This window comes from Pinus tabuliformis, chromosome 4_1, assembly GCF_031772625.1.
Source record: "Pinus tabuliformis cultivar Carrire ecotype Pingquan chromosome 4_1, CPIR1, whole genome shotgun sequence".
Lineage (NCBI taxonomy): Eukaryota > Viridiplantae > Streptophyta > Pinopsida > Pinales > Pinaceae > Pinus > Pinus tabuliformis.
This window is the reverse complement of record NC_142303.1, coordinates 890,745,250-890,817,338: the sequence shown is the minus strand read 5'-3', so window position 1 is coordinate 890,817,338 and position 72,089 is coordinate 890,745,250. Positions and strand designations below refer to the sequence as shown.

At 38.8% G+C, this 72,089-nt stretch overlaps 1 protein-coding gene across 1 annotated transcript; it reads left to right on the top strand.

The window, feature by feature from the left end:
* Positions 1-45,015: 45,015 nt before the first annotated feature.
* Positions 45,016-46,525, top strand: AILP1 (aluminum induced protein with YGL and LRDR motifs). Its single transcript, XM_089420495.1, has 5 exons — positions 45,016-45,385; positions 45,459-45,699; positions 45,784-45,904; positions 46,017-46,123; positions 46,209-46,525. Exons 1-5 carry the CDS (start codon positions 45,180-45,182, stop codon positions 46,242-46,244), a joined length of 711 nt encoding a protein of 236 aa, XP_089276621.1. The 5' UTR covers positions 45,016-45,179; the 3' UTR covers positions 46,245-46,525.
* The last annotated feature ends 25,564 nt before the right edge of the window (positions 46,526-72,089 follow it).

Below are 72,089 nucleotides of genomic sequence, written 5' to 3'. Positions count from 1 at the left end.
ACTTCCATGCCTAGAAACTAATGCATGAGCCCCATGTCCTTCATCTCAAACTCTCTTGTAAGATCCTCCTTGCAAGGCTTGATCAACTGATCATCACCTGTCAGAATAAAATATTCAACATACAAAACTATGATCAACAGTTTACCTTCCACCACTATGTGGTACAGGTTCACATTTGCTTCACTTTTGCTAAAGCCCAACTGGTGAAGTAGTTATTGATCCTGGTGTACCAAGCACGACGTGCTTGCTTCAGCCCATACAATTCCCTCTTAAGTCGCCACACATGTGACTCATGGTCGAAGGTCTTAAAACTTGCAGGATGCTCTATGTACAACTCTTCCTCAATTGTGACATTAAGGAAGGTTGTCTTTACATTCATTTGATGTATCTTCCAACCCATCAGCATTGATAGTGCCAATATAGATCTACCCGATGAGTACCTTGCAACATGAGAAAATGTCTCATCATAGTAATATCCTCTACCTGTGAAAGGACACGGACCACAAACCTAGCCTTATGATTCTCCACACTACCATCTGCAAATTGCTTTACCTTGTAAATCCATTGGGAGCTCACCATTGACTTTTCCTCCGGTCTCGAGACCGCATCCCAAACACTGTTATGAATTATGGATTCATATTCCTCCACCATGGCATCAACCTAAACCAGTTGGTGCACTACCTCCTCAAAGGAATATGGCTCTGTCTCAACACATCCACTCATATGAGCCATGTATCTAGTGTACCTCTCAGGTGACCTCCTCTGCCTACGCTGAGATGCGGGTGCTCCCACATTCTCTCGTGCATCATGCAATAACCTGTCAGCCTCTCTGGTGTGCTTTCTCCAATCTATGGAAGACTTTTTCTGAGTGGATGTATCCACTCTCAGATCCTTTGCATCTGCATGTGGCTGCTCCATATCAATCTGAGGCTCCTCAACTACTTGTAGCTCAAGATACCTCTCAAGGGAAACTCGCAAGGCCTTCTCCTCATTGAATCTAACATCCTTGCAAACCATTGTCATCCTGCTAGTTGGAAAGTACACCTGATAATTGTGAGGTGTATCAGTGTACCCCACAAATATCCCCAACTCTATTATCAACTCAAGCTTCTTCTATGCATGTTTGGTCATGTGGCGATACACCAATGACCCAAAAATCTTAAAGTGACTAACATCTGGTCTCTTACCGGAATAAGCCTCCTCTGGTGTCTTCAGCCCAAGTATTCGATGTAGGCTACGGTTATGTAAATAAACGGTTGTGTACATGCCTCAACCCATAAGTGTAATGGTAGGCCCTGATCATGCAACATCACTTGTTCTTCCCCTACCATTCTTCTATTCTTCCTCTCATCCACCCCATTCTGTTGTGGGCTATGGGGTGTCTTCAACTCCCATTTAATCCCTTCTACTGCACATAAGTTATTAAACTCATTTGAGACATACTCACCACTGTTATCACTCCTCAGAGCCTTATTCCCAAACTCTTTCTTGACCAATTCTTCAAATTCACAAAACTTTGTGAAAGTTTGATCCTTCTTCTGCATGAAAAATATCCAGCATTTACGAGAAAATTCGTCAACAAATATAACATAATACCTTTGTTTGGTCATGGATGTTGTCGAGAATGGTCCACACACATTTGAGTGCACTCATTGATCTAGGTGGATAGTGGTGGCCACCTGCCTATTCCACCTAGACCCCCCAGTCAGTTTCATATGTTTCCTTAATTGTAGCACAATTTACTATTTTTGGTATTTTTTCAGGTCCTAAACTTCCGGAGCCATTTGGAGGCCCTAAACGACGTTTTTTGGGGCGAAATTCCTCTACCAATTGTTATTGCAATTGTATCGATAGTTGTAGTCCTCGGAAAGATCTTTCCAACGAGGTATCATATATGTCAAACAAAGATAATATGACCAAGTTATGACCCAGGGAAGTTGGTTGCCCAACTAACCCCAACGAGGCCCATAAACTCTTGGTGTTACATCTCCTCAGGTTAGGGTTTTCTTTTATTTCTCAATAATAAAAAGGCCCTTTAGCCTCATTGTAACTCAATTGAGAGGCATGTAGCTGCCACATCTCTTCTCAAAGGTAACCTACCATCGCCCTACCTATCTTATTTCCATTCTGTTTGTAAGCATAGTTCAGTATTTTTCTATTAATGAAAGGAATTGTTTTTCTGTTGCATCTCTATGTTTATAATTATATTTGTAAGTTGTTGTGTTTCTGTTTAAGTTTGGATCATTGATATCTGAGTGGTCTTCTCTTTCTCTATTTTTCTTTACATGTCCCCAACGAGGTCAGGGTATAAGGAGTTAGGGATCGATTTGTTGGAACCATTGTAGGATCAGCCTCGCAAAACCCAACGACCTCCCATGGTGGAAGAAATAAAGATGAGGGGGCAGGAGATCCTTTCAAAATGTTGCTCAAGGAAGCCCTCGAACGACAGAGGGACGCGATGATGGATAACTTTTCCCAGATCCTTCGACAACTACCCACAGGCGATGCTTCTTCATCCAGCAGCCACTCTGGAGGCGACACTCCTTCTAAGGTACAAGTTAACTTCGATATTCCCATATTCGAAGGTCTAATAGATGCAGACGCCATAGGTAAATGGTTAAATCTATTGGAAGGATATTTTTCATTTCATGACTTTTCCAATCAGGAAAATATTACGTTTGCACTTCTCAAAGCTGCCCCACACATCAAGGACTGGTGGGAAACCTACTGTGAACAAAAGGACGAGAGTGAACCCTCATTTTTTTCAGCTGCACCCACTTGGAATTCTTTCTGAGATGCCATCAAGGAACAATATTACCCTATTGGGAGCTATGAAGATAAATACATAAAGTAGACCATGCTACAGTAGGGAAGGGACCAAGATGTGCCAGAGTTCACAAATATTTTCCATACCCTTCGCACGAAGCTGGGTATCAAGGATACTGAGTGGCATTTGGTGCTCAAGTACCACGGCTATCTACACAAATACATCTAGGACAAGATGGAGTTCCTGGACATTTCCTCGCTCGACATGGCATATCAGTACGTTGTAAAGATTGAGCAGAAGTTTAAACAAAAGAAGCAGGACTTTGGATCTGTGAATCCAAAATAAGGAAAAGGCACCGCCAAACCATAGAACGGGGGACCAAGCCAAGGCGGGCTTACCTAGGACAGCCCACTAAAGCCGCAAGCAAAGAACAACAACATGAAGACGAAGAAGGACATGGGGAAATGGTGTGAGTTCCATAAGAGCTCCACTCACAATACAAGTGAGTGTCGGGCCAAGCAGTCACTGGTGGCCGAGCTGAAGGCTTCGGAATCAGATGTCAGTTATGACTCTAAATCATAACCCGATAAGGGGACTGACAAAGGGAAGTAGACCATTGATACGGAGCCCAATGCCACTGTGGCTACCACAAAGATCTAGAAAATTGAGCCTGGAGATCCAGAGGAGGGGGAACGCCTCTTCCACTCACAAATATGGGTGAAGGGTTCTCCGCTACAGTTCATTTTTTACAGCAAGAGCCAAAATAACCTCATTTCAGCAAAAGTTCTGAAGTGGTTGGGCCTAAAGACTATAGGACATCCATAGTCGTACAACATCAGGTGGCTTCACCAAGGACGATATCTTCACGTCATCCAACAGTGTCGCCTTCCCTATAGCATCAAGCCCTTCACAGATGATGTACTGTGTGACTTTGCTCCTCTTGAAGTTTCTGACGTATTGTTAGGACAACCATAGTTTTGGAAGCGACATGTTGTATATGAGTCTAGACCTCACTCTGTGATTATTACTTTGGCTAATAAGTTGTACAGGATACCAGAAGTACCCTGCCTACTGCCATCTCTTTGATCACTGCAAAGAAATGCAGTAAGATCATTTCCCATACCAGGAAATTTCTTTTCCTTATGATTTCTCCCCAAGGCAAGAAGAAGGTTGTGGCCATGGCTTCCAGGAAGGGCTCCTCTGCACAGAAATAGTAGATGGACAAGGTCATGGAGGAGTACAAGGATATGTTCGCCTCACCCACAAGGGTACCTTTGCACTTCCAGGTCAAGCACTCCTCCATTGATCTGACCCCAGGCACGCCGTTGCCCAATGGACCAATCTATCAACGCTTTGATATAGAGTACGATGAGATCAAGAGGCAGAATCAAGAACTACTGCAGAAAGGGCACATTAGGCCAAGCTCATCACCATGTGGGAGCCTGATTGTATTGGTACAGTAGAAGGATGGGACCTAGAGGCTCTGTATTGACATCGAGGTGCTGAACAAGATCACAGTCTGGAATAGATATCCAATCCCACGGATTGATAACCTTCTAGACCAGCTCAAGGGGGCAAAATATGTCAGCAAGATTGACTTGAAGTCAGGTTATCACCAAGTGCCTATCGAACCCTCTGATCTATGGAAGACTGCCTTCAAATCCAAGAAGGGCCTTTTCGAATGGTTGGTCATGCCATTCAGATTGACGAATGCCCCTGCAACCTTCATGAGACTAATGGACGACATATTGCATCCCTTCACCAATGCATTCGTGGTGGTGTATTTAGATGAAATCTTGATCTTCAGCCAAAGTTGGGAAGAGAACCTCCACCATATTCGACAGGTTCTTCAAACCCTTCGACAACACAAGTTGTGTGCTAACTTAGAGAAATGCACCTTTGGCCTAACCCAGGTTCAATATCTAGGGTACATCATTGATGAGCAAGGTGTACATGTGGATCCATCCAAGATACAAGTCATTCGGGATTGGCCAGCCCCAACCACTCTAACATAGCTCCACATATTTTTGGGTCTTACCAATTTCTACCATAGGTTCGTGTTGGGGTTCTCTCATATCACTTGGCCTTTAAGTCAAATCACCAAGGGCGGAGCAAAAGTTCTTTTGGTCAGAAACCCAAAAACGAGCATTCTCCGAGTTGAAGAATCGCCTCTATTCTTCACCAGTGCTCACATTACCATACCTGCAATAACCATTTGATATCGAGACAGATGCCTTCAACTATGCTATTAGTGTGGTTCTTACTCAAAATGGGCATCTAGTGGCTTACCACAGTGAGACACTTTTAGACACAGTCTGAAAGTACCCCACTTACGATAAATAAATGCATTCAATTGTGCAGGCCTGTCATCAATGGAAGCATTACATTCCGAGGAAGGAAACAGTCATCCACACAAACCACCAGCCTCTGCAGTTCATAGGGACACAAGGGAAGTTGCAGAAAAATCACCATAAAAAATGGTCCACCTATCTGCAACAGTTCCATTTGAACATTAAGTATAAGAAGGGAAGCACCAATAATGTTGTTGATTGCCTCAACCGACCACTGATCATGGCGCTAATTACTGTGCCATGATCAGTACAAGCAGTGCCATGATCAGTATCGAGTGTCGCACAAGTTCCAGGTGGGTGACAAAGTTTAGCTTCATTTGCAGAAGGAGTGCCTTGGTGGAGCCCACCGCAAGCTTCGCCTGCTCCGATATGGTCGATACACCATCACTAAGGCCATCGGTGACAATTCTTTCAAGCTCGGCATCCCACTACTCCTTTGTCTGCACCCAGTATTCAATGTAGATCGCCTTCAACTTACTTTGCACCATTGTTGGACCCATCTAACATTGCAGAACAACTCACACCAACAGAGCTCAACCCGGACTACATAAAATAGGCCAAAACTAATTAGATCATGGACACACAGATCAAGAACACTCGACAACAGAGGATACATCTATATAGATTTGTCAAAGCAGGCCAACTCCTTCACCAGGGAAAGTGGTTCACTAGGGACCAGGTTTAACATAAATTTCCTCACCTCATGTAGGCTCTACACGCAATGGGGACCATTTCTTCCTAAGGGGGCAGGAATGGTCCAGGTGGATATTGGTGTCCACCCGCCTATTCCACCTAGACCCCCTAGTCATTTTCATCTATTTCCTTAATTATAGCACAATTTACTATTTTTGGCATTTTTTCAGGTCATTAACTTCCGAAGCCATTTTGAGACCCTAACCGATGTTTTTTTGGCAAAATTCATTGGCAATTACTATGAAAATCATGTCATAACTATAGTCCTCTGAAAGATCTTTCTAGCAAGGTATCATACGCGTCAAATGGAGAAAATATGACCAAGTTATGACCCCAGAAATTTGGCTACCCAACTAACCCCAACGGGGCCCATAAACTCTTGGTGTTACATCTTATCAGGTTAGGGTTTTGGTTGTTTAGGGTTTTCTCTTATTTTTCAATAATAAAAAAGCCCTTGAGCCTCATTGTAACTCAGTTCAAAGGCATGTATCTGCCACATCTCTTCTTAGAGATAAGCTACCATTGCCCAAGCTATCTTATTTCCATTCTATTTGTAAGCATAGTTCAGTATTTTTTTATTAATGAAAGGAAGTGTTTTTCTACTGCATCTTTGTGTTTATAATTATATTTGTAAGTTGTTGCATTCTTGTTTAAGTTCTGATCGCTCACTCTAGAATCACCTCTGCTTGATTGCCTCTATTGTGAAAGGAATCCTTAGAGTATTTTCTCAAAGTACACACCTTACATGTATTAGCTTGCTCTAGCATACCTTTGGGAAGACCAGTAGAGGTCTGTTGTATTATTTTCAAAGCCCCATGATTCAAGTGGCCCAATCACCTGTATCGCAACTCACCAATGTCTCAGATTTACACCTTCTCTGATTTCGTGCTCAAATCAGCACAGTCCTCTACCTCCAGCTTATAGAGATTCTTAACTTGAATCCCTATCTTCTTTACTCAACCCATGGCTTCGTGTCAAAGGAACACCTTTCCTTTCGAGAAAATCACATCATAGCCTCTATCCTCAAGCATGGTGACTGATACTAAGTTCTTCTTCAACCCAAGCACATACATAACATCCCTCAAGGTGAGAGGAGCACCCTTCTCCCTCTGAAAAGTAACCATGCCCAATCGAGTAGCACTATACCTCCCCTCATCACCCATCTCGATATAAATATTGGGATCTTTCTCATCCAGGTCATTGACCAACTCCTTGTCACTAGTCATGTGGAATGAAGCTACACTATCAAGGTACCATACACTACCCATCATTGATGACACCATGCATGGAATTAGAGTAAAGTCCAATTCGAATTGAGACGTAAAATCCTCACCCATGCTCCTCCTGAGGACTTCTTCTTGTACTTCTTGAGAAGACAATTTGTAGCAAAATGGCCAAACTCATGACAGTGAAAGCACTTAACTTTCGTCATGTCTTTCTTCTTACCTCCATGGAAAGAATCCGATTTTTAATGGGAAGCCTTCCCTTTCCCTTTCCTTGCCTTATTTGCTAAGGCATAGTTGTCCTCATCATCAATCTTTGATGAGGAACCATCTCTGGTGTTCCTTCTGATCTCCTCCTACATTAAATTTGACCACAATCATTCCCAATCTGGCAGCTTTTCCCTCCCATTGACAGAGTCTTGATAGCTATTCCAACTCTTTGGAAGGCCTAGGAGAGCTAGGCTCACCATATCATCCTCGGCAATGGAATTCCAACACTTCCAAGCTCATCACGGCAATGATTGAACTTGGTCAAGTATTTTGGAATGATATCGCCTTTCTCCATCTTGATTTTTCGAAGTTTGTCTTTCAGTGCCAACTTCCTATGGTCAATGTTGTTCTGGAATAGGTCAACCAATGCTTTCCACATAACATGCGGAGTTTCCTTCCCATGGAGACTCGAGAAAATGTGGTTTTGAACTCCCTCAAGGATTATCCGCCTTGATTTTGCCACACACCTCTTCCATTTGCCCAGATTTTGTGCATCTGATGTTGCTGGCTTAGGAATGTTGATTTGAAATGGATACTAAATCAAGAAGAAAAGGTATTACAGACTCATGTGTAGGAATTTTTATATTATTTAGTGCAATGGATTGAAAATATTGCGAATAATACAGACATTTAACAATTCAAAACATCAACACGCAAATAATCAAGGAGTTCACCAGACTTCCTGGCTACGTCTCCTGGTCTAGCTTTTAGTGTCGACCTCTATATTATGTCTTCAAGAACAGAGTTTATAGGTGTGAGCTCAATCAGAGCCATAACACAACAAACAGTGATATTACATAGGGATTTCACTCGAAAACCTCGAGTCTAAAGAGTGTATAGACTCTCCCTCTTAGTGCCTCTGGTCAACTATTTGTAGCTGTGCGTTTTCTCTGACTCTCTGTCTCCCCTTTGTCTCTGACCTCTTCCTTGTCTCTATTCTGTTATGGGATGGATTTTTAAGCTTAACATCGCTTGTCTGTTCATTTCCCTTTTCGGGCTCTCTAGCTCCCGGCGCTGTCCCTTCATCTCCCTCCTCAGCGTTTAAACAATCATTGCAAAATGCTTAAGGCACGGGGGCCAGCTGTTCTACCTATTTTACAATGGAAAGGACCACTTGGCACGGGTGAAATCCCTGAGAACACACTTTTCTGTTTACACAGAGAAATACACAGGAAATTCTCTAAAACAGTGGAAAATCTTACCAAGCCGAACTTCAAAAGATATCAAGTCCGCCCTATAATCCTCTCAGGTCCATGTTTTATTACAATCGCAAGTCGCATCAGCTATGGGTCATAATCCCTTTGTATTTGGTTCTGATCCCATTCCTCCACCGATCGCCAATCACCAATATCGGCATATCGCATATTGCGGGGTCGTAGGTCTCTGTGTTGTTCCACCAGTCCACTCACCAATCGTCGATCACCAATCGATGCCATCGGCCCATCACAATCACAGTCCCATTATCTGCAGCCTATCGGCATCACCCCTTTGCATTGTTTCGATGTGATATTTTGATGTGATAAGTTGCAATTGCATATCGTCGATTGCTATCGCACCTCGGCCCTTTACTATGCTTCGGGTCCTTCCCCTTTGGTTCTGTGTGATACGATAAGTCGCAAATCGCATATCACATGGTCTTCAGGCCTGCGGGTTAAGTCCTCCCCTTTGGAATCTACGATACGATATCTGTAATCTCCGCCGTTGATATGTGTGCTTGATCAACGGTCCATGTTGTGTCATTGATTGCAGTCGCATTTCCCTTAGGGCTGCCTCCGATATACTCCGCTGGCCTCTCCCAATGTGATATCCTGATTTAATCTGGGCCATTGATATGTTCAATCCGATGGCTCCTGTGCAACGAGACTTTACTCTCCGCTTCACTCTGTTTTCCACCACTCCTTAGTGTTTTCCTCTGTAATCTCTATTTTCCAATAGTTTAATCTATATGAAGACTTACAATTTTAGAGGGTTTAATATCCATTTTGGATCATGCCTTCCCACTGAAAAGCTTTTGGACCACCAAAAGTTGGTTTTTTAGCATTCGAGCAAGTGAGGATACTACTCCTTCACCTGTCTAACTTCTATCCATCGTGCTTTGCTTGGATTTGAACCTTTGAGTCCACTCTTAGGTACTCAACATCCCCTTGACACATAGTTCTTACCTTCCTGTCCAGAATTGTGTCCTCTTGTAACTCATTGAGATACTCAGGCAACAAATCTCCAATAGAAGGCAACTGACTTTGCTCTTCAGCATCTTCAATCAATGAAGGTTCATACAATCTCAAGTTTTTTGCATTAACCACTGAATAGATATGCATATAAGTTGGCAAATCAAGGCGAAAAGCATTTTCACCAATTTTATCAAGTATCTTGAAAGGTCCATACCTTATTGGTTTTAGCTTCTTACCTTCACCCTGCATTCTGTCTTTACTGATGTACAGCCAGACTTGATCACCAACTTGAAAACTATGCTCAACTCGATGCTTGTCATGTCTTGCTTGTACTTGGCTTGATTTCTTTCCAGCTGTTCCTGTACTTCCTGGTGAATTTCTTGGATTTATTCAATGAACTTGGTTGCTTTGTCCACATCACTATGTCCATCAACTGCTATGTCTTTACCAAAGACAAAATCCAAGGGAGACTTTGGTATAAAACCAAAACAAGTCTCAAAAGGAGATCTCTGAGTAGAAGAGTGCTTGGAATGGTTGTAAGCATGCTGCACATGACACAAATGCTCATCCCAAAGCTTGGGATGTTTGCTGCAATAACCTTTGAGCAACTGGATCACTGTCCTGTTGACCACTTATGTCTGACCATCTGTTTGTGGATGAAATGTTGTGCTCTTCTTCAACCTAGTGTCTATCAACTCCCATATATTTGACCAAAACTTCCCAACAAATTGAGAATCTCGATCAGATACAATAGAAGTGGGTAACCCAAAATGAACCCATACATTCTGAAAGAACAACTTGGTTGTTTGTTCAGCTGTAACCTGCTTGTTACATGTTATCAAAATACACATTTTACTGAACCTATCCACAAAAACATACAAATAATCATGACCTTTCCTAGATTTTGGCAATCCCCCAACAAAATCCATGGAAACACTTTCCCAAGGATGAGAAGGAATTGGAAGTGGAGTGTACAAGCCTAATTTCCTATTATTGGGCTTGCTTATAGCACACATAGTACACCCTTTGATATATGTAGAAACTATCTCATGCATTATTTTCCAATAACAGAACCTTTGCAATTGTGCAACTGTTTTACTTACACCAAAATGACCTGATATGAGAGAAGTATGTGCTTCTCGAATTATCTTAACTCTTTTAGTTTGTGGAATGCATAACTTTCCAAAATGATATAAGAATTGGTCCTTTACATAATAATCCAATTCTTCTACTTGCTTGCCATGACTTAAAGTTGCATATACATCTTTAAAATATACATCTTGAGCATATTGTTCAATGTAACTTTCATGCATTACTAAGTTATGCTTAAGTATAGTAGATGCATTTATGATTGGTCTTGATAACATGTCTACAACCTTATTGTGTATTCCCTTCTTATATCTGATGACAAGATGAAATTGCTGTAGAAAACCCATCCACCTACAATGTCTTGATTGCTGAAATTTAGTTTGTGAGTGCAAATATTGAAGTGGTTTATGATCTGTATGTATGATTGTTTCTTTACCCCTTATGTAATGTTTCCACTTTTTCACACTTTGTACTAATGCATACAATTCTTTATCATATATGGGATAATTAACTACTGCAGAAGTAAATGTCTCAGAGTGATAGCATATGGGTTTTCTGTGTTGCATCAACACTTCTCCCATGGCATAGTCACTGGCATCTATCTCAATCTCAAATGGATGTTGAAGATCTAGCAGTGTTAGTACTGGTGCTGTACTAATTTTCTCTTTTAAGGTGTCGAAGGCTTTCTGTTGTTTTCCTCCCCACTTAAACACCTATTCCAATCCTGTTAAAACATGTAATGGAGCTACAATCAATGAGAAGTTAGCGATAAACTTTCTCCAGTATTGTGCTGCCCCTAGGAAACTCCTAACCTCTGTAGTAGATTTGGGTTTAGGCCAATTCATAACGACTTCAACCTTAGAGGGATCTATCTTCAATTCACCACCCCCTACAATATAACCCAAATAATTTAAAGATGTTCTGCCAAATTCACATTTCGACAGTTTTACATAGAGATTTTCTCTTTTTAAAACATCTAAATTCTTCTTTACATGCTTTACATGGTCTTCCCATGTCTTACTAAAATCAAGAATGTCATCTAAATAAACAATTACAAAATCATCAATAAATGGCCTCAGTACATCATTCATGACTCTCATAAATGTAGCAGGGGCATTAGTTAAGCCAAAAGGCATAACCAACCATTCATACAGTCCTTGCTTTGTCTTGAAAGCAGTCTTCCATGCATTTTGTTTTGCAACTCTAATTTGATGATAGCCACTTCGTAAATCTAACTTAGAAAAGTAAAATGCTTCTTTTAATTGATCTAATAAATCATCAATACGAGGAAGAGTATAACGATTCTTGATCATTATTTTATTTAGTGCTCTTTAATCAATGCACATTCTCCACGAACCATCTTTCTTTCTCACCAGCATGATTGGAGATCCACATGGTGATGTGCTTGGTCGTATAAACCCTTTATCGAGCAACTCCTGTACCTGCTTCTTTATCTTTGCATTCTCTAAAGCTGACAACCTATACATTCCAATGTTAGGTAATCGAGCATCTTGCTACAAATAAATATCATGTACTATTTCCCGCTTGGGTGGCAAACCTTTTGGTTCTTAAAATAGAACATCATACTCTAAAACAACTTTAACTAAATCAACTTTTTGTCTAGAATCACAGCCTTCAAATGCATTGGATTTTTCAAGATCCTTTGCCTTTACAACCATTAGTAAAAATTGCTTACTTGAATTCACAATTCTTTTCATCTGTCCTGAATTTATGAGAGAATAGTTACCTTTGAGTCTATGATCTCTTACAATATATTCTATTCCATCTTTAGTGAGTTGATACTTATTCTCAGCTCTATAGAAAATAGCTTTTCTATCATACAAGTATGGACTTCCAAAAACAATACCACATATATCCAATGGAACTATATCTAACTCAACCTCATCTACAAATGTTGATCCAATAGCAAACCTAAGTTTACATTGTCTCGTTACTTGTATCTTTATTTTATCACACACCCAACCTAAGGGATATGGCTTCTCATGAGGTTTTGTTTGTAATCCCAACTTCTTTACAATTGTTTCAGAAATCAAATTTACTTGTGATCCACTATCAAATAAAGTATCAATCTTATTATGCTTGGAAATTACTCTAATACGAAAAAGCTCATTTCTTTCCCTCTCATTATTTTCATTATCAAAAGATTGTGCAGAATTACTTGTGGATGCTTCAGAATCTTTACCTTTAATACCTATGGTTGTAACTGTTGTTTCATCGCCTGAATATGATCCCATGTCATATTGAATAGCAGTAGCATTCTTTTTCTTCTTACCATCGAACTTATTAGGTTTCTGTTCTGGATGCAAAAACTAGCAGTGTGCCTCATTGTGTCCTTCTTTCTTGCAATGAGTGCATGAAGGTTTATCCTTCTTTATAGTGTTTGCTTTCCTCTCCTTCCATTTCAATTTCTTCTTTTCCTTGCTCTTGCTTACAAAATATTTAGATGATCCCCCAACCTCTGGGTTTACAATCTTACCTCTAGCTTCTAGATGTGTGGCTTGAACTGATACATCATCTAAGCTAGTGGGATTAAACATGAGAATAGTATGCTTTAAATAGCTATGCAGACCACCTATATACTTCAATAAAGTCTCAGGTGAGTCTAATGATATACCCAGAGTTAAAGATCTCTTTCTGAATTCCTGAGTATAACTTTGTACACTTTGAGCCTTCAACTGATGAAGAGTTTTCCAACTCATCATTGCCTATTGCATGTAAGCTAAAGGATATAATTGCTTTTTGATAGCAGAAACAAATTCATTCCAGGTAGAAATGATTTTACCATGTTTTTTCAAGTCAGCTTGAGTCTTGCCTTCCCACCATACTAGTGCAGTTCCTCCAAGTCAAAGGCTAGCCAGCTGATTGTTCTTCCTTTCTGAATCAACGTTCTGTACCCTGCAATATACATCAATTTGTCTTATCCAATTATCTAGCTTTTATGCATTGAGTTCTCCATCATAAATTGGCAAATCAAATTTCACATCTAATTTGATTACGGAAGTTTTCTTTTTCTTCTTAGAAGAGCTAGAAGATGATGATGACGAGGATGATGATGGAGGAGATGGTGGAGGAGATGGTGGAGGAGTCATTCCTCCTTTTCCTTTGCCTTCTGGAGGGGCAACTAGAAAAGGTTCCTCTACTCCTTTGTCTGGTTTGGGTGTTGCAGTGCTTTCACCTCGACCCTTCTTAAACTCCAGATACATCTCTTCCACCATGGCTTGGAATGTCTTAAAACTTTATATAAATTTAGATTCTGATCCCAATGGAGATTCTTCGGCCATTCTCCTCTGAGAATAGACTCTTCCAATCTCTGGATTAGCCTCAACAAGTTCTCCTTCTCCTAGTCTGAACTTTAATATAGTTAGCATTCAAAATCCAACACAAGCTTGTATAACCTTAATAAAACCAAAACCAAATGCTCTAATACCACTTGATCCGAAATGGATACTAAATCAAGAAGAAAAGGTATTACAGACTCATGTGTAGGAATGCCTATATTATTTAGTGCAATGGATCGAAAAGATTGCGAATAATACAGACATTTAACAATTGGAAAACATAACAATTCAACACATCAACACAGCAAATAATCAAGGAGTTCACCAGACTTCCTGGCTACATCTCCTGGTCCAGCTTTTAGTGTCGACCTCTATATTATGTCTTCAAGAACAGAGTTTACAGGTGTGAGCTCAATTAGATCCATAACACAACAAACAGAGATATTACATAGGGATTTCACTCAAAAACCTCGAGTCTAAAGAGTGCACAGGCTCTCCCTCTTAGTTCCTCTGATCAACTGTTTGTAGCTGTGTGTTTTCTCTGACTCTCTGTCTCCCCTTTGTCTCTGACCTATTCCTTGGCTCTGTTCTATTATGGGATGGCTTTTTAAGCTTAACAACGCTTGTCTGTTCATTTCCCTTTTCGGGCTCTCTGGCTCCTAGCACTGTCCCTTCATCTCCCTACTGAGCATTTAAATAATCATTGCAAAAAACTTAAGGCACAAGGCCCACCTGTTCTACCTTTTTTACAACGGAAAGGACCGCTTGGTGTGGGTGAAATCCCTGAGAACACACTTTTCTGTTTACATAGAGAAACACACAGGAAATTCTCTAAAACGATGGAAAATCCAACCAAGCTAGACTTCAAAAGATATCAAGTCCACCCTATAATCCTCTCGGGTCCATGTTTTATCGCAACCGCAAGTTGCATCGGCTATGGGTCATAATCCCTTTGTATTTGGTTCCGATCCCATTCCTCCGTCGATCACCGATCACCGATATTGGCATATCGCATATTACGGGGTCGCAGGTCTCTGTGTTGTTCCACCAGTCCACTCGCTGATTGGCACCATCGGCCCATCGCAATCACAATCACATTACCCATGGCATATCGGCATCACCCCTTTGCATTGTTGTGATGCGATATTGTGATACGATAAGTCGCAATTGCATATCGCCGATCGCTATCGCACCTCGGTCGTTTACTATTGCTTCGGGTACTTCCCCTTTGGTTCTGTGCGATGCGATAAGTCACAAATCATATATCGCATGGTCTTCGAGCCTGCGGGTTAAGTCCTCCCCTTTGGAATCTGCGATGCGATATCTGTAATCTCCACCGTTGATCTGTGCACTTGATCAACGGTCCATGTCGTGTCACCGATCGCAGTCACATTTCCCTTAGGGCTGCCTTAGATATACTCCGTTGGCCTCTTCCGATGCGATATCCTGATTTAATCTGGTCCGTTGATCTGTCTGATCCGACGGCTCCTGTGCAACAAGACATTACTCTCCGCTTCACTCTGTTTTCCGCAATTCCTTAGTGTTTTCCTCTGCGATCTTTGTTTTCTAATAGTTTAATATATATGAAGACTTACATTTTTAGAGGGTTTAAGATCCATTTTCGATCAAATGTCTTGATCAATGAATTCCTTCAAGCCATTATCCTCTAGCACAACCTCCATTCTATCCTTCCAGGCTATATAATTTGAGCTGCCTTCCAAGGCATACTCTGTTGGCATTATGATGCATGTGTTGTACTTGATGGCAACCCACTGGTAGCAGAACAAGTATATGGAAACTAGATGAATCTACAAGACAAATCAAAGGTGACAGAATGATGGAACATAGATGAATCTACAAGTAAGAGGTGACAGAATGATGGAAGAGAATAATAGTCAAAGGTTTGATACAGGGAGATTGTTACTGTGTGTTGTCCTTGATATTTGATGAATGAACTAATTGATAAAAGTATAAACAGGATGTGATAGAATGCATGGCGGTTGTGTTTACATATGTGACAAAACGCAGGGTAGTTAAGAGAAATCAGTTCAGAAGTGATGTATGATGGAAAATTACATTATAACAAGTCAATTCAGAGGTAATAGGGAAATGGTACAGAAGAATAGGATATTGGAACAAAGGACTACAAATCAGAATCAAGAATTTGAGGAAAAAGGATTTTTTCAGGTATGTTAAGTTGTATATGCGGGTTCACTGTACAAAAAGAGCGTATACACACAGGTTCACAGAAGAAAAAAAAAGAGCGTATACGTATGCACACACTTTCAAAAGAGGAAAAACGCGTATGGGTTGGAAAATCAAGGAAATTCAAGATTAAAGAATACCAAGGGTCAATACCAAGGTATTGGCCCACAATATTGAGTGGAGTAATGACTATTTGATTCTGTCCATGAATACCACAAGTTCTAAGTGTTGTTTTGATCTGAGGTATTGATAAAGGCCAAAAACTATATAAGGAGGAGAAGATCAAAGGGCCAAGTGTGCAAGTGAAAGGGTTTCTCAAGAATACTTCTATCTGAAGTATATCTATGTTGTAGAGGATATGATTATGATATAATCTGAAATATTGTGTGCACCTTGAATTCAATGTTGGATCAGGATCGTGAGACCTGAAATGACTTATCATTGAATGATTTGATATTGATTGGGATAGATCTGATTGGTTACACATGTTTTATTCTTTAAATGTCATGATCTACGTATTTCTGAAATTTGGAATAGCAATGAAGTTGTAAGTCAGTATTTGCAGATCTATACACTGGTTTGCCTTGTTGAAGGCACGTATACATGATGGCTCGAAGCTTTCAAGTAGCGTATGCAAAAGAAACCTTGTTATTCAGAAATGACTAATCTATCTGATCAATGTTGCTGGTTTATTGTTGTCTGTCAATGATGTCTTCTTAGATCTGAAAGTAGAACTGAATGCATAAGGAGATTGAATATGATTGATTGATTGATTAAGTGAGAAGGGTGATATTTATTGTTGACTATCTAGATCTCTGTAATTTGACTGTAGATGTTCAGAATATTACTGGTTGGTACAGATCTGATTCAAAAGTTTTTATGATTCAATATTTATGGAGGTATACGCAGGTTTGGTTAAAGGAAGTAGCGTATACACGCAGGTTGGGTTCATTAAAGTAGTGTATGCATTCTGATGTATGATTTTTGAGGTTGCAATTAGTTTTGAATGATGATGCGGGTTTCTGGGTTCAACACAATGTTCTGGTGACAATGATCTAACTGTTCAGATTGACTGATTGTTGGTTGATGCAGTTATTATTATAGAGTTTGAGCTTCAAAGTTTCTAATGGGTCCAGTGTGAAAATTTGATGAAACGAGGCCTTCATATTGTGTTGTTGTGTACCAAGAGCATCCAGTCTGAAAATTTATGAAACATGGTCCTTGGAGGAAGAGAGAAGGTCATAGCCTTTTGTAGGTCAGCGCCTACGTACTAGTAAACATATCAACTAATACAAGAGCTAGGGGGTTGTACCTCCCTTCCAGTAGAAGCTAGAGAATGAGAGAAGGTTGTAGCCTTTTGCAGGTGGGTGCCTGCATACTAGTATGAGTCTGCACTAGTACAAGATTGTAAACAGATTTTCTTTATATTAAAAAGAAGACAGAGATGACAGCAGCAGGTGGTTTTTCTCCCGCATTGGGTTTCCACCTTAAATCTTGGTGTTCATGTGTGTTTCTTATGTGTGATGGTTTATTATGTTATTACTACATATAGTTATTGTATAATAAAGTACTGATGCATAGATTAAAGATCAACACATGATGAATTAACTAAATCATAATTTCTCTCGGTATACATTGGTTTCTTTAATCACAGCTGCGTTCACGTGCAAGTTCACTTCATTGAAGTAGTGTATTTAAATCTGATTGGGAAATGAAATATTATTGAATTGTAAATACTGATTCACCCCCCCCCCCCCCCCCTCTCAGTATTATTTCCAACAATTGGTATCAGAGCAGGTCCTTTAGAAGAAGCTTGATCGCTTGAAGGGAGATATTTCAAGATGAACAATCATGAAGGCATGAGATCTATCAGACCACCAATCTTCAATGGGAACAACTTGGTATATTGGAAAATAAGAACCAGAGCCTATCTTCAGTTGCTTGGAGCCGATGATTGGGAAATTGTGGAAGAGGATTACCAATTTCTAGCACCAATACCTACAGATACAGCAAGTAAGAAGTTATACGAAACCAATGCCAAAGCAGTCAATACTTTATTGGGAAGTCTATCAGAATCAGAATTTGTCAAAGTCATGCAGCTCAAGACAGCCAAAGAGATATGGGACAAAATCATTCAGAGCTATGAAGGAGACTCCCAAGTAAAACATGCTAAGCTCCAAACTCTCAAAATGCAGTATGAAACTATTAAGATGCGTAGTGATGAAAGTATTTCTAGTTACTTTTTACATGTAGATTAGATTTTTAATTGTATAAAGAATCTAGGTGAAGAGATAAAGGAGGCTACTTTAGTAGAGAAATTTTTGAGATCTTTGTCTTCTAAATTTAAGTCAAAAGTATCTGCCATAGAAGAAGATCAGGAACTTCAATCTATTACTGTTTTTCAACTTCATGGAATTCTAACTGCCTTTGAAATGAGGAAAGGAGGTCCATCAAATATGAGAGAAGCCACTTTCAAAGCTTCAACAAAGGGAAAAGAAAAGGAAGAGCACAATGAATCAAGATATATTTCAGAAGAAGAAGATGAGGTAAACTTTGTCAAGAAGCTTCAACGGGGTTCCGGAAGATTCAGAGGTAAGATACCATTCAAATGCTTTGCTTGTGGTAGAGTTGGCCATTATGCTGCAAAATGTCCTCATAAAGATAATCATGAAAAAGGAAAGGAATCTGCAAAAGGCAATAGAAAACAAGTTGTTAATAGAAGAAGTTACTATACTCATGAAGATAGTGATGGATTATCTAATAGTGATGAAGATGAAACTGAAAAAGATTATAAACTTCTCATGGCTTATGATAATGATGATTTTCTGGATGCCTTAGAAGAGGAAGACTTTCTTGAAGAAATCACTAAACTCAAAATCTGTTTGGAAGAAAATAATATGATCATAGACACGTTGACACATCAACTCACCAAAAAGAGAAAAGCACAATGAAAAACTAGAATGTGAAGTTGTGGGTCTAAGAAAAGAACTTGAGAAGACAAAATCTCTTAATATTAGATTTGCTAAAGGATCAGAAACTTTAAATGAGATCATCAAGGTTCAGCGTTCTCCTCTTATAAAGACCGGTCTTGGATATATTGAAGAATCATCTCAATCACAAAAGTCGTCAACCTCCACCAGAAGCTATCTTGATGCAGCAAAGACCAGTTAACAGTATGGCAATCAACAGCAAAAGCCTAAAATTACTCATCAGGTAAATCATGCTCAATTTACTCCAAGGATAAACATCAATAGAAGCATCAACCAAAAGGTAAACAATACCAAAATATTCTATGATCACAGAAACTTTTTCAATGGACAATGCTTTTCATGCCATAACTTTGGTCATAAGGCTGCTCAATGTGTTGCGTACAAAACTATCACAACTAGAGAAGCACGAAATCAAAGGAGTGTAACAAGAATCAAGAAAAGTTCTTATAACAACTTTTCTCCTCTTGAAGATGAAATTGAATGTTCATTTTGTAATAACTTTGGTCTTGAAGAATCTGAATGCAGGAGCAAATTTCGGCCACCACTTCAAAAGGAGCAAACATCATCAAATTCCAAGGTATGGAGAAAGAAGGAATTTCAATCAGAAAGATGTGGCATAGCTATGTTTGCAGAAGGACAAGAAAATCAGTGGTACATTGACAGTGGATGCTCTAAACACATGACAGGTGATAAAGAGAAACTTCATTCACATAATGCTTTAGAAAAGGAAAAGAATGTCTCCTTTGGAAATGACACACCAGCTATCATTAAACATAAATATTATGTTTATTTGAAAGAAAATGTTAAAGCTGGAAATGTCATGTATGTTGATGGTTTAAAACATAACTTGTTGAGTGTCAGTCAAATGTGTGATCAAGGAAATGAAGTTGTGTTTCGATCAAACAGATGTGTGGTTCGTGAGCTTGATACAGGAAAGACCGTAATCAAAGGTACAAGAACTCCAAGAAATCTATACATACTAAAAGGAGGACAAAAACAATGCTATCTAAGAAAAACAGATGAAAACTGGCTATGGCACAGAAGATTGGGGCATCTAATCTTTTCTCAAATAAGAAAAGCATGCAGGCTCAAGGCGGTTTGTGATCTTCCAGATATCAGCATCCCAGAAAATACCATTTGCAAACCATGTCAAGTTGATAAGAAAACCAGAGTTCATTTCAATGAAAAAGAAGGATCAACAAGTAAGCCTCTTGAACTCATCCATACTGATTTGTGTGGACCAACAAGGAAAAAGTCACCTCGTGGAGAAGAATACTTTATTTTATTCATTGATGATTTTTCTAGAATGTGTTGGATAGGTCTACTAAAGCATAAAGATGAAGCATTTGAAAATTTTAAAGCCTTCAAAGCTTTAGTTGAAAATGAATCAGATAGAAAAATCAAATGTCTCAAATCTAATCGAGGGGGAAATTCATATCAGATGAATTTTATTTTTTTTGGTGAGGGAATAAAAGGGCAGTTCTTTGTTGCTAAAACTCCTCAAAAAATGGCGTAGTGGAAAGAATGAATAGAATAGTTCAACAAATGGCTCGAGCTGTGCTTGATGAATTTGGAACCCCTGCCACCTTCTGCGGTGAAGCTGCATTTACTACCATGACTATTCTCAACAAAGCTAATGTTCGGGTAAATAGTGATCAAACTCCACATGAACTTTGGTATGGTAAGCCTCATACTGTAAAACACTTTAGATTTTTTGGAAGAAAATGTTTCATCAAAAACACTGATGAAAATATTGGTAAGTTTTAACCCAGAGCATATGAAGGAATTCTTCTTGGTTATTCATCTAGAAGTAAAGGATATAGATGTTATAATAAGAGATTTTAGAAAAACGTTGAATGCATTGATGTAGTAATTGATGAAGTGTGCAGAAATCTAAAACAGATAAAGTCAACAAAGGATGATGACAATGAGGAAGACAGTCAATGCTTTCCCATATCAAATCAAAATGATATAGAGGAAGAAACCAATGAAGCATCAGAAGAAGATACAACTGACAAGGAAAAGACTCCATCCAGGTATGTTCAAAAGAATCATCTAGAATCTCAAATTCTAAGAGAAAAAGGATCTGGAGTACAGATAAGAAGAACTCTTGCAGGAACTTCCAGTTATCTAGCATTACTATCCTCCATAGAACCACATAATGTTAATGAAGCTAGCAAAGATGAATGTTGGGTTAAGGAAATGAATGAAGAACTTGACCAAATTGAAAAGAATGATACTTGGGAACTAGTTCCTAGACCTCTTGATAAAAATGTTATAGGAACAAAATGGATATTCAAGAATAAATTGAATGAAAATGGAGAGGTTATTAGAAACAAAGAAAGACTTTTCTGTAAAGGGTATGCTCAACAAGAAGGTATGGACTTTGAAGAAAAATTTGCACTTGTTTCCAGACTTGAAGCCATAAGAATGTTTCTTGCTCTTTCAAGTTTTCGGAAATTCAAAGTGTATCAAATGGATGTAAAATTTGCATTTCTTAATGGAGAGTTAGAAGAAGAAGTTTACATTGAAAAACCAGAATGATTCATTATAGGAAATGATGCAAAGTTTGTATGCAAGCTCAAAAAGGATCTTTATGGACTAAAACAAGCTCCAAGGGCTTGGTATTATCGCCTTGACAAATATCTACAACAACAAGGGTTCACAAAAGGATCTGCAGAAAACAACTTATACACCAAGATTGAGAATGATAAACTACTAATTATTGTTGTTTATGTTGACGATATCATCTTTGGCAGCAATGAAGAATCTATGAGTCAAAACTTTGCTTTGATTATGCAGCAAGAATTCGAAATGTCCTTACTTCGTCAACTTACTTATTTTCTTGGCCTACAAGTACAACAAACAAAATATGGTATTTTTCTTTCACAAACTAAATATCTCAAGCAGATTCTAAAGAAGTACAGAATGGAAGATTCTAAACCAGTATGTACTCCAATGGTAATAGGATGCAGTCTCATTTCTAACAATGAATCACCTATAGTGAATCAACCAACATACAAATCTATGATTGGAAGTCTGCTCTATCTAACAGGTACCAGACCTGATATCATGCATGCAGTAGGAATTGTTGGAAGGTTCCAAGCAATTCCAAAGGAATCACATCTTTAGGCTGTAAAAAGAATATTCAAATATCTTCAAGGAACTCAAGACTTGGTCTATGGTATCCTAAAGATACAAATCTTACTCTTCATGCATATACAGACGTAGATTGGACAGGAAATGTTAATGATCAAAAAAGCACTAGTGGAGGTGCATTCTATATGGGATCATGGTTAGTATCTTGGTTCAACAAGGAACAAAGTACAATTGCCTTATCTACAGCTGAAGTGGAATATGTGGTTGTTGCATCTTATTGCACACAACTACTCTGGATGATGCAAACATTGCAATACATTCAAATCACATGTTCTCCACCCATCTCCATTCTATGTGATAATACAAGTGCCATTAGCATTTCGAAAAATCCTGCCATGCACTCCAAGACCAAGCAAATACCCATTAAGTACCATATTATACGAGAACAAGTGCTTGAACAAAATGTTAAATTGGAGTATGTTCCCTCCAAAGAACAGGTTGTTGGTATATTTACCAAACTGCTTCCCATAGAAACATTTGAATATCTCAGACAAAAGTTGGGAGTAGTTTTTGCATCATCCTGTTGTTAAATCACTTTTCAGAGGAAGGTTCCTATACAGGTTTCATGAAGGATAGTTGCGTATATATGAGAGTTTCTGTGGCTACAGGAGCGTATATGTTTTTTTGATAGAAAAACAGTAGCACAGGTTCAGGGGGAGCATTAGCCTTCACAAACATTCTGCATTGTTGGCATTATGGTTTTTGATTTCAGCTATGGTTTCATATATTCATTAGGTCATGTAAAGATCTAGGGTGTAATATGTCTCCTTTGGTTTTAGTCTATTTTTTGAGTCCTATTGGACCTATGATGTAATTTTTATCCCCACTATGCATGGGAAGGATGCTGTAATAATTGTTATATTTCATTCATGTATAGACAATTGGTATATCCCCACTTGGTTGGGTGGACAAGTCAAATTTGGTGTATCCCCACTTGGTTGGTTGATTGGTGTATGTATGAGTCATTGGTGATAGGAAGGTCATACTCACATAGTTGAGTTATAGAGTCATGTTAGTCTTTTCAAAAATATCTCTGCAGACTCTGCATGTACTCAGGGGGAGCATGGAAAACATAGTGTATCTCGAAGGGGGAGAATATCTTGGTCTGCCCTTTGCCCTTGATGTCAAAGGGGGAAAGTATTTTGGTTATGTTTCTTTATGTTTAGAACGACTTGATGTTATTTACAGGTTGTGGTGACCAAACACCAAAATAGTTTCCATCAAGTCCAAAGGGGGAGATTGTTGGCATTATGATGCATGTGTTGTACTTGATGGAAACCCACTTGTAGCAGAACAAGTATATGGCAACTAGATGAATCTACAGGACAGATCATAGGTGACAGAATGATGGAACAAAGATGAATCTATAGGTCAGAGGTGATAGAATGATGGAAGAGAATAATGGTCAAAGGTTTGATACAGGGAAATTGTTAGTGTGTGTTGTCCTTGATATTTGATGAATGAAATAATTGATAAAAGTATAAATAGGATGTGACAGAATGCATGGCAGTTGTGTTTATAGATGTGACAAAATGTAGGGAAATTCAGAGAAATCAGTTCAGAAGTGATGTATGATGGAAAATCACATTATAACAGGTCAATTTAGAGGTAACAGGGAAATGGTATAGAAGAATAGGATGTTGGAACAAAGGACTACAGATCAAAATCAAGAAGTTGAAGAAAAAGGATTTTTTCAGGTATGTTAAGTTGTATACGCAGGTTCACTATACAAAAAGAGCGTATACACGCAGGTTCACAAAACAAAAAGAGTGTATATGTATGCATGCACTTTCACAAGAGGAAAAGCGTGAATGGGTCAGAAAATCAAGGAAATTCAAGATTAAAGAATACCAATGGTCAATACCATGGTATTAGCCCACAATATTGAGTGGAGTAATGACTATTTGATTCCGTCCATGAATACCACAAGTTCTAATTGTTGTTTTGATCTGAGGTATTGAGAAAGGCCAAAAACTATATAAGGAGGAGAAGATCAAAGGGCCAAGTGTGCAAGTGAAAGGGTTTCTTAGGAATACTTCTATCTGAAGTATATTTTATGTTGCAGGGGATATGATTATGATATAATTTGAAATATTGTGTGCACCTTGAATTCAATGTTGGATCAGGATCATGAGACCTGAAATGACTTATCATTGAATGATCTGATATTGATTGGGCTAGATCTGATTGCTTACACATGTTTTATTCTTTAAATTTCATGATCTGGGTATGTATGAAATATGGAATCGCAATAAAGTTGTAAGTTAGTATTTGCAGATCTATACCCGGTTCACCATGATGAAGGCACGTATACACGCTGGTTCGAAGCTTTCAAGTAGTGTATGCAAAAGAAAACCCTGTTATTCAGAAATGACTGATCTATCTGATCAGTGTTGCTGGTTTATTGTTGTCTGTCAATGATGTCTTCTTAGATCTGAAATTAGAACTGAATACATAAGGATATTGAGTCTGATTGATTGATTGATTAAGTGAGAAGGGTGATGTTTACTGCTGACTGTCTAGAACTCTATAATTTGACAGTAGATGTTCAGAATATTGTTGGTCGGTACATATTTGATTTAGAAGCTTTTATGATTCAGTAGTTTTGGATGTATACACAGGTTTGGTTAAAGGAAGTAGCATATACACGCAGATTCAGTTCATTAAAGTAGTGTATGCATTCTGATGTATGATTTTTGAGGTTACAGCTAGTTCTAAATGATGATGTGGGTTTCTGGGTTCAACACAATGTTCTGGTGACAATGACCTGACTATTCAGATTGACTAATTTTTGGTTGATGCAGTTATTGTTATAGAGTTTGAGCTTCAAAGTTTCTGATGGGTCCATTGTGAAAATGTGATGAAACGAGGCCTTCATATTGGGTTGTTGTGTACCAGGAGCATCCAGTCTGAAAATTTATGAAATGTGGTCCCTGGAGGAAGAGAGAAGGTCGTAGCCTTTTGTAAGACGACACCTACGTACTAGTAAACATATATGCTAGTACAAGAGCTAGGGGGTTGTACCTCCCTTCTAGTAGAAGCTGTAGAACGAGAGAAGGTTGTAGCCTTCTGCAATTGGGTGCATGCGTACTGGTATGAGTCTGCACCAGTCCAAGATTGTAAACAAATTTTCTTTATATCAAAAAGAAGATAGAGACGACAACAGCAGGTGGTTTTTCTCACACATTGGGTTTCCACCTTAAATCTTAATGTTCATGTGTGTTGCTTATGTGTGATATTTTATTATGTTATTACTGTATATAGTTACTGTATAATGAAGTACTTATGCACTGATTAAAGATCAACACATGATGAATTAACTAAATCTTAAGTTCTCTGGGTATACGCTGGTTTCTTTAATCACAGTTGTGTGCACACGTAATTTCACTTCACTAGAGTAGCGTATATAAATCTGATTGGGAAATGAAATATTATTGAATTGTAAATACTGATTCACCCCCCCCCCCATCTCAGTATTATTTCCAACATACTTGAGCCGCAAAGCTTAGAACGCCATTGGTCGATCCTGAAGTATGTATTGCAAATTCCAATTTCACCTGTAACCCTAAACTCAAAACTTTGAAATCTCCTCTATTATATTGTCTTCAGCTCCAATACCATGTAGATCTGCACAAGTATGATCAACTCTCTGCCTCACAAGCCTGCACTGACCAACACTTAGCCAATTTCTGCTCCTTGTTGAGCCCCTATTTCCTTGTGCAATTCCTATTAGGAATATCCCATATTTAATTGGTAATTCCTTCTTCCGTAACTACGCAATCCAAAACTAGGTCCTCTTCTGATTACATGCATGATCTGTACAACTTGGATCATTCTACAACTAATAGTACATTGTTCCTGCCCTATAGTCTCAATTGGGTCTTTCTGTGAACTAACATGAATGAGTTTCTGATGAGTGAATCTCTAGTTAGTTGGAGTAGCAATGAGGTTGCACCAGTGCACCAACTCACTATTAGACCTCTACTAGTTCCATCAACATTTAGAACTAGTTTAATTGTCTATAACTCAGTCAATCTGAGTTATCTAATTACAACTCGATTAAAATCATCATGTACCCCTAAAATTTAGGGAGAACATATACATGACTATAGAAAGACTTCCAACTCGAAATTCCTAAGCTAATTAAGTCAATTAAATTTAATTAACTATTTACAAGTTGCTATGAGAATAGAATTCGATTTTAATTCACAATTTAATTCAAGGACAAATTAAACTGGAATTTCTGGTTGCCATTTCTCAACAGTCCCTTCATTCACCACCTTGATTGAGGGGATGCCCAACATTTTTAAAAAACATTAATAACAAAAAATATTTAAACATGAGTCATAAATAAAATATTTTCAACATCCAGTAAAAAATTTCAATACCAATTATATATAATATAAAAAGAACAATTAAAAGTAAAAAATTTCTAATTACATTGATAAGTGTTTTCTACATCCCATCATATGGGACATGTATAAATAAATGCATAGTGTCATCACTGGGCTAGAACAGGTTGGGCTATGTCAACCTCCAACCAAGTGTAACTATTTCAAACCAAATTTTGACTGGAGTTAGCCCTTCCAATCTGAGAGGGCTCTCTCAATATACTTAAAAATTTGACTATGATAAGCTCAAAAATTCAAATGTCTAACTCTAGTTTTCTATGTGATTTTTACAGGTGAAAGAGAGTGATGGGTGCCACCATTGGGCATGGAGTCAGTTAAGATAAAATTCAATTACAAACAATGTTGTTTAAAGGAATTTGAGGAATTTTTGGCTTTGAAATGGAGTGAATTAAACTTTTATAGTAAAACACAACATATTTGAAGGAAGTTGGAGCAATATTACATTGAATTCCAAGTAATCAAACAAGCTATGAAAACTGATAATAACATAAAAACATGAAGGGATGGAATGAAACCAAATGAATCTCAGGTTAAAAACAGAGTATGTTGCAACTGTACTTCTTATTAACTTGAAGAAAACATACAAAATGTGGCCTTTCTCACATTCTCGATCAACCCTTCTCAAATTTGAAAACCTACTTATTTGTAGAGAAAATATCTCTTTACATATCTTGCCACCTGGACCAAACTTGATCCACTATTCTAGAGACCTATTCCTACTTTTCTTCTAACTAATAGAGTCCTCATAGGGACTTTCTATTTTACAACAGTTGGAATTCAATTAGGACTCTACCAACTTTAAAACCATAACCACTCTTTGTTGATGTAGATAGCTGAAGCCAACTACATGCTAGATTTGCTGGAGTGTCATTACATCTTCTACCTGTTGATAGACATCAATTTAATTTCCCTTTTTGCTGATTGTCTTGATGAGCTGGCTATTATGTAGATGTGGCTATGTGCTGACTTGGCATGCTGAAAAATAGGATTTTATCATGATGAAGTGGACACCCTTTATCATCCGAAATCCACCTGGAGCTTGGATGTATGATATCAAAAATCTTCAAAAAGGCAAAAAAACAATTTTTTTTTATGATTTCATAGCAAAAACAGCGTTTTCAGCAGTTTAGTAGAAAACTTTGGTAGCAACTCCAAAAAACACTCTTATACTCCCTGTTTTCTCCCTTTGTTGGTTATGAGGTATTTTTTGATGTTTATAAGCTAAACATAGGCCTTTAGAATGACCTTTGCTAAACTTTAGACCAGCCTTAACCTCCATGGAAAGCTACAGTAGTTTCGTAGCAAATTCTCGGCTTCACTATGGGAAGTTGCTACGAAAGTTCCAAAACTTTGAGTTTTTCTAGTTTCCATGATTTTAATGCCTCCTTATGACTCCTAATATCATATTGACTATACATATGGTTGAGTTGACTGAATTAGGTATAGTGAAGACAAAATTGAAGAGTTTTCCATATCATGGAGTATCACTTACTTCAGCAACAACCTTGAGGTTTTTCTTCTTGAGTTCAACTTGGATCATTTCAATTTGAATATCTAGTGATGTAGCTTGTCTTTGTAGGCTTTTCCTATCTTCCTATAACTAGTTATTTCTTTTATACATATGTTCCAGCATTCTATGTAAAGGAAGAGTCCTTTTTATCATCTTCTTAGACTTGTTTGCAATTTCATCATAAAAATCTATTTTCTTTAACACTTCATTTTGGTATTCATCAAACTCTAGCTTGGTCTTGATCACTTCTTGTCTAGCCTCTCTTAACTATTTTTGTAGGATTTCTATTTCACTTTTTCCTTGAACAACCTCCTTTCCTTTCTTTTGCTTTGATGGTTTCTTTTATAACTCTATTTTGTTCAATGGTGCTTCAGGTATCTTCTCAACTTGTTGTATTGATCTTGTGACAAGTTTCCTTGGCCTAAAAATGAAACCATGTTCTCCTTGAGTAAAATCTAATTTATTTTCTCTATTGATTTTCTTCTTGGTTTCAGTTGGGGTCACTTTTATAGGCTGCTCAACTGGGCTTTCTTCAATTTCTATAGCTTCTAGAATGCCAGTCAACCTGCCCTTCTTTGTACTTTGTTCTTGCTCTCTCTTTTGTCTTCTGGTCATTCTCCTCTTAGTACTTGTAGAAGCTCAAATTATAGGTTGCTTTATTACTAACTGTTGCTCTGCTCTAGGTTGTTTCTCTGCTCTAGGTTGTTTCTCTGCTCTAGGTTGTTGCTCTACTCTAGGTTGTTGCTCTGCTCTAAGGGTTGTAGATTTGGATTTTGGAATTTTTCTAGATGGGGTAGCAACATCTAGCTCATATATACTTAGGAACAAAAAGGTAAGCCAATCCCTGTTAAATCTATTTAACTCTTCAACTACTAACAATTTGATAAGACCGTGATGAAAAAAGAGGTACTACTTACATCTGGTTTAGAGAGATAGAAAGGAATTTCTAAAGAGATAGAAAGGAATATCTAAGGATTGTTTACCTGTGAAGTGGAGCAGCAACCTGAAGTGGTATTGGTAGACCATATGGAACCTTCCTTCACATGTAAAATACTTTTGAATAACCATCAACAACTTGGAATAATTTTCTTTAAGGCAAGTTCTGGGGATTCCCACTATCATATCAATCCCTTGATGTTCTTCCTTCAAGAATTCATCACAATTCCACAGTTGTAACTTCTGAACTTTAAATCGTGTTTCCTCTGACCTTGGGATTTAGTACCACGAGTAATGGTGTCTAGAGAGACATTCAAACTTAGGATGCCAACCTTTGTGCCAATCCATGTGAAATTGAGGGTGAAGTCCTTAGTGATTTGCGCATGAAAACCCTGCAATTTTTTACAAAATCAAAGACATCCCACATTGGCAAATGACTGTGTAAAAGTTGGGTCTTCTTCAAGCAGTTTCATGTATGTGGGCTCATAACGTACTACAACCCCTCCTTTGTAGTGTTTTCTGGTGGCCATGCTTGTTAACACATTGAGAGTTACTTGTGAGCTACTTCCTCTTCACCTGCAAACCAAATTTAGAACACCTAGACCTCACTTAGACCACGACTAAGCTTGTTTTGATAACGCAAACCCTATTCCATGACAACACTTGTGAACCTTTTTTATAGGAGCAGATGGTATAAAGGGAAAGGGAGAGGTAAAGGTGAATGAAAAGGAGTGGAGGACACAAGAATCAAGATGTATAATGACTCAGTACATTCGGCATCACTAACAATCATTTACAATAAAACTGTTATACAGCAAAAAAATTTCGTAGCGAGACAAGTGTCAGAGTGTACCGTTTTACTATGCAACTGTTAGGGACTTTCATAGCGAATTTTGGGTTTGCTAAATTGCATTTGCTGTGAAATTTTGTAAAAGTGTCAAACCAATCTAATATGAAATGATGACCTCAAAATGGATGGAATTGTGACATTTTTTTATTATGATGACCCTATTAAACATTGAATGAACCCTATAATAGGTGTCACATGAACCTAGACATAAAAACCCTATCTATAATGACCAATCAAACTAAATTTTTTTATTTAGGGTTATCATAGATAACACACAATATTTTAAAAAAATATTAATAACAAACAAATATTTTAAATACAATACTTCCATGTCCACCTTCAATAAAATACTTCAAAATCTCTCTCTCTCTCTCTCTCTCTCTCTCTATATATATATATATAACCTTGGATGTATCAAAGATGGAGAGGGATCAAATCTCTTGAGGGGAAAACCTTTCTTCAAGCTTTAAACTTTATAATAAGTTCACATATCTAGATGTGAACATGTGAACTTATTATAAAGTTTAAAGCTTGAAGAAAGGTTTTCCCCTCAAGAGATTTGATCCCTCTCCATCTTTGATACATCGAGGTTAAAATGAATAATGTATATTCAAAGTATCATAAATGTGAACTTAAAACTTCATAACTGATAAAAGAGATTTTTGCACATTTCCCATAATTAACAACACATAATGTCATTACCACTTTTGGTGAAAGAGCCATTGAAATTATTAAATTAACTAGAAAAAGGAATGAAAATGAAGCCATAAAAACATAAAGAGAAAATATGCACAATCAACTTTGAGACACTTACTTTTCATACACACACATGGCCAATATAAACTTACTTTCCACACATATGGACCATCACCTTATTATACATGCGGCAAACATGGTATTATCATTTAGTTTTGTTTTTGATTGCTTATTAATTTGTCTTCGACCAACAATTTTGGTCATTTATCCATAGTTTAACATTGGGAATTCCATTTTTGTTATTTATTATTATTATTTAAATTTATTTATTTGCAATGTAATTAGTTGAGGTCTTTTTATGGGTTGTTTAGTAACTTCCATTTCTATTAGTTACTATTTTTTTGTTTCTAGTTTTATTTCCTTTTTATTTAACTTTTTTGTTTTGATTTTTTTGATTTTTCTATTATTTACCTTTTCATGAATTATAGTTTTTCTCCATATTTTCAATTTAAATAACTTATTATTATATTAAAAACATATTTTAATAAATTTAATTATAAAAATCTATATGTATTAATTAAAAATAACACACATAAAAGAATATTTAAAAAATAAACATATATATTAAAGTCTATATATTTAACACAAACAATATTAGTTAATCATATAACTTAGCAATACAATATTTTATTACTTGTTTGATTTTATTTTGTTTAATTTTTGTGTTATTTTTATTATTATTTAAATTTATTTAATTGTAAGATGATTGGTTGAGGTCTTAGGGTGATGTTTAGTAACTTAAATTTTTCTATTAGTTACTATTTTTTTTTGTTTTTTGTTTTACTTCTTTTTTATTTAACTTTTTTCATTTTTCTATTATTTTCATTTTTAGGAATTATAGTTTTTTTCTCCATATTTCCAATTTAAAATGACAAAATTTAAAGAGAAAATAATAAAAAATAAAAATCCAATAATTTTTTTATACTATTTTTTAATTTGACATATGTATTTTTTTTGTCTTTTTATATGGAATTTTTTTTTCTCTATATTCAATTCCAATTTGGTTAATCATAATTTTTTTTCCTTAATAATTTTTAATTTGAATTTATTTTTTTCTTCGCCTTTTTATAGTTTTCTTTCCGTGGAAGCAACAACTATATAATAAAACTTCCATTTCAATGAAAATAATTAAATTAGTAAAAGTCAAGGGATTTGAAACTTCAGTTGGTCATTTTGATGTATGATCAATATTCGACCGAGCGATTAGCGATGGCAGCGATGAGGGTTTACAGTGATGCCTGCCTGAACAACAAAGATACGGTGTTTCAAGCGCGAACGAAGGCCCATAGTCGTGCCTCTGTTCGGCAGTTAAAACTGGTTTCTGTGTGGGCGGATTTGCTGGGCACTTTTTATGGCTCGGCTTTGAACAAATCTCCGGACGGCTGCCAAAATGATTCTTCCGCACCTCTTCTGCCTAAGGTTAACAACAAGCTTTTCTCATGGCCGAGGAATGCCAGCGAGTCCTCTGCTCACGTCGCAGGCCAAACCCAGAAAGTTTTCTCGATAAAGTACTCGTCACTTCGCCAAGGGTTAATGCCGGTGCTGGATTCCCATGCGAGTATTCTCCAGGACAGAATGCTGAGCTCAGTGGAACAGCGGCATCTGTTGGGGTTCCTTAAGCTGTTGCAAAACTATGGTGACGCAGAGGAGCTGAACATAATGGTTCTGGAAAATGGATTCTCGGATCAACGACTCCTCTACGAAGGTAAACAATTGGAGGATTCTTATCCACTTTCTTTTTACAACATTCAAAGAAATGCATCCATTATTTTTTCCCTGCGTCTGAGAGGGGGAGCTGTTGGACAGTCATCTTCAGCTGCAGCTTCTTCTTACAAAGATGCTGTCCATGCTCAGATGCCCAAGAAAACAGCGCCACCAGCCCAGGCTCCAAAACCTTTTTTGGTGGACAGACTGGAGGAAATCCCATCCATTGAAATAATGCATCCTACGATGGACACGCAATACCAACTGTTCGCAGAGAATGGAATGATTTGCAGGTTCAATGGGCTATGGCCACGCACAGCAGATCTTTACCAATGGATTCACTCTAACTGGACCAAAAATTGCAAGGTCCTTCTCTGCTCAAAAGGTTTCTTCATTGTGTTGTTTGCTTGCAGTGAGGACTACCAAAAAGCATTAACTGAAGGCCCATGGTTTTGGGACTCAGCGGGTTTATTCCTAACCCCTTGGTTCCCAGATTTTGATCCTTCCACAGCAATTATCACCAAACTCCCCATCTGGGTCAGACTTCCTAACCTCCCGGCGCATTTATGGCACTCTGCTGTGTTTCAAGGAATAGGCAATTCTCTAGGACGCTATCTCGATACAGATACCTCTAGAGGGGAAAAGAGCATATACACATTCGCCAGAATCTGTGCAGAAATAGATATTAGCAAAGGTCTACCTGATCAGATTATTCTTAAAATTGGAGATTTCCATTGGACTCAGACTCTGGATTTCGAGAACACAGCCTTTCGCTGCCGAAACTGCCATCTCACAGGGCACCTTCAGAATTCGTGTCCGTCGATGCCTGCCCAGAATAAGAAAGTCAATTCTAAGCCAAAATCCAAAAGCTGGAAACCTCATGCTCCTCCCCCAATGGATGTTTTTGTTTCCAGCTCAGATGAAGAGGATGAGGAAAATATGGACGCAACGCTGGCACAGGATCCGCCATCGACTGGTCCTGAGGAATCCAAGGTCCTTCCTAATTCACAGAAAAGAACTCATGAGTCATCTCCTTCGGATTCAGACAAGGAGATCTCTCCTTCAGCCCAGCTCAGTTTACAAATCATGCCAGCCCAGCAGAGTAATCGTGGTTGGGTAAAAGTTGGTAAAAAGAAAGGAAAAAAAGGCCGAACCAATGCTTCTACCCTCGGTGTGTAGAATCTGTGGTTCTGCTCTTGCTTCTCTGCTCGTCTGGTTTCTTCTTGCTCAGTTCTGCTCTCTTCTGGACCTCTCTTCGGGGCCGAGGTGGATAGTCTATCCTTTCCGGCTGCCCGTTTTCTTCTTAGGGGTTCTGAAGTTGCTCCTTTTGGCTTGTAGTGTCTTCTGTCAGGTATCATTATGATTATGTCCTTCTGACAGTTCTGGCTTTCGACCGCCCTGCGCGGTGTGCTGTTCTTAGTTTTCAGTTGCTCTGTTTTCTCATTTTAGTCTCCTGAAGTTAGGCCTGCTGTTAAGCGGCCCGTATTCTGCAGATGCAGAAGTTTTGTACTATATTTTCTTTTGTTAATATCAAAAGCTGACTTACAAAAAAAAGAAACTTCAGTTGAGGTGGACACTTGGCTAGCCACAAATATGCACTGAAGCTCTTCAATTCATTTTAAGGGATTCGGATCTTACTTTGAAGTTCCAAATTTCGCTTAAGTCACTGCACAACGAGATATTGTTCCACATTTATTGGGAAGTTAATATTCAATTTCTCATATGTTTCAATTGGTTTATTAAAGTTGTTTCACCTTCTTTCCTCCAACCAAACACAAAAGATTAGTCTCAATTACCATGCAAAAAGTTAATGTGTGAATTTTGTTAAAACTATTTAATCTACTACAACTTTATTCCTGGTTTTATTCAAAGTGAATGTGTCAAATTCAACCAATTTAATACTAAATGACGAATCATAGACAAATGCATAATATTATATGTTTTATTTATTTTAATATTTAATTTTTTTTAATGATTTTTTTTAATTTCAACGATATGAAATGTTTTAGGAACTAAGTATTTTGATTAGAAACTAAGTGTTTTGATATCTATCTATAGTTACTAGTGATTTAATTTATATAATTGTGTTAGTTATAATTTAGTTGTTAAATTAATAATAAAACAACTATTATTGCATATTATTCATAAATATTAATTAACTTGTCTTTACAATTTAATTTAAAAAATAATTTAATACTAAATTACAAATTATAGATTATCCCATCTCCATTTTGTTCTGCAAAAGAAGAAAGTAGTCCTATTTAAAATAGGATAACAATAAAAAATTTGTTCCATATTCCCATGTCTTCACGGCCACAAACAAAATTGCATTCCAATCTATATTAATCATGTACAATGCCCATAAACTTTAGGAGACAAATGTCATACAAAACAAGTTTCTTGGAATTGCCATCTCATTCAATTGAAACTAAGTTTATCCATATAAATTTGAAACACCACCAAAAAATATAGTGATAGCACTTCATTATAGCCAATAAGGTAGGATACTCAACAAAAAAACACTATTTTAGCACAACATTTTCACTTTCATTTCTATTTTTTATAAAGACTTTAATTGAGTAGTTCAAACTCCAATTACCTATATTTAAACTAAGTATTACTAGCTACTATGTAACACTAGTCAGCGAACAAAATAAAACTTATCTACAAATAAAATTATGAAAAAATTACAAAAGAATTATTTATTCCAATTAATTATATTTAAACTATAAAGTATTAGCTATGTAACATTTATTAGTAAACAAAATAAAACTTATCTACAAACAAAATTAGGCAAAAAAAAAATAGTAAAAAAATTAGATATAAAATACATGACACTTCTTAGCCAACAAAGTAAAACTTATCTAACAAAATAAAAAACTTATCTACTCACGAAATTATGAAAAAAATTGCAAAAGAGTTAAATATTAGATTGTATCATTCGTAACGCTCTATGGACAATTTGTTATTACACAATTTTTCACTGGTTAGAAAATTTCAAACGACAAGCATGAGAACTCAATGAACTCATTAACAACTTAAGTCAAGTCATTGTAGACTTTTGAATATGGAATTGTGTGATAAACACAAGTAACACCTAATAACTACAAAACTTATATAAGCAAAAAAAAATTTAGCACCCAAGGATCATTTTAATTGTTTTGTAAATATACATCACTTCCTCTCACCTCTTCGTTCATAGCTCTTTTTCGTGAAGGTAAGTTAAGATTTACAACTTGGTAAGATCTAAAAAAACTCACTTCGGAAAAACCTTGTTTTTCTAAATATGAGTTCTCGTTCACGAATGTATGTTACTGTTGTTTTTCACAAACAATGAGTACTACAATTATATAATTTTTTATTTAATTTAAAGTTAGTTTAAATATACGATGACAATGTGTATCAATAATAATTGTTGATTTGATATTAGTGTAGATTTATTTTAATTTATAATTTATCATAAATTAAGAGGATTGTGTAAGCATTTTCTCAAATTTTGATATTTTTATGTATGGTAGATCTGAAATTAAAATGAATCTAAATTAATTGTTAATAGGTTAGATGCTAATTCTATATTGAACATGAAAATAATTGCACATCTCTCTCATACTAAACAACACACCACTAAAATGTCTTTACCACCACAAACGAAAGGATCTCTCTCCTGGCATGTGAGTTAATATGGTTCATTCAAATGTTTTAACTATAAGAATTTTTTCACTTTTATTTATCTATCTATAGTAGCTATTGAAATATTTTATTTCATCAAAAAAAAATTTAGATACTTTTTTAAATACCACGTGTGAGCTCCATATTAAAGATTTACTCTACCTCATATTAAGAAGTAAAAAGCACGTACGATCAAAATAATGTTTGTTTAAACTTTCAATTACTTTTTTTGTTTATATATTTTTATATGTAAAATGTTGATATCAAATTATTTTATTTAAAGTGTGCATTCAAATATTTTATTTATGGTTATATTATATTTTTTCTTATAATGGTTTTTTATTTATATTATGTGTTAGCTCTACATTGAGCATGGAAAGAATTACACATCTCGCTAAGATTGCTTTGGACAAAGTGTCTTTCTAATAGGAAGTTGATTTTGAAATATCTACATAAATTCAATCTTGTATTTATATTCCATTATCTTTTTAAATGACGCATGTCAAGTCCATACTAAGCATTGAAGGACATACACATCTCCCTGGCCCCAAAAGTAGAAAGTGGAATAATTAATTTTTTACTTTCAATTTCTCTTACTCTGGAGTTGATATAAAAGAACTAATTTATTTATGGTTGACATTGACATTATTTATTTATATATTTATTTTTGTTAATAATATTTTTTAAATGATATGTGGTAAGAAAAAACTACACATCTCCCTCATACTAAGTTGTATAAAGTACTTTTGGGTGCAATAAATTTTGATGAATTAAATTCTATAATAATATTCCTTTCTCCCAACAACTAATCAATTAAATTCTATATTAATATTCCTTTCTCCCAACAACTAATTAATTAAATTCTATAATAATATTCCTTTCTCTCAACAACTAATCAAACACTTGTGGAAACAAAAATTGAATTAGTCCTTTTTCCAACAATGTTGTGAACTGTTCCCACTCTATTTAATTCAAATACATATAGAAACAAAAATGAATTTATTCTTCAACAAAATTCTGAACTATAATGCATTGTTATGTCATATAATAATATTCCTTTCTCCCAACAACTAATCAAACACCAATGGAGAAAAGGAAGGATGGCTCTGAAGCATGATGGCGATGGCGAGTACGGTTAACCGAACGTGGAGGAAGACTGTTGCAACAGCTGGCAGGCGCGAGGGCCACCACGTAGTTTGGTCCCAGGGCTACGGTCATCCCCCTTACCCCCGATCTCCTGGCCTGCAGAAGGTTTACTGTGGTTTACTGAGTTGGTTTTCACCTTTACCAGCTCTCCGTTTAGGGCTGCCTCCCCCTCGCTATCACCCTACCTTGTCGGTTACAGGCAGCTGGCACTAGCTTTCCCGTGACAACAATGGACCTCGATATCGTAGACTATTTGGAGGATCCCCTGCCGGAGGGTTCAGTCTGGACAGCATCGCATTCCGAAAGGGCAGACCGCATTCCATTCAGTTGTGAGTTGAACGAGGCCATTGCCGACCTGCCTTTGATCTCTGGGCCATTTGGTCAACCGGTCATCCTACCGGACGTTCCCCCTACCTAGTCGTCCCTCTCCTCCCCGCTGGCTTCCCCGTCCTCGTTAGGGTTTGATTTGGGCTACCTGAACCCTAACTTTCCTAACCTCCTGGAGTCATGGGCTGACCCTCCTTACATCCCCCTTACCAGCAGCCTTTCTTCCGGTTTGCACAGCTCGTCAGCTCCCCCGCATTCGGTACCGCCGACTCTGGTTCATAATTCTGAAACCCTCCCTGGAATCCCTAATGGTCCTCCGGACATCTCAGGCGCCCCTCAATCACCCCCCCCCCCACTTGGGCCTGAGGGTAGCACAAACCCTGGAAGCAACTCGGATACAAGGTGCCACTACCGGAGGAGGCGAGGCCCCGGAAGAAAGCAAAGGGCTTCAGATCGAAGATTGACGATGTCATCCTGCGGCTGGAGGAAGACATTCAGTTGGCGGAGTCTATGGATATCGCGGATAGGGTCCTGGTCGAAAGGATTCATGGCAGGAATTACTCAGTCAAAAGACTAAAGGCTTGGGTGACTGAGGTTTGGGGCCACCGATTTGCAGATCTTCCCACCGTACAGACATTCGTGCGGGGTTGGTTCGCTTTCAGGTTTGCTCGGCTAGACCATACAAGCTGGGTCTTATCCTCATACTAGCATTTCAATCAAGCCCCGGTCCACCTGAAGCGATGGTTGCCACTATTTGATCCGGAATCTGAACAGCTGGGGATAGGACCAATATGGGTTAGGGCGCCAGGGCTTTCCCCACACTTCTGGTCGGAAGAGATATTCAAGAGAATTGGGAACTCGCTTGGTTCGTATATGGGCTCGGATAAATCCTACCTTATCACAGGAAAGATGTCTTATGCATGCATTCTGGTACATATGGACACGCGAGGGGGCCTGCAAGAGTTTATTACCATTCAATGGAGGAACTTCACCAAGAAGCAAATCTTGGACTATGAAGGTGTGCCATATAGATGTCGGCACTGCCATAAGGTTGGCCATGTATACAAGGATTGCCCCCTAAATCCTAAATGGGGACAGAGGACAAGGGAAACTGAACAGCGCTATGAGGCCCCTTCGGAGCCATCTCAGCAAGAGCAGCCGACAGAGGAGCAGTCGATACATGATGCAGCCAAGGGGAACGAAGAAGCTGCCCCAGGTCCCAGCAAGAAGCGGGGGAAAGCTCCACTCAGGCCACCCTCTCCGCCATTGACGAGAGCTCGGGCGGCTTCAAGGAAGGCTTTTACCGTGGGTATGGCTCCTTCTATCTCCCATTCTATTAACTCTGCTTGTGATAATATATGTATTTCTGCATTGCATTCTCATTCTATTACTTCCCGCATTGGGGGCGGGCCGACGAGCTCCCTCCTCCCTCCCTTGAACCCCTTTCCCCCCCGCTTTTCCCTTGCAGCAACCCCTCCGAAATTTACATTGCTCCATGGCGGCCTCTCCCTCTGTGGATCCCCCTCCCCCGCCTACACTCCCAGAGTCCCTCCCTCTCCCCCCTCAGTTGTCCTCCCCCTGCAAGGACAACCGTTATCCGACCCGCTCAAAGCTCCGCTCACTCGGCAAGGACGTGGTCGGCTTTGGGATCATTCCCTTCCCCTATCTCCCAAAGCTTCCTCGTGGTCGGCCCTCCCATCTTTCCAAGGCTAAACATCGGGCGGGCGAAGAGATTGTCTCAGGCAGACAGACTAAAATCCCTTGGGGTCTTAGAGCAGAGGATACCCCCTCCCCCCTTCCCCCATGAAAATCCTCTCCTTCAACTGTAGGGGACTGGCTAGCCCCGGGAAAAAACTAGCCCTGAGGCAACTGTTATCTACTAAACCTGTGGACATCATCTTTCTTCAAGAAACCCTTGGACCCGCTAGCTCCATCTCTCCCCTCCTAGAATCCTGGCTTCCCAACTGGTCCTTTCACTCTCTGGCTGCGATGGGCAGATCAGGGGGGTTATCATTAGGCTTCTGCAATCGCTCGATTCAGCTGCTAAATGTCTGGGGAGGGGTGGGGTATTTGGGAGTGGACATTTATTCGTCGACCCTGGAATCCTGTATAAGGCTCTTTAACATCTATGGGCCCTGTCGAGACCGGGAGGCTCACTGGAGGAAACTGCTCACCTCCTCCACCTTACAAGGCGACAATATCATCCTCGGAGGTGATCTAAATTTCTCGATGGGTCATACGGAATCATGGGGACCAAATGATCAAATGGACCCCTTGTCCATTTTCTTCGAGAGCTTACTGGACACCCACAATCTGATTGACATTCCCACTACAAAGATCCAACCCACATGGAGGAACAATAGAACTGGAGAGGCCAGTTTGGCTAGAAGATTGGATCGTTTTCTCATCCGCGAAGCTCTGGTCAATAGAGGCTTTCATGTTAGACAGTGGGTTGGCTCGGGAGGGGTCTCGGATCACAGGCCCATCTATTTGGAACTGCAAAATGCCCATAACAAGCCAAAGGCCCCCTTTAAGTTTAATTCTACATGGTTAAAGGATGCCAGTTATTTGAAGGCAATCACTAACTATTGGAAGACCCACCCAGTGGGCATAGAAGGTCTTATAGCAGAAGGGTTTGCCCAAAACATGACTGCCCTGAAGGAGCTATCAAAAGTGTGGGCCAGGAGGAAAAAAGAACAGGATGAGCATCAACTCAAATTAGCAGAAGAAGAAATTGCCAAAATGGAGGAGGATTCAGAGGGGATTCTTACCTCACAAGAACAAAAGGATAAGTTGGCCGCCCTCCTCCATGAAAGGGCACAAATACTAAAAGACAGAGAGGAGTGTTGGAGACTTCGGAGCCGAGCCATTTGGTTCAAAGAAGGAGATTAAAACACTAAGTTTTTTCACAGACATGCAAATGGGAGAAAGGCGATCAATACTATTTGGGAGCTTAAGAAGGAGGACGACACCTCTCTAAACACCTTCTGGGGACTTGCTTCTCTAGCAAGTGCACATTTCAAAGGAATTTGCAAGGAGCCCCCAAATGCCACCATGGCGAAGGTTATGCACATAGCACAGACCTTCCCTAGATTTGTGGATGAGGAAGTGGAGTAGGGACTGACAAAGGAGGTGAGCTTAGGCGAATTGGAAGCAACCCTCAAATGGTTAAAAAAAGACAAGATTCTAGGACCGGACGAATGGACAATTGAGTTTTATACAACTTTTTTTTGACATCTTGGGAACAGACCTTCTGCGACTGATAGAAGAATTTCGATTGAGGGGCAGAATGTGGGAGAGCTTCAATTCTACATTTATTGCCCTCATCCCCAAATCAGATAAGCCCTTGACCTTTAACGACTTCAAACCCATCTCTCTATGCAACCGCATATATAAGATCATTGCTAAAATTATTGCTAATTGCCTCAAGCCCATTCTCTCCGCCCACATCTCCCTGGAGCAGTTTGCTTTTCTCCAGAACAGACAAATCCATGAGGCTGTTGGCACCACACAGGAACTCCTCCACTCTGTATAGACCATGAAACTCAAAGGTATGATACTGAAGATCGACCTGTCCAAAGCCTTTGATAGGGTAAACTAGCTCTACCTTCATATGCTGCTAACCCATCTTGGCTTCCCCTACTCCTTCATCAAATGGATCCTATGTTGTATCTCAAATGTATCCTTTAGTGTGCTTATTAATGGCTCAGCCTCCCCTTTTTTCCATGCGGAAAGAAGACTGAGGCAGGGATGCCCACTCTCCCCTTTACTCTTCCTACTTCTCATGGAGGGTCTCAGCCAAACCATTGGGGAGGAGTGCAGACTAGGGCGAATAAGGGGAATCAAAATTACTGAAGACTGCACCCTCACCCACTTGTTGTTTGTGGATGATGTACTAATCCTCTTAAATGGGGGTATAGGGGATACCACTGCACTCCACCGATCCCTTGGCATCTTCCTAAAAGCTACAGGCATGGTATTAAATGAAGAAAAATCAACAATTACTGCCACCGGATGTTCCCAGTATGAGATCCAGTTTTCTCTCAGAAGATTTTCTTTTACAGAAGTGCCAATTGAAGAAGGGTTGAGATATCTGGGATATAGGCTAAAACCCCTTGGATACAAGTTAGCTGACTGGACATGGCTCATATCAAAAGTGGAGAAGAGGCTAAATATTTGGTACCACAAATATCTCTCCAGAGCGGGGACGCTGGTACTCATCAAGACTGTCTTAGAAGCTACACCAGTATATTGGATGACATTGGCTTGGATACCCAAAGGCATTCTAACTCATCTACAAAATTTATGTTGCCGGTTCTTGTGGAAAGGGAACCAGCCAGGGAGAATTTTTGCATGGACGAGCTGGGAATCATTGGCCCTACCAAAGAGCTGGGGAGGATGGGGCATAAAGAGGTTAGACACCTTCTCTCAAGCCTTGGCTGCAAAGTTAGGGTGGCAACTGCTAAACAATAATAGCCTTTGGACGAAGGTTGCAGTGTCCAAATACATCCATCCATCAAGTGTACTAGCTTGGATCAGACAAGACACCAGGACGAACAACATCTCTAACATCTGGAAGGCAGTCACTAATACTAAGGAGCTCATACGCAGTGGCCTGACTTGGAGAATTAGATTGGGGACTAAGATACAGATTGGCACAGACCCTTGGGTGGGCTGTGGCAACACTCACAGGCTCACTGATGGACTAAGAGGGCACTTACAGGCCAATGGAATTGTGCACATTAATCAGATCGCAGATGAGGCACGTTCTACCATCTTTCAACAAGCTTGGAGAACTGTCAACGATTTGAACATCCCAGGATGCTGGTAGCAGGAATGACGCTCTTATACAAATGCTTTGATGGAGGCCCACATCAGAATAACCGAGGGTGAGGATGAGCTTATCTGGGCACATGCTAAATATGGTGTTTACTCCCCCAAGATAGGTTACCAAGTGCTGATGGAGAGGCACAAACCATAGGAATTGGCACAATGGTGGATGCAGATGTGGAAATTGAAGGCACCCCCTCGAACCAAATTGCTAATGTGGTCCATACTTCACAACAAAGTCCCAAATGGGACAAACTTGATGAAAATATCTTTCTCAGGGCCATTCTAGTGTCATCTCTGCAAAAATGATAATGAGGACACTGAACACCTTTTTCTTAATTGTCCTTGCACTCAAGATTTATGGAAGGGCTTTCTCAGTTCAATCTCTTCTGCAATGAGTTGGCAGGGTCCTCACCTCTCTGAAGCATGGAACAACTGGTGTACATCTACCACTGCCAGGCAGAAAAATATCCCGCTTCTAATTAGTTGGGCCATTTGGATTGCTAGGAACCAAGCCATTTTCCATCAACGCCCCCCCCACTGGCCCTCCATTACCACCAGGCTACTAGCCAAATACAGTTCCATACCTGAAGAGGAAGCCCAGCCGTCCCATAGGATCATTACACCTGAAGTCATCAACCCAGCTCACCCATGGGCTTATTTTGATGGATCAGCACAGGAGGCAGGATGCAGTGGGGGAGCTATCCTACATCTGACTGTATCCCATGTATTTAAAATACAAATGGGACTGGGAAGGGGTACAAACAACTTTGCAGAGCTCATTGCGGCCTCTAATATCATACATTTTGCATTATCCAAAAACTGCCATCATCTTCAGCTATTTGGTGACTCACAAATCATATGCAATTGGATAAATAAAACTGCGCAATGCAATGCATACTCTCTAAAACATTTATTGGATGAAACCCACAGGCTCATATCTTATTTTGATGTCTTCTCGTGCCACCACATCTACAAGGAACGCAACACAGCCGCTGACGACTTATCCAAGGAGGTGGCGCATAGGGACGACACTTCTTGGCTAATTGTGGAGGAAAGAGACGATAATACCTATCAGTACTACCACAGGCCATTCATAGAGCTTGGCACATGAACAAATACAATGAGACTGTTTTTTGCTTTTTAGATCCATAAGTCCAAACGATCATATGTAATTATTCAATGTTTTTGTTTTCCTTATAATAAAGTACAACAAGTTCTCTGTGAAGAGCCTCATAATACTATCATAGTCTTTATTTTTGAAAAGCCTCATTCATGAGGCGAAACACAGTTTTGAGAGATTTTGTGATAGATAGGCCAGGCCTGAATATTGTATATGCAATGCATCTGCAAAATGTAGTTTCTTTATTAATAAAGAAAGTGCGACTTTTTCCACAGAAAAAAAAATAAATAAATAAGTCAAACACCAATGGAAACAAAAATTGAATTGTTCATTTTTTCAACATTGTTGTGCACTGTTAGTTTAAAGTCACATTCTATTCAATTCAAATACATAGTTATATCAGATAATAATATTCCTTTCTCCCAACAACTAATCAAACACAAATACAAACAAGAATTGAAATATTCTTTTTTCCAACATTATTACGCACTTTAGTTTAAAGTCACATTCTATTCAATTCAAACACATATAAAAACAAAAATTAAATTGTTTTTCTTTCAACAAAATACTGAGCTATTAATGCATAGTTACACTTAATTCAATTCAAGTTACAAACATCTTAAGATTTACATTTTACTTTGCTAAGCACAAAGAATAATTTCATAGAGTCTTTACTAACAAAGTAGCACAATGCAGTTTGTGATCTTTTCATTGTTTTAAGTAAATATTTTTATTAATTTTATTAAAAATTAAGAATATTATATAGGTAGATGAAATAATCTACATTTTTGAAGGTATAAAAAGATTCAGCGTTTTGAGAAATCTCTGAAACAAGCGATTTTTACAAATTAAACCACTAAAACTCGAGCTTTTAAAAATCTCTACTAAATTTTAATTAAAATTAATAAAAAAAAATATTTTAAAAAAAATCATTTCATTAAATTTAAATATACTATAAATAATTAAAACATTAACCCACCCTCATTGGTGAATGCCATGATTGCTCAATGCCAACCTTTTCTAATTTGAAGATAGCGTTGCTCTACCAAACCTCATAATTTCCACATTAGACAAGGCGATTAATGTTACATCGGGTTTCGTATTTTGCTTTACTCTCAATAAATAATCCCAACGGCTTCAGCGGTTTCAACAACTTGGTGAGCAGCAGACATTAATCACGCCAAACAAACGTCAACGAGAATCGAACCAAGGGCGAGTGGATAACAAAACTCATCCATGCTTATCTCCGGACACAATTTGCGTGCTGCGTGAGTCGTGTCGGCGAGCAAGTGGGTCCGGAGGAATCTTGACCAGATACACAAACCACGGATCTCAGAAATATTCATTGTAATTAACGGACTTGAAAATTAGTTCCAAGTTTCGTAATACGCGGATGCGTTGAGTCAGGTTCGAATCTCTGACACGGCGATACTCTAACCCTTTGCTTTATTATGTTCTCCTGGATTTATTCATACGTAATTCCATAAAATTCTCCCGTGAATCACAAACACGGCGATACATATATTAAATGTATATATATCAAATGTATACCACGTATTCAGATATGGAAATCTTATATATATATTTATAAAAAGATATAAGATTGGTCACTGGTTCGTGAATATTTTCTAGAGCTTCCAAAGCCGTGGGAACTTTAGGCCAAAGAAATTTTGTAGGAAAGAAATCGGAGACTCATATCATGTTGGCCATCTTCAACAGCTCTGTGGCCAGTGGCCCTGAGGAGCTTAGAATTCCTGGGGACAGAAGCCCTAATTATCCCAAGAAGGATTCTTCAGATCTGCTGTGCTCCTTCTTCAGTGGCTTTCCGCGGGCTATTTCTTTAAAGATAAATGGCATGGGCGACATGGCATATACACATGAAAAGCAGGATTTGCTCCGACCCAGGTAAGGTGATTCTGTTCTTTAATAAATTTATCATATTTCCTGTAACGCTTCCACATCTGTTCGTTTCTTGCAGATCTTTTACCGTCAAGGACGATATCTTTTGCCTGTTCGAAGGCACGCTGGAGAATTTGCCGAGTCTGAGGCAGCAATACGGTCTGTCAAAGTCTGTAAATGAGGGTTTACTTGTGATCGAAGCTTATAAAACCCTAAGGGATCGTGCTCCATATCCTGCCAGTCATGTTGTTGGACATTTGGACGGGCAATTTGCGTTTATAATCCTCGACAGAGCTACTTCAAGCATCTTTGTTGCTACGGTAAGAGATCCGGAAATATTCGGCCTGGAAATTTCTGTTTCTTGTTTTTCGATCGGAAAATTTTAAAAGTGATGAAAATTGTAGGATTCACACGGGAAAGTACCCTTCTATTGGGGAATTACTAGGGATGGAAGCCTAGCGTTCTCTGATGATGCTGAGCTCTTGAAAGGGGCTTGTGGCAAGTCCCTGGCTTCGTTCCCTCAAGGTGTAAAAGCTATAAATTTCTGTATTTGTTCCTTTAGGAACTTATTTGTTAAGTATTCGACGTTAGATTTAGTGGAGAGTGAAGACCGGAGTTTAAGGGGTTTTTTTATCAGGTTGTTTCTTCTCGAGCGCTCTGAGTCTGCGAAGCTACGAGCATCCTAAAAATAAAGTGACAGCCGTTCCAGCCATGGAGGAGGAGCTCTGCGGCACAACATTTAAGGTATCTGCAAACTAAATCTCCTTGATTCCTTCCTCTGCCTTTTTTTGTTTGTGTACAGTCTCTGACGTGCGTACATGGTTTTCAGGTTGAAAATGAGAGCGTCATTGCTGGTATCTTGTAAAATTATTGCAGATCTGGATCATCTGACCAGCAGATGGACAAACTACTCTTAGAATAAGTTTTGTGAATAGATACCTGAAAGATCTGGTGAAGCAGGTGGCTGCGACTGTTAATACGCCAGAGATGTGGAGTCATTAGTTATACTTCAGAGATAGCAGATAGGTGCCTTTTTGCTGATTCTGTTTTCAGTTTTTAAGTTTAGCTACTTGGATTTTCTCCTCAACGCCAGTGGCCTGTGTAAGCTTCCGACTTGCTTAATTCAATTTCAGAAGGTTTTGATAATGCGCCCCAGATTTATGACACAGAAACAGTTGGTGCCATGTCTTTACGTATAAAATTTATGATAAAAATGAGTTAATTATTTGGGAAAATAGAAATCCAGGTTGCAAACTCAATATATTTGTCTTTTTTTAACCTGCATGGGCCAGAGAGCAGAGATATATATAAAATAATTAATGTATCGCAGTACGTATTTTGTGTTTTGAGAATAATTTTGTCAACCAAGGTAGATCCATATACATTTCTAGATACTCGATAAAATTGGGTTGCTATTGATTATAACATTAAACTTTTTGTTATGTAACACTATGTTCAAAGTGTGAGGAGATCTAATGGTACAATTTAATTTCAAATTTATTTTGAAAAATGATAATAAGTTTTTTTATTTTATAATATTTATTTTTAAAAAATTTATATTTTAAAATAATTTAATTGTAAAATTATTTATCTTATAGTTGTTTTGGCAAAATTGAGATGTGAAGTGGATACTTAAATTATTCGGTAGAAGAATTTGCATAAAATTTTGTTGGGTAGTAACCATTAGTAATTCTATACATTTATAGTTTGAAAAATATTTTTTTTAATAATATTGAAAAATTAATATTTATTTTTCAAAGTTAAACATTATAATTTGCGTTGGTCAATGTTAAACTAATAGTGATCACTAAACATATGGATTGCTAGAGTTTTGTGCCTTGGCCGGGCTAATAATGATTAATAAGCACATAAAAGCTTAATACTTACAATAAATTTACAATATAACTAGATTTTTAACCATGGATATTCATCCCCACTTTACCATGGATATTATTCGTTTGTAAATAAGTTTTGTTACAATACCTTGGGCAAATATCATGACTTATCAATACCATAGACCCAAAAAATATAACTCATTTGAGTCAAAAAATAAATGTAAATATAATGTAAAATGTAAAATTTAATTTAATCTAATTTAAAATGTAAAATACTCTAGTTAGATTCATCAAATCAAATCTTTTGAGATATAAACCTCCCTTTTAAATGTAAAATATGAAAAAAAATTTAGGCACCAAATTTTTTTATACTTAATAAATACAAAATTTAAATTAAAATATATCTAATTTAATTTAAATTATAATATATATTAATCATTAGTTTTTATAATTTTGTAGCTTTAGTATTAATATGATATCATTTTCCATATATCTTCTTTTAAAAGAAATATAAAAAGGTAGGTAACACTCCAATGTATCTGAGGAGAAATCTAAAAGTTTAACATTGTACCCAATATTCAAATTGGGATTGATTAGCTAACATATGTGAATTGGCTTCTAAGTGTAGGCTCACATGTAAAATTAATTGTGATAATATTTTTTAGCAATTAAATTAAGGTACAAGTATTTAGGTTTATGTCCGTGTAAACTTTTATGTCGATGTGATAGTATTCTTTTAATAATTGAGTTTGTTATGAGGTCATGGGTTAATGTGAGGGTGTCTTCGTTGGTTGCATTAGGTTAATGTGATTATTTATATATGGTTTTTGTGTAAGCTTGTATGTTACTATAGTTTTCAATAATAGTGAGCATTTTGGTTGTCATGTATAGTTTTTAGTTGTAGCTTAGGCAAGCAAGATTTTAGATTGATGTGAGGTATAGTTTTTAGTTGCAGTTAGTTTAGAGAAGTAATATTTTAAATTGATGTGATAGCTTCTGAGATATGATATGTTTTACAGAGGAAATTTAGTGGATTAAAGTGTCTTAGGTCGACTAATCAGTTAAGGTGGATTGACCAGGTAGCTCACCGATTGAGATGGATCAATTAGGAAGTAACTCACCAATCTAGTCAAGGTTGATTGATTAGATATAAGATCAACAAGATGGTTGATTTGAGTCGATGGTCAATGGTGAAGTAGGGATATGAATTACAATCTAAGGTTGATGGAGTAGTCGAAAAAACTCGATAGTCGAAAGTAATCACAGTCGATAACATACATGGTTGATGGAGAATGATGGTCAATTGGTGGTCGAATGGTGATCCCAAGATTCTCGAGATCTTAACCATTGAGGCTCAATCTTTTGTAATTGATCTAGATGTTGTGAATTAGGGTATCTTATGTAAGAATGTGGCTATAAAAAGATCATGATGCAAGGTTGTAAGATGATGATAAAATGAATTGATTGGTTGAGATCAAGTGATGTAATGAGTGCATTGGTCTTTTAGGTGTGGACCTAGGTTGACATTCATTATAATCTGGTTGTATATTCGATGGAGAATATAAGGAGAAATGAAGCTCAAAGATTGGTTGGCTTTCCTAGTTTCCAGGGTAAAATCTTTGTGTACTATGCATATCTTTATGTATTTGACATTATCTATTTCTTGTTTTATTATTTTTTCTGTAAACGTTTATGGCAATCAGGTCTAAAGTTTGTTTATAGCACGATTGACTCATGTTCTGGTCTAAGAGAAATATTTCTTGTATCTTTTGTATCTAGGTGTTGAACATGTTGATATTAGAGCTCGAGAGGACCAACATTTGGTACCAAATAAATTTTGTCTATAGAGTGATGCCTCTGCTGCTATAGGTGTGAAGATGTTATACCTAGATCTTGAATCTTGAGTAGATATGGAATAAACTTAGTTCTAGTGGGAGCTTTAAAGCAATGTTTCTTGTAAAGAAGAATGGTTAGCAGTGTGAGAATTGAGATTAATAAGTCTAATGATCATAATATTGAGTTGTTGAGTTGTGGAAGCTTAAAATGGGATATTTCCTTGTAGATCAGGGACAATGAATTGTGTGCATCTTGGTTTTGAACTATGAGTCCCCAAACAATCACAAAATTTGAGATCACATTGATATGAGTTGCAAACCTTATCTTTGATAAGGTGTTGCCTTGATCCATTGATGAGTTATAAGTGAGATCTAGATCTAAAATGGTCAAACTAATGTATTATAAATTCATATCAAGAGATAAATACAATGAGTTCAATATGGCATAAATCCTTTTTCAAAAAGTTTCTTGTTGTGTCCCCTTTTCAATCAATTCCTAACATGGTATTAGAGCCATGGTAAAGAAAAGTTAGGTTATGAGAGGTTTAATGTGAGCAGTGTTGCTTTTAATGTAAAACCATGGTGGTTTTCCATGGAAGTGATGTGTAGCCAATGATGTTGAGATGAACATGCAACAAGTAATAGTAAGACAAACTACATCAATCTTTCTCTTTAAATGAAGGAACTTAGAGGAGGTATTTCTTTGGATATATAAAATTAGTCAAAGAATTATTTTTTAGATCTTTGTGATAGGTTGGAGACAAAATCTAGAAAAGGCTTCAAATTTGTCATTAGATTGTTGAAGTTTGGTTATGGTCACCTTCAACATTGGCATGTCCTCAACCCATATAGCCTTAGTGAACATGTAGATCTATCCTTCTTTCTGGGATATTTGTAGTTTTTCCATTCTAAAATTGTTGTACAAGGTCCAATTATTATAACAATGTCCTTATCTCTTGTTTGTGATCCAATATTACTTTATTCAAATCATTTCTAGCATATTTGTAGATTTATCATTCTATAAATGTTGTAGAAACATTAAAGAAATTTTGAGGTCTAAAATGGGCCTTGTAAGGAATATTATAAAATAATAGTGGAAATAATAAAATAAGATTAGATTACATCATCAAATTTTAGAAAGCAAGAAAGAAAAAAACTACTTTTTCAACTCATATTTTCAACTTATCTCCATATAGGTTTACTCAAATTTCGAGCAAGAGCACTCATTGGATGCTGAATTTAGGCATGTTTTTCATGTATTTCTCATTTTTCGTGTAACAAGGTCTATCAAAATTATGCAACATGGGTACTCAGATGAGGAACTAAATTATGCATACAATGAGTACTCCTGCTCGAAATTTGAGTAAAATCGTAGGGAGATAAGTTGAAAATACAAGTTGGAAAAAATATAATTTTGTTTTAATTTTCTACCCCAAAAATGGTGAATCGTCCCCCATGGTTGACATCATCATCTTTAATCCTATTGGTTCTTACGAAATTGATTTTGGTTGTACATTTTTGTTTTGAAGCCCATTTTTTACCTTAAAAACTCTCTAATGGTCCAATTGTTATACCAATTTCCTTCGCTCAAGTTTGTGATCCATCATTGCTTTACTCAAATCGCAATGCTCCTACTTGGATTGAGGATATGGTGATCAAATTTTCCTCCCTATTGGCCACATTTGTTCTATTTCCAGATGCCCAAATTAGTTGATCCTAAAAACATGTTGTGTGCTATATTGCATCTGCCTCTCCCTCCAACTATGGTTCTTCTCTCTAAGGGCTCATCCACCATAGGAATGAAGAGCAACTTAGTTGCTCCTTGCCATTAATGGGCATCATCAAATACCAAACTGTTATCATTTGTTGCTTCTTGTGATATTTGATCATAAAGAAATCCCTTGGATCTTAACTCACTACAAGTCTACATACTCGATTACACACTAGCTAAGAAGTGAAAATGGATGCCAAAACTCACCTTTGTATCTATAAAGCATGAGTTTGAATCCCCATAATAAATCTGCGTAGAGAAAGAAATTGGGTACAATTGCCATGTATCCCAAGAATTTGTAAAGGAAGCCACTTCTAATGATGATAGTTTGTAACAATTACTAGATTTCAATAGCAAAAACACTACATGTTGGCTAGAAACAAACATTGTTACCATAAAAAATGCCAAGGTAAATATTTTTAATTGCACAAGGTAATAAGATTACTCAGTTCTTTAAAATGTACATGATCTCTTAATAAAAAAAGAATAAAATAAGGCCAACTATATTAAATTGTGCATTGAAAATATGTCGAGTTTAGTGTTGAATTGGGGGGTATTGGTCAAAATTATATAATATAACATTTCTAAGAGAGATCAATGTTCAATGAAGTTGAAATTTATTTTGTTATACTTGAACGAGTATAATTCAAGGTAAGCTTCTTTTACAAGGGGCCAAAAATAAAGTGGATCGAGTGGCTAACATAACCTTCATAAAATTATCGATCATCTTTGTAAAAGGGCATCACTCATCTTTTATAAAAAAATTTGGCCAAGAAAGTGCTTAGGTTTACACTATTAATTTGCTCTCAAATTCTAAGGGTTGATTATGTTTGGGATTTTCTCTAGCAAGGATACTATAAAAAAATCCATTTTTTTCTTTTTGTCTTAGGCCACCCTAAAATTCACTAAGGGGATCCAAGGGAAAATTGGTTTCATGGATGGTGACTATTTCCTTTGTGCTTATGTTGTTTAGTGTGGCTAATATCTAATTTGGTGAACAATACACTCACATTTAATTTGGCCAAGCAAGTGCTTAGGTTTCCACTATTAATTTTCTCTCAAATTTTAAGGGCTAATTATGTTTGGGCTTTGTTCTAGGAAGGATACTATAATAAAATCCATTTTTTCTTTTTGCCTTAGACCACCCTAAAAATTAATAAGGGGGTTTAAGGGAAAATTAGGTTCATGGATGGTGATTATTTCCTTTGTTCTTATCGTGTTTAGTGTGACTAATATTTTGTATAAATTATGGTGCATATTTGCAACTGATTATGAAGTTTTAATCAAAATCACAAGAGACAAACCTACTCTACTTCTCCGCGGACATTAATTCACAATTTAGAACAAAAATCTCATACATGTAATAAGAAATCACACACATGCAAATAGTATTTTTCCTGGGCAAAGCAATTTGCTAAAAACCCCAATGCCTACTTGCATTAGTATGATGAATAGAAATGTATTACAATTGCTTTGATCAATTGAGCACAACCTAAAAGTGCATAACCTATCTCTCTACTCATTGAGAAGCTCTAACCCTGACTTAGTCAATTTCTTTCTCTACTTGAGATCCTATTTTCTTGCAGAATTCCTTGAGAATTTAGGCCCCTACTATTTAGGAATTTCTCCAAAATGGATTGCGCAATTCCCAACGTTGATCATCGGACTGCATGCAACACATGTACACTCAAGACTAGTCTACAAATGATGTTACATTGCCTTAGAATCTCCACCACAACCGGGGAACTCGAGTTCTTTGCATGCACTAGCTATTTTTGGTTGATTGATAAATTAATTGGATGATCACGAAGTTTGACTAAAGTCCCACTGCACAATTGGTCCTCCACTAGTTCCTCCAACAATTGGAACTAGTTTAACTGAAAAAAACTTGAGATGAGTGACCTTGATTGCTATAAGTTAGCAGTCACACATTATTAACTGAACTATAACTCCTCCAACTTGAATTTACTAAGTAAAGTAGGTGACACAAGCAATGTCATAGAAGTTAACTGCATCCAAATTGTCTGCTGACGTGGAAATTTGAATTTTCTCAATTTAATAAAGGCAAAATCAAATTGAGAATTTCTTGCTACATTTTTCAACACTCCCTGTCAACAAGAAAGGAATTATCAACCACCCCTATCTTGCACCTGTGAAACTCAAACTTCCCTCCTAACAAGGCCTTTGCAAAAATGTCAACATCTTGTTCCTCTATTGGAATGTACAACAACAACATTATTTGCCTTTGCACACAATCCCATAAATGGTGATACCTAATATTTATATGCTTGGATCGACCGTGAAAATAAGATTCTTATAGAGCTTGAGGCAACTCTAATTATCACAGTGTATCAGAGTTGGATCCATCATTTGACCAAACAATCCAACAAGTATCTTTTTGATCCATATTGCCTCACATGCTGCTTGACTTGTCCATGTATTTTGCTTCTATCGAGTTGAGCGCCATAGATATTTCCTTCTTGTTGTACTAGGAGACAACTGCAGACCCAACATTGAAAATTCCACTTGATGTACTCTTTCAATCTGATGTACTCCCCGCCCAATTTGCATATGTGAAGTCACACAATTTCACTCCCTCTGTTTGTCTTTACCATAGTCCAAACTGGGTAGTGTCTTTGAGGTACCATAAAACATTCTTTGTTGCTTTCCAAAATAATTTGGCTGGCCTGACCATAGCTTGGCTCAGCTGGTTGATTGCATAGCACATATCTGGTTGTGTTTTCACATGATACATCAGTGAACCCACTAGCTACCGATAAATGGTAACATCCACTTCCTCACCTAAAGTGGCATCCTCCTTCTTCCAGTTGGTTGCTAGAGGTGTCTCCATGGGTTTACAACTCTCCATGCAGAACTTCTGTAGTATACATTTGCATACTTGGCTTGGGAGACAAACAGTTCCCCATCACCTTGCCATACTTCCAATCCAAGGAAGTAGTGCATGAGACCCATGTCCTTCATTTCAAATTCTCTTGCAAGGTCCTTGCAAAATTTGATCAACTTTTCATCAATAGTTAAAATCAAATCATCAACATATAAGACAATAATGAGAAATTTACCTTTTACCAAGATATGATAAAGGTTTGTATCTGCTTCACTTTTGGTGAAGCCCAAACTGATGAGATAACTATTGATCTTGTTGTACTAAGCATGGGGTGCCTGTTTGAGACCGTACAACACTCACTTGAGTCTGCACATATGAGTCTCTCGATCAAAAGTCTCAAAACATTCTGGTTACTTGATGTACATCTCCTCCTCAATAACTCCACTGAGGAATGTTGTTTTTACATCCATTTGGTGGATCTTCCACCCCATATGCATAGCCAATGCAAGAATTGATCTAATGGATGAGTACATTGCTACACGAGACAATGTCTCCTCATAGTCAATTCCTTCCACTTAAGGGTACCCCTTGGCCACAAATTTGGCCTTGTACTTCTCTATGCTTCAGTATGTTGCCTACTTCACCTTGAAGATCCATCTTGAACCCAAAACTGATTTATTTGCTGGTCTTGGGACAACTTCCCAAGCATTGTTCTTTACAATGGATTCTTATTCCTCCACCATTTCATCAACCCATACAAGTTTCTCTACTTCTTCCTCGAAAGCGGATGGCTTAGTCTCTAGAAGCTCAGTCATTAGAGCCATGTAGCTAGTGTACCAATCAGGTGAGCTTCTTTGTCTGCGCTGATTTGAAGGAGCACCCACATTCTCCCTCACATTCTGCACAAGTCTTTTAGCTTCCCTGGTTCTTTTCCTTCCTTCTCTAGATGGTTCTGCTTGAGTGGCTATCTCCACTCTCTGCTCCTCAATTTGTGGCTGCTCCACAACTTCTCGAGGTTCCTCCTTTGGAGCTAAAATCTCCTCTTCTGGTGGGATCTGAAGCTCCCTCTCAAGAGAGCACTGCATCACTTTCTCCTCATCAAATTTTACATCCCTTCGCACAATTGTCATTCTGAGGGATGGAAATTACACATGGTAGTTGTGGGGAGTTTCTATGTAACCCACAAATACTCCCAATTTTGGTGTCAGCGCAAGCTTCTTCCTTGATTCTTTAGAGACCATAAACCGAGGCTCCAAAAATCTTGAAGTGCAACACATCTAGCTTCCTCCCTGAGAAAGCCTCCTTCTGTGTAATCATGCCCAAAATCCGATGAAGACTCTGATTCTGCAAATAGACTAGTGCGTTGCATGCTTTAGCCCACAAATGCATAGGTAGGCCTTGGTCATTAACATCGCCCTCGCTACTCCCACAATGCTATGATTCTCCCTCAGCCACCCCATTATGTTGTGGGTTGTGGGGTGTTTTCAAATCTTGTCAAATGCCTTCCTTCATCCATAAATTTTTAAATTCATTCAACATGTACTCACCTCCATTATCACTCTTGAGAGCCTTCACCTTCTTTCCATTTTCTTTTTGAACCAGTGCCTTGAATTCTACAAACTTGGAGAATGTATCATCTTTCTTTCGTATGAAGAATATCCAAAACTTTCGTGAGAAGTCATCAATAAAAATTACAAAATATTTCTGTCTAACAGTGGAGGTTATCGAGAAAGATTCACAAACATTAGAGTGGATCCTTTCAAGGGCTTCATGTGCTTTGTTGTTCGGATCATGGAAAGTGGATTTCGTGTACTTCTCAAAAGTACATCCTTTGCATACATCATGTTTCTCAAGTGATCCTCTTGGGAGGCCAATGGTTATTTTCCACATAATCTTCAAGGTTCCATGATGCAAATGGCCAAGTCTTTTGTGCCAAATTTCACCGACATCGCGACCCTGTACTTTCTTCACCTTAATGATTAACGTAGCACAATGTTCCACATTCAGCGTATACAAGTTCTTCACATGAACGCCGATTTTTTTCACCTGTCTCATGGATATGTTGCTTAGGAATTCTTTTCCTTTGCTGAACATCACATCATAACCACGGTCTTCCAAAACTGCAACAAAGATGAGATTTTTATTTAGGCCCAGAACAAACATGACATCCTTAAGCCTAAGGGGGGAGCTCGACTCCCTCTAAATGGTGACTGCACCAATCTTAATCACGCTATACCTTCCGTCATCCCCCATCTCCATGTGCATATGAAAATATTTCTCCTCCAGGTCAATGAAAAAGTCTCTACACCCTGTCATGCTGAACGAGGCACCAAAGTCCATGTACCACACACTCCCCATCACTGTGCTAGCCATGCATGCGATAAGGGTAAACTAAATATTGAACTGCAAAGCCAAGGCTTCACTTGTTTCTCCTCTTGAGGCCTTATTGCTTGCCTTTTTGTGTGGACACTTTGTGGCATAGTACCTGAATTCATGACAATGGAAGCATTTAATTTTTGACAAATCTTTCTTCTTGCCCACTTGGATGGATTCTAGTTTTGTTTGAGATTTCTTCCCTTTTCCCTTCTTTTCCTTTCTAGCCAATGAAACTTTTTCTTCATCCTCACCCTTGGATGAAGTTCCATCTCTGGTATTCTACCTTATTTCCTCCTGTACTAAATCAGACCGTAAGCGTTCCCAATTTGGTAATTTTTTCCTCCCATTCACCGAATCTTGGTAGTTATGCCATCTCTTAGGAAGGCCCAAAAGGGATAGGCTTACCTAAACATCATCTGAAATGGTAACACCAACTCCTACAATCTCATCATTAACTTGTGTGAACTTGCTCTAGAATTGTTGAATAGTGTCATACTTCTTCATCTTGATATTTTGAAGTTTATCCTTGAGTGTCAGCTTCCCATGGTCACTACTATTCTGGAACAAATATGCTAGTGCTTTCCACATTGCATAAGGATTTTATTTCTTTTGTATATTAGTGACAATGTGGTCCCATACTCCCTATTCTCCTCGCCTTGTCTATGTCTTTCTTCCATTGAGCAAGATTATGGGCATCAGATTCTGGTGCTTTGCAACATCTATCTTGATGTATTCTAGTAATCCATTGTCATCCAATACTAGCTCCATGCAATCCTTCCATGTAACAAAATTAGAGGTCTCTTCCAAGGCATACTCTAGCCTTAGTCCATTGAAGGTCATCTTCCCAATTCTGAAGAGATCTTGCTACACTGAACTATAAATTCGAACCTCCTGAGAAATAACTTCGAAATTCCTACTCTAATGTGTGCTATGATACCATTATGAATTTTTAATTAAAATCACAAGACAAAAACCTACTCTAATGCTCTATAGACATTAATTCACAATTTAGAACAAAAAACTCAGACATGTAATAAGAAATCACACAAATACAAATAGTATTTTTCCTGGGGAAATATGTTATGCTCTTAACCTGCAAGACGATACCAGTATACCAAATATGAGAAGAAATATACCCAGACATAGAACAATGAGAAATAACAAGTAGTATTTTATTATTCAAAAAGCAACGTTCACTTGCCTCTTCGAGGGGGCAACCTCCAATAGAGCTGAGCTCACTTACAAAATAATACACAATGCTCCTCGAGGGGAGTCTCTATCCTTTATATAGGATTCATACATGCAATACCATGGGGCAATACCATGGTTCTTATTAATACCATCTATCTAATACCATGGCCCATTTGCAACTAACTGTGGTCCCTTCATTAAATGTGGTTTAACCACTTATAGTTATTAATATGGGCTTTATTAACTCTTTACTTAACTATAACTATGACTCGATCCTATTACATAAATAAGGGGGTTAGGGTTGGACCCTAACATGCCCTCCCCCATAAGAATAGCCTTGTCCTCAAGGCAGAAGCTATGGAAACTGCTGAAGGATAGTGGCTGGTTCCCAGGTTGCATCTTCCGGAGAGGTGTCTTTCCACTTGACGATGACTTCCTTGATCGTGTGGTCACGCAGGTGCCGTTCTTTTGTGTCAAGAACCTATTCAGGTTGGAGCCAGATTGACCCTTCTTCATCCACTTCAGGTAGACTGGTTTGAATTATGCAATAGTTCCCAATCACTTTCTTGAGGCATGAAACATGTAAGACTGGATGGATTTTTTCAATGGGTGGCAAAGCTAGCTTGTAGGCGACTTCTCCAATGCACTTAAGTACTAGTTACGGTCCGTAGAATTTTCGAGATAATTTCTGACAACCCTTGTCTTTGAGTGATTTTTGCTGATATGGTTGTAGCCTCAAAAATACCTGATCCCCTTCTTGAAATTGGCGTTCTGAGCGATGTTGATCTACCTATTGCTTCATGCCGTTTTGATCTTGATGAAGATTCTCTCTAAGGTGGGCCAGCATGGTTGTGCAGTTCTGTAGGAATTGATCCATTTCTTGTACCTTCGAGCATCCCTTGATATAATAAGTAGGGGAAGGAGGGAGTTGACCATAAACTGCTTCATATGGAGTCATTTTGGTGGTGGCATGATAGTTGGTGTTATACCACCATTCGGATAGAGGTAACCATTGTACCTAGAGATTTTTATTTTTATTTTTTTCTGAAGTGAAACACCTAAGGTAGGTCTCCAGACATTTGTTGACTACTTTAGCTTGACCATCGGTTTGTGGATGATAGGAAGTAGTGAGTTGTAGTTGGCTATCTTGTAGCCAGAAGAGTTCCTGCCAAAAGTTACTGGTGAAGATCGGGTCACAATCAGACACAATGGAAGTGGGCATGCCATGCAATTTGAAGATCTGATCCATGAAAGATTGAGTGACGAAAGTCAGTGTCAAAAGGGTGGGGTAGGGCGCAAAAATGAGCATACTTAAAAAGTCTATCCACAACCACCATGATGACTGACTTGTTTCCTGACTTTGAAAGACTCGTAATGAAATGCATAGAAACCTCCGTCCAGATTGAGGCCGATATGGGCAATGGCTGTCATGTGCCTGGGGATTTGATTGTTTCTCCTTTGTGGTGCTGACAGATGTCGCATTCAGCTACAAAAGTAAGAATGTCCTTTTTCATGCCTATCCAAAAAAATGATCTTCGAGTGCGAGCATACATCTTCTGAAAGCCTGAATGTCCTGCAGTTGGAGATGAGTGCAACTCCACCAAAATGCGGCTTTTGAGGATGGATGTTGGTGATATTATGACTATGTCCTTGTAGCGAACAATCTCATCCTGCCATGAGTAGTCTGCTGTGGAATTTGGATCCGTCTGCAATTGATTAATGAGTTGGGAGAGCCAGGGATGTGAAAACCATTCCTTGCGAGCCTCTTCAATCCATTCTGGAATGGAAAGGGAAATTGCGAGCAGGGTACTTTCCACCTCAAATTGGCAGGATAATGCATCTGCTACAATATTTTCATGCCCTTTCTTGTAAATTATCTCATAATCATATCCCAACATTTTGGCGAGCCATTTATTTTGTTATGGTGAGGATAGGCGTTGCTCCAAAAAATATTTAAGGCTTTGATGGTCTGTGTGGATTTGGAAACGTCGCCTCAATAAGTATGGTCGCCAGGTGTCTACTGCATGTAAGATGGCCATCATCTCCTTCTCATAGGTAGATTGTCCCAAATTCTTCCCACTTAGTTGTTGTCTTGTGAAGGCCAAGGGTCGACCTTCCTAGATTAAGACCGGCCCAATACCCGTACCAGAAGCATCACATTCAATCACCAAAGATTTGGTGAAGTCGGGTAGTGCTAAGACTGGAGTGGAACACATGGCATGTTTGAGAGCTGTAAAGGCCTGTTGTGCTTCATCATTCCAAAGGAATGAATTTTTCTTGAGAAGTTGAGTGAGGGGCCTAGCAATGCGACCATAATTGTAGACAAATTTGCGATAGTAGCCTGTGAGACCCAAAAATCCTCTCAAGCTCTTTAAGGTCTTTAGTTGAGGCCAATCCTGCATTGCCTGGATCTTTTTGGGGTCCACCCGGACACCTTCACGCCCCACAATGTGGCTCAAATACTCAACTTATTCCATGCAAAAAGAGCACTTGGAGATCTTGACAAATAATTTATGCTCACGGAGCAGTTACAAGAGCAGATATACATGCTGAAGATGTGTGGCCCAGGTGCAACTATAGATGAGGATGTCATCAAAGAAAACAAGGACAAATTTTCTGAGATATGGTTTGAGCAGGTGGTTCATAAGGCTCTGAAAAGTGGATGGGGAATTACAAAGACCAAATAGCATGACCAGGAACTCATAATGGCCTTCATGAGTTCGGAAAGCAGTCTTTTGAATGTCTACTTCTTTCATGCAAATTTGGTGGTAGCCCAAGCGAAGGTCGAGCTTAGTAAAGAATTAAGCCCCATTTAGTTCATCTAGAAAATCATCGACAACCGGGATGGGAAATTTATCTTTGACCATCAACTTATTGAGGGCCCTGAAGTCTGGACACATATGCCATTCCCCATCTTTCTTGAGCACCATGACCACCGCAATGAATAAGGACTATTGCTGGGACGAATGACGCCTGCTTCCAAGAGTTCCTTGATTATTTTTTCAATTTCATTCTTTTGGGCGAATGGATATCTATATGGGCGCACATTTGGTGGTTGGGCTCCTGGGACCAAAGTAATGCTATGATCATGTTCCCTCTCGAGGGTGGAAGCTCATGAGGCTTGTCAAATACTGGCAGATGGTTGTTTAATATCTGTTGCATCTCAGGATGAATATGAAGAGAATTGGGTTCAAAGGCCTAAGTGACATTAAATTGGGCTATAACTCCATGGTGGCACCTTTTTAATATTTTTTCCATCTAATGTGAGCTGATGATAGAGGGAGCTCCTGCCTGGAGTTCGCGGAGGGTATGTGTGTGGTTGTTCTGCTTAAAGCTCATATATAACTCCTGGAAATCCATTGTGATTGGACCAAGTGTGCAAAGCCATTCAGTGCCTAGGACAATGTTGCACCCTCCCATGTGTATGGAAAACATGTGGGTCTTTAACTGATAATCCCCCATTTAAAGTTTGACATTTTCACAGTGACCTTCACATTTCATTGTCCCCCCATCAACAATTTGGACCTGGAAGTTAGAAACTGGTCGGACAAAACAATGCACTGCTTCTGCGACTCTTTGATGGATAAAATTATGTGTACTGCCACTATCAATCAAGGCTACTACTGGACGATGCTTAATAAAACCTCTGATTTTGAGAGTTTGGGGAGAAGAAATCCCTGCCAAAGCATGCAGTGAGATAACTGGTTCTTTAGGTACATTGTCTTGCTGGTTGTCTGCTTATTCCTCCTATGGTTCGTCAAGTGGTGGGGCTTCCTCCGATGAACTGTGATCAATAGCATCAATTTAAAAGAATTTGGGATCCTTGCATTTATGCCCAGGGGAGTATTTGTCATCACAGTAGTAACACAATCCTTGCTTTCTTCTTTCCACCATTTCTGCTGGTGAAACCTTTTGAACCTTGAGTGTTTGGGTAGTGCTTTGAGCCTATGTGGGGAGACCCTTGGCGATGAAATTTGGGCGATTGATTGGGCCGCTAATGGATGTTCTACTTCACGAGCTATCTTGCAAGCATGTAGCCATGACCTAGGGTGGTGCAGTCAGATGTGGGCTTGTATGGCTTCTTTGAGACCACTGACAAAACATTCCGTGTAGAACTCTTCGTGTAGACCTCCTGTGTGGAAAGCTAAGGCTTCAAAGGCTGTAATATATTCGTTCAATGTTCCTGTTTGTCAAAGCTTAGTGAGACGACCCAAAAAATCAGATTCATGGTCAAAGCAATCTGTAAGAGCTTTTTTGAATGTCTGCCAAGTCAAGGGCCTTCCATAGCAACGTTGATGCCATTGCCACCATTGCCATCTTTCATTGTCCAAGTACATGATACCCACACTAAGATGAGTCGCCTCATCTAGGATGTCATTCAGTGTGAAATATTGCTCCATTTGTGCTATCCATGTGGCCGAGTGAGAGCCATCAAATTTATACATGTCCAGCTTGGGTGGTCGCGGATGGGATTGTTGGTGGGTGCCAAAGAGGTGAAGAGACTGGCTAGACTCGCTTTTCATTGCCAATATATGCCTCGTGCATTCCACCACCTTGCCCTTAGAGAGTGTTTCATTTAAGTTCTTCAGCTGCAACATGACCTCGTTCAATTGTGATTCAAGGTTGTCAATCCTCTCATTGGCCATAGCTTGAGCTCTAGTTTGTACCATGCACCGATCCGCTGTACTTGAAATTTGGGACTGCCCGAAATTTTTGGCACTAACAATTGAATGGTACCACCTTGCTCAGTTCGTTGACCTAATTCTTATGGGCTAAGTCACCAATAAGCGTCCTGGGGGGTCTCAGACTCTTTTGTTTTTACTTCGAACAGAGTTTTACTCGCTTAGGAATACTGTAGTAACCGAATCCAAGAAATGTCAATGCTGCCCAAAGTCTTAAAAAAATCACGCCTAGGTATAGGACCCCCACAATTAGTCAGATATGAATGGTGGATCTAATTGTTGCGATGACTACAAAGCCCAAACTGCTAGATCTGGATAGCAGATTTGATGGATCTGGCAGAACTGATTGCTGCTATGGATCTGATAGATCTGAATGGCTGATCTGATAGATCTGAACGGCGGAACTGATTACTGCTGCTGCAACAAAACCCCACTTGCGAGATCTGATCTGGCAAAGATTATGCGTGATCCAAAGATAGAGAAGGGAACTATGGTCTCTAAGAGTGTCAGGTGCTATAGATCGCAATATACATAAGGGTCTGACAGTAGTACTCGGCCCAATTTTTCAGGGCACTAACCAAGGAGGATCAACCGTACCCTTAGCCGTACAACCCGACTACCCTATCGCATGCACAAGTAATCTCTCTGAGTGTTGTTCTTGGTGTACTGTAGCAGCAAGATGGTCGACGGTTTATCTATGGCGAGATTTCAAGGGAGCTAGGGGGCTTTCAATATACCCAGAGGGTACTTGGAAGACAGTCCGTGCACAGTTCTGTCTAATGCGCTACTACTCGAAGGGGTACCCACAGGGGTTACAAGGGAGTCCAACAAGCATGACCACCTCTTGTATTTCCTGCATGCAAGCATCCCCAAATCCGCAGGTTTATGCGCTCAACAATAGATTCCGTGGTTTAAAGATGCCGGAACACGTCTCTAGCCAATTTTTTTTTTTTGCTAAAAATTGGAGATCCCACTGGCCTTGGAAAGCACTCTGATACCACTTGTTATGCTCTTAACTTGCAAGACGATACTAGAATACCAAATATGCGAAGAAATATACCTGTTACACAGTAATTTGTCACCATCCCTGTTACTCCTCTTGTCGTACCTTGGAGGACCCATCCCGGGAGTTATAAGAAGTGACAAAGTCTAAAAACACCTGCATTATGTTCCCATGAGTATGTACTCCATGTTCCCTGAAGACACCTTCTGCAGATCATCCCTAAAAAATGCTCTTTTTCCATTGGCGCAAGTCCACAATATCCTACCCGCGCCAATGATGGAGATCCTCAAAAGGGGGCGCGACCATTGGCGCTCTATCTTAGAGCAACAGTCGCGCCAACCAAATTTAGTCGTGCTTTTTGCCTTAATGCACGTCCGACTGTTGTTTCCTTCATTACATGAAGCTTTTCTGAGGATAGAAAATCAGTTTTTTGTCGAGCTTTATCCATCTTTATGGCTTTTGCTAATTCCACAAAAGGTGTCCCGGTTCATCGCATCCTCCTCCCTTCTCCATCTATATAAGCTTGTCATTATGCATTGGACAAGCTAGTGCTAGAGAGAGTGTTGGTGTTAGTGTTATGCTAGTGATTTGGTAATTGAGTTATAGTAGTGATGATTATTGGTCATGGAGAGAATGCTAATGAGTGCTAGAGAGGTTATGCTGCCGGAGAGGAGATGCATGTCAAGACACATATAGTTACTCACCCAGCCAGGAGAAGGGTCGACGTCAGAACAATGGTTGTAACTTTTCCTGTTTATTAATTGATGAGCGACTGCTATTATAGTTCCAATCTCATTATCTGTCATGGTGATATGTTGATTTATTTCCTTTCTGACTGAAATATAGTTGTGCCTTGGTAGTTTTTATGTTGGTATCTGTCTCTTCCTTTGTATGTGCAGGTATTCGTTATGATCTGTTGGAGCAAGGGAGCGAGGATATCAACTCTGCTTCAATCATAGCGTTGGACTCCAGGTTAGTCTTCTTGATTCACCTTTGAGGCATAACTAGGAACTTGCGTAGCAGCGTGGTTTGTTTGTGGCTAGTTCTGTCATAGGCTAGTGGGATCGCCTCTGTCCGCAGAGGGGATTTACCTTACCAACAAATTGGCGACTCCGCTGGGGAGTAACTCTTTGTTTTCCGTCTTGCATGTTAATTTTCTTCTGCTTGCTTGAGTGCATGAGCTTCCTGAGTCAGTTCTAAGTTGATTCTTTACTGTTTGACCCATCTGAGCACTGTCAACCCGACCTGAGGTCGTATCTTTTATCTTTTTAGTTGGCAAGCTTAATTGGCGCGGTTATTTCTCTGACAGTCGCGCCAGTTGGCGCATGTTGCTCAAAAGCAACTTGCGCCAATTCTGTGGTAGCGCAACTTGCAGGCTGACAGTCGCGCCAGCTCTGTAAATTTTGCCTGTGTGTGGGTGGAAAGCTCATTCAGTCTCTTTATATATCTCTTTCAGCCTCTGGAACTGTGTTGAACCTCTGCTTGACTGGTTTTAGCCTGTATCCCTCAGCTGTTTGCTTATTTCCAGTGACTTTGCATGTCTAGCCTTCTGTGGGAAGTTTTGGTCTCTTGATCATCCAGTCAGCTTGTTGATTGTTCTACACCTATCCAGTGCTTTGTTAAAGCTTGATCTTCTATACTCTGAATACTTCACTTCTAGCCTCTTTGGAGTTCACTAGTTTTTGTGTTTCTTCCTTGCTTGCATGGTTCATTTTGTGTTTTAGAATTGGTTCTATTTCATTGACTGAACTTGGATTGTGCATATCTCTTAGAATTTGTTTACATGCATCATGCTATCTTAAAGGAAAGGAAAAACAAAAAATGTCTTGCATTATAGTAGTTAGCATTTATTGTTATTTGTTGCTATTAAAAGGAAAAAGACAAAATTTCATTTCTTGTTATTAGCTGCATTAGGATCTTTGTTCTTTGTTGAAGTGATCATTTCGTTTGTGAAAAAGATCTCAACCCTCCTGTAGATAGGATTCATCGAATCAAATGATTTAATTTCGGCATATAGTTTGCATGTAAGAAGTTTTCGAGATATCACATACGGTAGGACCAAAAAACTGAAACATAATCAAAGATAAACTTTAAAATGAACTCAATGAACATAACAACGCATTGGAACCTAACGCAAACACTCTAGAGGTCTAGGTTAGAGACGTGTTCCGGCGTCGTTAAACCTGGTAGTTTATCGTCGAGTGGTTGGGTGATTCCTCCACGGTGAAACGGTAGCTGCCAATACGGACTGTGCTCCCACGTACCGTCGAGTATATATTGGGAGACCCCTATAGGAATAAAGCCTTTATCCATAGGAAGCCGTGTCAGCCGCCCTACGATTCGCAATGCAGTGAACACAGCATTCACGAAGATCGACCACCCGTACCCTAAAAAGTATTCTGTGGTTTTGCGAAAAGTTTGGCACACCCTCTACCTAGAATTCCAGAGCAGTCACTTTTGATCCTTTTCGGACTCCCTAAACGAAAAGGTGCCTATGAGCGTCTTGTCACTTCGTGCTCATTAAATATTCGAAGGAGACTAGAGTCATCTTTTACCCTTTTCTCGACTCTTAAAAAATGAAAAGGTTAAGTTCAGTGTCTTAAAAAATTTTATTGGCCACGATAACATTACCCAATTAGATTTTGCGTGCGTTAGCTTGAGTAGGGTTAATTCTCGTTCAATGGCAGCCTTTCCGGTGCCCACCGGCCAAGGTGTTCCTCCTGATGGGTACCCTCGCCCATTTCCTTCTGTTGGAAATGTTGGTGTTCAGTATATCGCAACATTGTCTTTGCCTGGGTTGACCATTGGTTTACCTGTATGGTTGTTTTCAAACTCGGTGGTCTCAAGTGTGATGAATCCTGTCCCACCACCACCTCCTCCACCCGAACAACACCACGTTGATTCTAAGGTGGACCCCTTCCCTTCTTCGCCTATTGCTGCGTCCTCATCTTCTACTTTGCCTGGTGAAACCTTGGATTTCACTAACCAGGTGGCTAAGAAGAAGAAGAAGAAGATCAAAAAGAAGAAGTCTCCTAAGGGAAAGGTCGTATCTACCACAAAGCTATCAGAAGTGGAACCACCTTCTGCTCCTCCGCGGAAGCTTCGGTCTCCTTGTCGATTATGCAAAGGGGATCATTTTCTTTCTGATTGTCCTGGCATTCCCAGGATCCTAGATATATGGTCCCGTGACCCGACTCGCCCCTTGTTGTCGCAAATTGATGATACCTTACTAGTTGGTAACAGGAAAGGGAAGGTTCATTTCCCTTGTCGACTTTGTAAAGGTAATCATCTCCTTCGACTTTGTCCACTGATGGATGAAGCTTCCCGTCTTTTGGCAAGTCTGTCGGATTCCTTACCCCAACTACCCGCTGGATATCAGCGTCTTGTTACACCTGCAGAGTGTCTCTCCGCTAACCAAGAGATCAAGCATGATTCCTCTTTGGTCCAGCTTTCTCTTCCTGAACCTACCTGTGCTCAGCCTTTTCCAGACCAGTACCTGGTCGGAAAGAGTGTTGCTCAGCCTATTCCAGACCAGTACCTGGTCGGAAAGAATGTTGCTCACCCTGTTCCAGACCAGTACCTGGTCGGAACAAGTGATTTATGTTCATCATCTACGCACTACTTGATCATCAAAGATGAACCTCCTGAGTCCAAACCGACCGAAAGTCCACAGTTCAAGCTTACAAGTAACCCGGTCTTTCAAAAGGTCCAGCTTACAAGTGACCCGGTTTTGCCTACAGAAGTTCCATCTTTAGCTGCTCTTACATCTGAATCCAAACCAGACAACAGTCAAACGGTCCGGCTTACAAGTGACCCGGTTTTGCTTTCAGAACTTCCACCCCTAGATGATCCTACATCTGAATCCAAACCAGACAACAGTCAAACGGTCCGGATTACAAGTGACCCGGTTTCGCCTTCAGAAGTTACTTCCTCAGATGATGTTATCACTGCCAAGAATGACGAACCCACCGTCCAAATTCTATTCATTGACATAGACGTTAATGATCAAGTGAGCATCCCTCTCATTTCTTCACAACAGGAAGAAAGTCCATTAGAGGCATATTCGGCTGTTTATCCAGTCCCACCTCCGAGCAACCTAGTTATTTCCTTTAATTGGGATCAACTGGTCAATCCTCGATTACCAGCCTCCATACCATTTCGAATTATAGTTCAAGTCTATCGCATGGTTATGGCTGGTACAATTATTGATGAAGGATCTCCTGTTAGTATCCTTTCTTCAACAGCTTGGGAAGCACTTGGTTCCCCACTGCTTCTGCCTGAGATGAGAAGCCTTGTAGGTTTCCATCGAGAAATCACTCGACCTTTAGGAATTCTTCCCAATGTACCTATCACGTTAGAAGGGAAGACTATCCAAATGGGTCTCATGGTAGTCTAAGGTCCGTTAGATTACAATTTACTCCTTGGACGCGATTATATTTATCGCATACGTGCTATTGTGTCCTCACTCTTCAGAGTGATGTGTTTTCCGCATGAAGGAAGAACGATCAAAGTCGTAGACCAACTTTCATTCCCCGGTTCACACTTCACATATAGCCATTTGCCATTCCTAAATGGTCTTATTTCCACAGGAAATGCCCCAGCACCCACCCCGTCATTCTGATGACGGCAGCTCACCCGGGCGCGTGACTGAAGCCCGGGGGGCATCCTCCAATCGAGTCTTTCCAAGTAAACCTTCATTCCATCCACTCTGTGAATGCCATGAAGCTTGGGGGGCATGTATCTCGATTGGTATAATCATGCTGGGGGCATGCAACAAATTTTTCTTTTAACAAGCATAGTTTTTCGTTTTAAGCTTGTGTAAACATGAAACCGAACCCAAGCATAGTTTTTCGTTTCAAGCTTGTGTAAAAATGAAACCGAATCCAAGCAAAGTTCTTCATGGTTCAAGCTTGTGTAAAAATGAACCCAGTTACATCCCGTGATTGCCTTTTATCCGCTAAAATTCTGCTAGATGAGCCTTGGTTGTTTCATTCCATCGCCACCATCTTTTTGGCCGATCATGTGCTTTCACTTGGTTGTTTCTCCTTTCCTGAGGAACCGCATCGATGAGTGGTCTTGTTAGCCAGCCTCTTAACCTTTACGTGTTTCAAGTAAAGTTCCACCATTACCGGAACCAGTTGCTATCCCTTATACCACTCGTTCCTTCAGGACGAGTCGCCTTTACGCTCTTTTCTGACTCGTAAAATATGAAAAGATTGCCGAGTATTTTTTCCTTTTTTACTCGTTAAAGAAAATAAAAATGAAGGTCCGCTTTCAGCTCTTTTCTGACCATTTAAAGAGGAAAAGATTGCCGAGTCGCTCCTCTTGACTCGTTAAATGGTGATAAGGGGCGGTCGTTTTAAGTTCTTTTTGTCGACCGTTAAAACATAAAAAGATTACCGGTTTTTGTCGTTTCAAACTCGTTAGTGGTTACGAAACGACGTGGTTTTGACCGCTTTTTTACTTTTTCAGGTCGAAATCACTAATCATGAAAAGTACTCCTCGATCGTAATGATCGGGCGGTTCTTTCGGGTATTATTTTATACTTTTTCGGGCCCGAGAGACACAACTTTACGAAAAAGGACATCCCTGGAGTTTCCTTTTCCGCTGTCTTTTCAAACTCTCTAAACAAGAAAAGACGCCGAGTTCTTCCTTTGTCAGACTCGTTAAAACTTAATGACATCGGATTTTGTCACAACGCAAGCATATGCTATCCCCATCAAGCTTGTTAAAAATAACTGGGGTACTCGCCAGAAATGGTGGGGAAAATAAAATTTTTTGAACCATAATTATTACCGTAACGACAGTATGTCGCTCTTGAACATGGCACTTTTTGCTTTCGTGTCCAGGGTGGGGATATTTCATCTCATATCTTTCACTTGCTTCCATGGATTTGGGTACCCTATTTGACCTCTCATTCACTCATTGCCTCGTCATAATGACCTTTGATACATTGATGTCAAATACTGCCAATTCCATTAATGTGCCGCCGATATGTTCAAGAGAAGTTGACCGCTGCAAATAAACAACCTCCCTCTGATAGTTCGCACAATCTTGATTCACAACATTATCTCTCTGTCTCGTGTCGATGATGTGGGAAACATTATGGCCCACCTTCGATCAAGGTCACTCCCTGTCGACTTCAGCTCACTATCCAGGAAGTTGACCTAGAGACTCCCTTCCGGTGCCTTGGAGCCTGCATGCCTCAATGGCAAGTTCTTCGTGTTCGACGTGAGGTTTTCATCATTGGCCTCCGATCGAATGATTCTACGGGTGTTCGACTTCAGCGCATTGATTCACACGCCGTAGATTGTACCTATAGTACCTTGAGGGCCATTGTCATTATTGGTGGTACCTCTCGCGTCTGTTAACAGTTTCCATTATTGACTGGTAATCAGGCGATGTTCATGCATGTTCGACTTCAGCTCATATATTCACATGCTTGGAATTGTACTCTTGTTCGGGTCGAGATGGAGCGCAAGACCCTGGATTGTGTCTGTTGTAATCCAGGCGTGTTTCTTGATACTTGACTCATTCACTGGATGGCTGCGACCATACCTGAGTCAAATCATTGATCCTAACCAGATGGTTGCGTCCATACTATGGATCTAGATTATTTATGTACTCTCTTATGGATGGCTGCGACCATACCACGTACATCTTGTAATTGAACTATCAGTCATGTCTCTTAATACAGCTCCTCGGCGGCAGTAACTATATGTGCTCTTGTGTGCTCTTATGTGTGTGTTCTTGTAAAGCATTTCACCCCTCTCCACCTCTCGGACTTCATGCTTTAGGGGGCATCTGTTACACAGTAATTTGTCACCATCCCTGTTACTCCTCTTGTCGTACCTTGGAGGACCCATCCCGGGAGTTATAAGAAGTGACAAAGTCTAAAAACACCTGCATTATGTTCCCATGAGTATGTACTCCATGTTCCCTGAAGACACCTTCTGCAGATCATCCCTAAAAAATGCTCTTTTTCCATTGGCGCAAGTCCACAATATCCTACCCGTGCCAATGATGGAGATCCTCAAAAGGGGGCGCGACCATTGGCGCTCTATCTTAGAGCAACAGTCGCGCCAACCAAATTTAGTCGTGCTTTTTGCCTTAATGCACGTCCGACTGTTGTTTCCTTCATTACATGGAGCTTTTCTGAGGATAGAAAATCAGTTTTTTGTCGAGCTTTATCCATCTTTATGGCTTTTGCTAATTCCACAAAAGGTGTCCCGGTTCATCGCATCCTCCTCCCTTCTCCATCTATATAAGCTTGTCATTATGCATTGGACAAGCTAGTGCTAGAGAGAGTGTTGGTGTTAGTGTTATGCTAGTGATTTGGTAATTGAGTTATAGTAGTGATGATTATTGGTCATGGAGAGAATGCTAATGAGTGCTAGAGAGGTTATGCTGCCAGAGAGGAGATGCATGTCAAGACACATATAGTTACTCACCCAGCCAGGAGAAGGGTCGACGTCAGAACAATGGTTGTAACTTTTCCTATTTATTAATTGATGAGCGACTGCTATTATAGTTCCAATCTCATTATCTGTCATGGTGATATGTTGATTTATTTCCTTTCTGACTGAAATATAGTTGTGCCTTGGTAGTTTTTATGTTGGTATCTGTCTCTTCCTTTGTATGTGCAGGTATTCGTTATGATCTGTTGGAGCAAGGGAGCGAGGATATCAACTCTGCTTCAATCATAGCGTTGGACTCCAGGTTAGTCTTCTTGATTCACCTTTGAGGCATAACTAGGAACTTGCGTAGCAGCGTGGTTTGTTTGTGGCTAGTTCTGTCATAGGCTAGTGGGATCGCCTCTGTCCGCAGAGGGGATTTACCTTACCAACAATGCCCATAACATAGAACAATGAGAAATAATAGCAAGTATTTTATTATTCAGAAAGCAATGTTCACTTGCCTCTTCGAGGGGGAAACCTCCAATAGAGCTGAGCTCAAATACAAAACAAGATAGGATGCTCCTCGATGGGAGTTTCTATCCTTTATATAGGATTCATACATGCAATACCATGGTTCTTATTAATACCATCTATCTAATACCATGGCCCATTTGCAACTAACTATGGTCCCTTCACTAAATGTGGGTTAACCACTTACAATTATTAATATGGGCTTTATTGACTCTTTACTTAACTATAACTATGACTCGATCCTATTACATAAATAAGGGGGTTAGGGTTGGACCCTAACAAAATAAATCTGCTAAAAACCCGAATGCTTGCTTGCATTAATCTGATGAATAGTGATGTATTACAATTTCTTTTCTCAACTTAGCACAATCTGCAATTGCATAACCTATCTCTCTGCTCACTAAGAAGCTATGACACAGGCTTAGTTAATTTTGCCTCTTCTTGAGCCCCTATTTTCTTATGCAATTTCTTGAGAAATTAAACCCCTATTATTTAGGAATTTCTCCAAAATGGATTGCGCAATTCCCAAGGTTGATCATCGGATTGCATGCAACATCTATACACTCAAGACTAGTCTACAACTGATGTTGCACTTCCTTGGAATATCTACCATAGTCAGGGAACTCAAATTCTCTAGATGCACTAGCTATTTTGGTTTGATTGATCAGTTAACTGGATGATCATTGAGTTTGACTTAAGTCTCACTATACAACTGACCCTCCATTAGTTCCTGCAACAAGCAGAACTAGTTTAACTGAAAACACCTTGAGATAACTAACCTTGATTGCTATAAATTAGAAATCATACATTCTTAACTAAACTCTAACTCCTCCAACTCGAATTTATTGAGTAAAATAAGTGACACAAGCCATGTCACACAAGTTAACTGCATCCAGGTTGTCTGCTGATGTGGAAATATAAAGTTTGTTAATTTAATCAAGGCAAAATCAAATTGAGAATTTCTTGCTGCATTTTTCAACACTAAGAGAAAATTGGGTTCATGGATGGTGACTATTTACTTTGTGCTTATGTTGTTTGTTGTGACTAATATCTAATTTCAAAAACAATACACTCACATGAAGTAAAAAGTACATGCAAATCCTGAAGAAAACATTAAGTTGCTCATTTCCTTGTCCAACATTTCCACAATGACGAAAGGAACATCATTTGTGGTTAATGGTCTTGATTCAAATGTTTTCTAGATCTTAGAAATTGAAGCATATGCTTAAGTCATTTTATTGAAT

Coding starts and splice junctions, on each gene's coding strand:
- AILP1 (XM_089420495.1), top strand. CDS start 45,180: ATGTTGGCCATCTTCAACAGCTCTGTGGCCAGTGGCCCTGAGGAGCTT. Junction 45,905..46,016: donor CCTGGCTTCGTTCCCTCAAG/GTGTAAAAGCTA, acceptor TTTTTTTATCAG/GTTGTTTCTTCTCGAGCGCT. Junction 46,124..46,208: donor TCTGCGGCACAACATTTAAG/GTATCTGCAAAC, acceptor CATGGTTTTCAG/GTTGAAAATGAGAGCGTCAT.